General features: G+C 50.4%; 1 protein-coding gene across 1 annotated transcript; it reads right to left on the bottom strand.

Annotated features, from left to right (window-relative positions):
* Positions 1-20,880: 20,880 nt before the first annotated feature.
* On the bottom strand, positions 20,881-41,617 carry Irf8 (interferon regulatory factor 8). Its single transcript, XM_028880807.2, has 9 exons — positions 41,519-41,617; positions 37,914-38,088; positions 33,906-34,089; positions 31,295-31,383; positions 30,476-30,581; positions 29,344-29,391; positions 22,578-22,958; positions 21,983-22,098; positions 20,881-21,449 (listed from the first exon to the last, which is right to left on the bottom strand). Exons 2-9 carry the CDS (start codon positions 38,085-38,087, stop codon positions 21,273-21,275), a joined length of 1,275 nt encoding a protein of 424 aa, XP_028736640.1. The 5' UTR covers position 38,088; positions 41,519-41,617; the 3' UTR covers positions 20,881-21,272.
* Positions 41,618-71,679: the final 30,062 nt, after the last annotated feature.

Below are 71,679 nucleotides of genomic sequence, written 5' to 3'. Positions count from 1 at the left end.
AGACAAAGAACACTGCTAACCTCTCCCACCTCCATTGCCTCCTGAGAACAGTGGCTCCCCCACTCCTCAGTCCTTGGGAATGAGAGGCATGAAACTGAGTACCAATGCTGTGGAGCCCAGACTTCAAGCACCAAGAGAGTACTGAGCAGCCAGCACTAAGTGAATACTGAGTATCCAGCACTGAGGGCTGTAGCAGTCTAAGCCACAGGGACTGAAGAGGAGAGGAGCTGCCCGCCGCCTTTTGAAATGGCTTCCAGGAGGTGTATTCCCTCTAAGCAAGCCTTCCAGGTTTCTAGCTGCCTGCTGTTTGTCCTAAGTGGCTTCGGAGACTTTTATGTTTATCCACAACCATCCGGTGAGACAGGAGCCACCGCTGTCCCACAGCCAGGTTGAGAATTATTAAATGGATGCTTAAGCCACACGGCCCCGGGCCAGTGGCTTTAGTAAGAGACTGCCAGTTCAGACCTGAACCACTTAAGAACAGGTTTGCCTCCAGGTGCTAGGATCTGAGTCTTTCTAGGTGCTGGAATCTGAGTCCCTCTGGGTGTTAGGGTCTGTGTCCTACATACATAGCAAATGAATCCCAAGAATCTGGGTCACAGGAGAAGTGGCAGAGAGCTGGTAGATACCAAGAGTTAGTCCTGTGTGCTAAACAGGCCACCGTCCATCATGGTAAGTTCGGTGGTCAGATGAGACGAGCGTTTTCAAGAAAGACAAAGACGGGCAGTGGCTGGGGAGGGGATGGCTTTCTCTGGAGATGTGACAGTGGAGAAGAGCTTGGCGGAAGAGAAGAGAAAGCCACTTAATGAGCAGTTAGAGGGACAATAGTGTGAAGGGCCTGAGCCCCACGTGGTTGCCCGGGGTGAGCAGGGGGGGCTGAAGGGAACCTTGGAGAAGTGGACAAGGACCAGGCCACACTGGCCACCCGGCAACTCCAGTCCCTAAGAGACGAAAAGACCCGCATGTCTGCTCATTCAAAGTGCTGTCCTGAGCGCCAGCAATGTGCACGCAGCCCGAGTGATTGTCAGCGACTCTCGCTTGCCACTCGCCTAGTGACAATTTGAAGGTGTGAGGCTCTGAGGGCAGTGTGCATGACATACTCCATTAAAAAAAAGGATCACAGTGTGTGGCTCTGAGGGCAGTGCGCATGACATACTCCATTAAAAAAGGATCACAGTTCAGATCACAGCCTGGCCCCGGGATGAAGGCGATACAGCTTCTGGGTGGTGGGCAGGCGGGCAGGGAATACTTCCTTGTCTCCCTTTCAGATTTTATATAATGTGTTTCCTTGGCACTGTTTTTACAATTGATTAAAAAAAAAAAAAAAACCCGAGGGAAGATGTGTTCCGACCAAGCCGGTGACTGAGAGGGGTGGTAGCCCAGTTTGGTTCCCCTTCCTCATGAGGTAACCTCCCACCTGTGTTTCAGGGTCCCTCACCACTGCAGGTGGAAGCAAGCCAGCCCCGGGAAGGCCACACCCACAGGGAACCTCCTCCAGCTGTACAACCAGGCGCTGCAGCCCCTGGATTCTCCAGAAAAGCCATCTTGACCCACACCGCCTCCTGCCCAAAGTTCACTCAGGTGTTAGCATGGGTGGGGGACATGCGTTCCACAGGACTCCTGACAAAATTGCAGCCCAAAGGCATCCCTGGCCTCTGCCATCGGAGGACTGTTTGGTTGTTAAAATACCCCCTAATCCCAGATGGAGTCAAGGGCCTCCTTCCCAGGTCCCTGGAGGCATTTGAGATCTAGTACCAGCCAGCGTCGATGCTTGTTCCTTCCCTCCCTGAGCTAGCCAGGTGCTACCCCGCCTTGTGAGGGTCCCCAAACTACAGGCCACAGCTGGGAGCAGCCCAGGGCTCCATACCCTACATGAAACTCCCACAGAGCTGACGGTCCCGGGGAACCTCACTCGGGCCTTGCTCCCCACCAGCCTCTCCTGCCTTCCAAGCAACCTGCCTTCCCCACTGAGGTGCTTGCAGGGCCAGCCCAGTGACTACTAACAGTTCTCTGCCACCAGTGTGCAAAGGGAGCTGTTCTTTTCGGGGTCCTGGAAACTTGGATTCCCATATCTGAAGGTCAAATGTCTGCTCTGTCTGCTTTCCCAACAGACATGCAACTCCCTGGCTCAGAGTTTTCCTAGAAAGATCCTGGTTCGTTCCCCCAGGACCACCATTTCCCCCCTGGAACAGGGCTTTGTGACCGCGGCTGGGATCATCTGAGCGAGGCAGTGCCAGAGAGAGCAAAGGGGAGCCGGGGGAATCCTTTGAGTTGTGTCCCTGACTAGTCTTGCACCATGGACAAGGGGCAGGGCCACAGAGGCCTGAACGACTCTCGCTGTTCTTGGTCACCATCCTCAGCAGGCCAAATCATCAGTCAAGAAATGATGAGCACTTGGGAGGCAGAGGCAGGAGGATCTCTGTGAGTTCGAGGCCAGCCTGGTCTACAGAGGGAGTTCCAGGACAGGCTCCAAAGTTACACAGAGAAACCCTGTCTCAAACCACCACCCCCCAAAAAAGAAAAGAAATGGTGAGGAGCCGAGAAAGCAGGTTTACTCAGAGGGTCCATGCTGGGAAGAGGAGCAGAGAGGCCTAGTGACCCCCGAGTCCATCCTTTGGGGTCCTGACAGGAGGTTTCTATTTAAGTAGAGGGCACGAGGTATGCGTAGCTAAGCGGTCCTGGCCCAGCTGTGGGACTTCTCACCATCACTGTCTCAGCTCCAGTCTGTCCCACAAGGTGGTCTGAAAGGCTACCAGGACTATGTGAAGTCTCTCCCTTAGGGTCTATTGTTTCAAAGGTCCGATAGCCAGAGAGGCACACAGGTGACTCTTTAGAATATCTTCATTTCTGTTGGGACAGTTGAGGGAGGAGCTGCCTCCCCTAGCCCGTGAGTGAGTGCCGTGTCAACCTTCCTGCCTGCAGGCCCTGCCTCAGTTATGGAGTCCCTCATCCTGCCAATGCGGGGCTAACACACACTGCCTTCAACAGAAAGACCTCGCTGAAGAGGTTCTAGAATTCCAGCTTGCCCCCAATCACACATTTCACTCTCAGTGCCGGGGAATGAGGTACCACGGCCCTTCACTCCCAAACGCTGCACATGAGCTACAGACAGAGCCGGACCTCCGGCTGTGACAGCTTCCAACTAAAATGAAAGCCGCATCTCCCAGCCATCTCCATGGCTGGCGTCTGGCTTCTAACACCCTCCATGTCGCCAGCTGTCCATGGCTCCCCACACAGCTAACCCGAATCAGTGAACAGAAACCTCATGAAGAGGGTGTGGGGTACTTTGGTCAATACCCATCAGAGAAGGCCGGGAGCTGGGGAGGGCTTCTGCACCTGCCTGGCCACCCTGGGTCGTGGAGATGCGAATTAGAAGTCAGTGAAGACGGAGGCAGAGGAGGGCCCCAGAGTCTCCCTAGAGCCCTCACTGGATGTGTGGTCTTAGGCAAGCTGCCCAGCTCTTCTGGGGCTTGGTTTTTTCATCTGTGAAATGGGAACAGTGAGGAGACCATACACTGGTCCCCTTGAAGACCGTATCTAAACCTGGGACCTGGGACGATGCTCGGGACAGGGTGACGGGGAGTCACAGCAAGTGGGATGAGGTCAGGAACCAGCCAGTTTTGAAATGGGTTGTTCTAAATCACCCAGGGCAAGCACGGGATCCGCTCCAGTTTGGGGAGTGGAAGGAAGAGAGAGAGAGGCTTGATGTCAGCGCTCCATGGCTGTCCCTGATCTGGAGAGAATGAGTAACCCTTGAAAAGCTGGGAGAGGCGAGACAGCGATTGCTCCTGGAACCTTCTGGAAGGACCCAGCCCCGCCATACCTTTGTATCAGTTCAGAGATACTCGAGTCTCCAGAACTGTTAGATGGAGTTACTTAGGTCCATAAACCCTACTGCAATGCTTTCCTGGGTTTGGGTTTTTTTGTTTGTTTGTTTGTTTATTTAAGGTTTTTTTTCTTTCCCCTGTGTATGGGTATGTTGCCTGCCTGTGTGTATACACACCACATGTGTAGTTGGTACTTTTTGAGGTCAGGAAAGGACATCAGAACTGGAATTACCGATGGCTGTGAGCCACCATGTGAGTGCTGGAAATTGAACCCAGGTCCTTGGCAAGAGCAATAAGTGTTCTTGACTGGTGAGCCAGCCCTCCAGTCTCTAAGTTCTTTGTATTTTAAAGAACTGTTTTATTTCTTTAATCCTGGGGGGGGGGGGTGAGTCTGGGTACGGACTCATGCCTGCAGGTGCCCTAGGAAGGCAGCAGCGCCGGAGCCTGGAGAACAGAGATCCCCAACCTGTGGGTCGCAACCCCTCTGGCAACCTCTATCTCCAAACATATTGATGTTTTGATTCATAACAGCAGCAAAATCACAGTTATGAAGTAGCAATGAAAATAATTTTATGGTTGGGGGTCCTTACAACGTAAGGAACTGTGTTAAAGGGTCGCAGCGTTAGGAAGGTCGAGAACCACTGCTCTAGAGTTACAGGTGTTTGTGAGCTGCCACGTGAGTGCCGGAAACCAAACTCAGGTCCTCTGCAAGAGCAGTACATGCTCCTAACCACTGAACCATCTGTCCTGCCCCTCTTGATATTTTTAAAGAAATTAGCCAGGAAACCGTAATCAGAATATATCGTGTGGGGGTGGGGGGAAGAATCTATTCTCAATAAAAGAAAGAAATTAGCCCACAGAAATCAGTAAAGAAAATAGATTTATTTTCAGTTTTGGCCAAACCAAGTCAGGGGGTGGAGAAAAAAGTCTACCGCTCTCCCCACCACACCTGTGGTCACTGTACAGAAAACCGAGAGACAGACTAGAACAGGTGCACATTTAAACTGAGACAGATCAACCAGGCCCTTCCCAGGGTAAGGGAGCCTCAGCCCCAGGTTGTCTCAGTTCTCTGATACAGACTGTTTGCTTGATTGGTCGATTGGTTGGTTGATTCAAGCCCAGACCAAGGAAAATGAATCTTTAAAATACCCCGTTTTAAAAAGAGAAAAGAAGTCGGGCGGTGGTGGCGCATGCCTTTAATCCAAGCACTTGAGAGGCAGAGACAGATGGATCTCAGAGTTCAAGGCCAGCCTGGTCTACAAAACGAGTTCTAGGGCAGTTACACAGAGAAACTCTGTCTCAAAAAACCAGAAAGAGAGAAGAAAAGGGTATAAAAGTCTCCAGGTCTGGCAGAATTCTTTGCCTCCAGTCCCTTCCCTTGATGGGTCCACTGTGGACGCCTTCTGGACCTTTCCTTTGCAGGTCAGCCTCAAGCTCCCACCCCTGCCTGTTAAACACACTAAGTTCACAAGTGGCAAAGAAGACGACGTTGCCCTACGGGAAGGAAGGAGCACACGTCTCTCTTTAGGGTCTCTCCTCTCCTGCTGGAGCATCAGTTAATCAGAACATCTCGGGGCTGGAGGGAAGACTCACCAGTGATGCACACATTGCTCCTGCAGAGGACCTGGGTTTGATTCCCGGCACTTACATGATGCCTCACAACCATCTGCAACTCTGTCTTCTGATCTCTGCAGACTCCTAAATGCACATGGCATACATACACATATACACATAAATACATATTTTTTTTAAATAAAAAAAATGAATATCTCCTCTCCTGGGCCATCAAGATGGCTCAGCAGGTAAAGCTGCTTGCCACCAAGCTCGACTCCCTGAGTTCGATCCCCAGGACCCATGGGGTGCAAGGCGAGTACTTACTCCCACAAGTTGCCCTCTGACCTCTGCTGATATGCTGTGGATGTGCATAAGTAAACAAACAAATGTGATAAGGCTCTCTCCTTTCCTGGGTGCTCCCCACAGATGCACAGTTAATACAGAACCTCTTCCCCCACAGGGGCTACTTTCATCACCCACAGTAGTGACTTCAGGCTCAGTGACAGCCATCTCCCTACAGTGCCCAGAGTCCCTAGGCATGACACACAGCTCTAAAGACAAGCCTGGAGTGGAAGACTGAGTCAGGCCATGGAGGGATCTCAGAGCCATCGGTTCTGGTCCACTCTAAAAAGCTATGTGGATCTGAGGACCGGAAGCCTGGGTCATCCTCTCAGCACAGAACAAAGGCTTTCAACCTGAACTTCCAGTGCATTCCTAAATGTGAGAAGAAATCTTTTGAATGTTAGGGGTTCTGCTCAGTGGTAGAGCACCGGCTTAGCATGTACTAGGCCCTGGGTCCCATGCCCAGCACAAGAGCATCCATTTAATCTAACTTAGAAAACACACCAACCAAGAGTCTGCAGCTGGCTTGGATTGCTTAGATAAAGTCACAGCAGTAGTCATCACTGCCTGCATCCAGGGCGCCAAGCTCCCACCCCGACCCCTGCTGTTTCTGGTGAAGCAAAAGTGAGTTGCTGGGTCTGGAAACCGCCCGAGGGGAAGAACACACAACCCCACGAGTACAGTAAAAATGGCCAGAGTCCCTCCCACGCTGGTCTCTCCTCAGCTCCCCGACCCTCACCATCTCTTAGGAAAGAAAAAAAATCAAGTGAGACACGGAGGTGGTACGGAGGACAAAGACTTTTATCATGGTGTGGAACACTCTCAAAGGTGAGAGTGGGCAGTGGCCCAAGGAACCATTATGGAGGGAAACGCAGTGACAGTGACCAGAGAGCTGGCCCTGCTGCCCACACATGTAGGCAGACTTCACACTGTGCTCCTGAAGTCTTCGGGACAGACAGCTTTCCTGAGAGGTGCCTTCCTGTGCAGGTAATTGACAGGCCACTGGATTAATCCCTAAGGGACAAGCAAGTTATGTCTTCATCCTTTACCAGGAAGCCTCTGCTAGGTAGAAGTCCTAGGGTCTTTCTGGCAGTTCAGAAGCCATGTCTCCACCCAGGGCCAGAGATAACAACTCAGATCCCATTCTGCCAGGTCCCAGGCCTGCGGCTTCAGCTCCTGGTTTTCCAAGTTGCCGGTTGTCATGGGTCTGTCCTCCATGGCCTCTAAGCCTGACCAAAATCTATCTGCCTAGCACTAAAGCCCACTGACTGAAACTTTAGATGGGTGAATTACCTGGGCTGTGACTTCTACCCCAGCAAGACTGTTACAACATGGTGCAGGTGACTGTGGCCATGACAGTGTCCTTTGTACTATTCTTACAACTTTTCTGCAGGTTGGGGCTGGAGAAACAGCTCAGTGCTTGAGAGCAGTTCTTTTAAAGTACTGGAGTTCAGTTCCCATCACTCATGTGGGATGGCTCACAACTGCCCAGATCCAGGGAATCCCACACTTTGTTCTTGCCATTACAGACAGACAGTCAGGCAGACACACACACACACACACACACACACACACACACACACACACACACACACATTTTACAATTAAAAGTTGTCTAATCCTTGATGTGAGTCAGTTTGAGGGGCCCCTCTGGTACCACTTCACTCAATGTGTATGTGCTCCCCGGCTTTCATGTTGTGCCTGTCGTCTTGAGGAGTACCACGCAGGCATTAACTCTCCATCCTAAGAGGCCCCAGGAGAGGCAGATCCTGAGGATGCCCAGGGCTTTGGGAGAGGGAACCAGCCACTGAGGGTAGCAATTGCCTAGATAGCCCAGCCTGGGGCGGGGGGGGGGGGGGGGGGGGAGAGAGAAAGCAAGACCCATACCCAGGATCTGGCCTGATATAAAGCCAAGGTCAAGAACCAGCTTAAGGTCAGTCCAGAATCAAGCCCCAATGTCAGTTACAGGGGTGGGTCCTGAGGTGAAACCTAAAAACCCTAGGCAGGGTGGTGGTTTATCCACGAGGGTCTAATTCTGTCTCCCATGTGTCCCTTCCCTGGGCACCTGGACCAGCCTTGGTTAGAGGGCCACAGAAACCTCAGCTGCCATGTTGCAACCTCACGGCTGCCAGACACAGGTGGCCGGGGAACACCAAGTCCCAGCAAAGTGGGGTAAGAGATCCTGCCTCAAGCCCTGACACACTCCACCCTCCACTGGTAGGTGAGGTGAAATCCTGAAACCAGACCTGCCCCAGGCCAGTTCCCTTTCCAGGGCCATCGAAAACTCAGTGTTTCCTCCAGCAATTCCTTTTGGGGAGTCACTTGTTCCTTGAGGCAGGGTGAGGACGGCTGGATTCAGGAAGTGGCCGGGGGCTTCAGTGTCCAACTTCACCTTTCGCTTTTCTTCTCAGTTAGGCGCGTGAGTAATCTCAGGAGCGGACACTGTGGAACCACCTTGATGGACAGGGTCCCTGAAACCCTGCTCCCATCCGGGGCAGGCATCAAGGTGGGAACCTGAGCCAAACTGAAATTCAGAAGGAGAAGCTGAAATAGAAACAAGAAGAGACGGAGATGGAGGGGGAGCTGGCTGCACACCCCGAGAATGACACTCTCCACCCCAGCCAGGGTCTCCTTTGCATGGAAGGGAATGGGGCCCTCTGTTCAAAAACCACGGCCCAAGAATACAGATTTGGGTTTTTATAATGGCAGGAAAAAGAAAGTCCTAAACCTGGCATCTTTCAAATGCATTAATGGGAACATAAGTGGGGGGTGGGGGGGTGGGGGAGCAGGGTTGAAGGCCAAGTAAGGGAGTCTCCACTCTAGACTTCAGATGCCACCTGATGACATTCTTAGCCTTTGAATTGGTGGGAGCCAGGTTCTGTTCGTACAATCCAAAGAACTTACTTACAAAGGTGTTAGGTCACTCACAGAACTGAGCAATGATGGCTGTTTAGGGGCTGAGATTGCCCAAGATAATTGGCTCTTCTACAACATTGCAGGTCTCCATAGTCATTAAAGCATTTTTTAAGATATATATATATATCTTAAAAATATGTATATGCCATAGGCAGTGTCTGAGGAGGTGAGAAGAGAGCACCAGATCACACGGAGTTGGAGTTGAAGGCATTTGTGAGCTGTTGGGAGTCCAACTTGAGTCCTCGGCAAACGCTCTTAACCACTCAACCATCTCTCCAGTCCCCATTACTGACCTTTTAAAACTTGTTTTATTCCATGTGCATTGATGTTTTGCCTGCATGTACGTCTGTGTGAGGGTGTTGGATCCTGGAGTTACAGACAGTTGTGAGCTGCCGTATGGGTGCTGGGACCTGAACCTGGGCCCTCTGGAAGAACAGTCAGTACTCCCGACAGCTGAGTCATCTCTCCAGCCCCCATCACTGAAATTTTAATCATCCTCAAATCTGCCTCAAAGAATGTTTAACACAGGACAGCTCTTACTTTCCTGGGAAGTTCAGTTCACAAACCATAGGCAGAATTCACTCTCAATGACCCTGAGGAGCTGTTCCTTTGGGGGGGGGGACCCTGGGCAGCTGCCTCACACACATCACTTGCCTTTATTGAGCCTCAGTGGGGCACCAGTAATGCCCACCCCACTAGGTTATAGGTTAACTGTCACACCCATTACATGGAGCTTATAACGACCATGCCCTGAGGAGCACCTGTTTCTATGTCAGGCAGACGGCTGTGTCCAGGACTGAGGTTCGCCTCCAGCGGCAGGATCTACACCATGCTGCATAACGGCTGCCCCAGTTCTAAGCTGAATCTGATACCATCGCTGCCTGCCCTATTATTCCTCTCTTAAAGATGGGGAAACTGTGGTAGTCGGGCCAAGTGGCCTGCCCAGAATGAACCTAGTCTAGGGCCCGCTGCTCAGAAACCTAAAGAGGTTCCTTTTTAACAGACAGAGAGAGAGCAGGGGCCTGAGGATGTGGCAGAGTGCTTGCCTAGCGTGCAAGAAGCCTGAGTTCCACCCCGAGCACAGCATGAACCTGGCACGGTGAAGAACATCTGCAAGCCCAGCACTCAGGAGGGAGCGTGAGAGTCGGGAATTCAAGGTCATTCCTGGCTATGCAGGGAATCTGAGAACAGCCTGGACTACATGAGACCCTGTCTAAGGAAGGGAAGGTGGAAGGGAAGGTGGGAGGGCAGGAGGGAGGGAAGCAGAGACAGAGAGACAAAGATAGGCGGAGAGACAGAGAGAAAATTTAGCATCAAAGGTTCGTCAGGTTCAAGTAAAACAAGAAAAGGACACTAAAGTTTAACCCCCATGACCCTGACTGTGGATCTCCAGTGACCCCCTGCACCGCGGGGCCTTGTGCAAGGTAGACCCAACGGCTCACAAAAGAAGAACCGTCTTGGAGGTCTAGCAGCACACGGCCCTGGAGGACGCTTTGCTGCAGAGCAGTGAAGGGAAAGCCTTGTGGGTGGGAAGCAGACACGCAGTCTGCAGAAAGGCTCACCTGTGAGCCGCAGAGGGGTCGGTCATTAGAGGCGAAGCTGAGGATCGAGTCAGGCACTAACCCCACACAGCTAGATTCTAGAACATTCCTCCCTTGCTCCCCAGCAGAGCAGGAGCCTGAAGCCTGGACACCAGCTGGGATGCGGCTCCAACTCCTGTGCTGATGATCTGAGCTTTAATTGCCTGCCCCCTGGGGCTTATGACTACCCCACCACACAGCTCAGCTCCAAGTGCAGGCCAGATCTGTAGCCAAATGTCTGTAGGGAAAGCTGCCTTCTGCCCCCATGTCAATGAGCCTCACAGGACATGAGAGCAGCTTGGAATGAACCTAACGGCACAGGCTGCCATCTCTGCAGCTGACTTTAGCTAAGATGCAGTAACCAGGCAAGGGCCAGGCTTTGGGTAGAGATGAGACACCAAACATCAGGTACTGGGTTCCCAGAGCAGAAAAGTCCTGGCTATTCCCTGGAAAGCTGCAAGTTCCTTGCCTCACACACTGCCACTGAAGACACAGGTTTGGGTCTTGTCAGCTCAGATTGGTGGCTCTGTGGTGGGAGTGGACATGGTCATGAGAGGGCATCCAAGCCAATCTGGGATCACAACCTGCGAGAGAGTCCAGAAGAGATGGAGACACTCCACCTGGCCAAACCCACAGCATACATCAGGGTGCTAAAGGGGTTGCCTCTGAATCTGGAGGCTGATTCTGTTTTTCCACAGTGCCCCCAATGCCAGCTGGATGCCCTATTCCTTCAGCCAATGGCTTTCTCTGGCCACCTGCATCCACCTTGCTACCTGGACAAAGGTCAGCAGTGTGGGGAAATTCACACTGGGGCTAGCATGTAGACATGCTCCCTTCGCCTTCACATGATTCTGAGAAACAGGAGTCCCAGATCCTGGCTTACAGAGGAGGAAACTAGAGCGCCCACTATGGAGCTTCCACCCACAGCTGGAGCAACAGAAATCACTCTTCTCCCTCCATCTCAGCCCCGCCACACACCACCCAGCAGCACTCACAGCCACAGTTCTGGCCTCTTGAGCATAACGTCTGCTGTAGCCAGCAGCCACCAGCACTCACAGCAGCCACCTCCTTGATATTTGCCCATTTTCAGCCATCTCTGGGCTCCCTCAGCATAGTAAGGCTGTTTGCTTTGAACCGTCTTCTGAATGAACGCCATCCCTGCCCTCTGTCTGCCCTTCGTCCTCACTTCAACCATCCTGTTTCAAAGGCTTCTTCCCCTTGGGCATGCTCTAGTATCTACCTCCCAACACACCACAACACACACACACACACACACACACACACACACACACACACACACACACAGAGGATTCCACTACAGGCCAGGGCTGCTGTTGCTACCTTCTCACAGCAGGCCCTTCAGTTCACACTTGAGAAAGATAAAAAGAAAAAAGAAAAAGGAGGAAGGAAGGGAAGAATGAAAGCTGTGTTCAAACTTAGCATGAGTTAGCTACCAAGAACACAAGACACGATTTCCTGTGTTTTTTCTGGTTTTTAAAAGAGTTCCAGAAAAGTTTCCTCTACAAAACTGAGACCGAAATGGTAAAACATGCAAATGTGGTAGGCCTGTCTGAGCCGTCATCCGCACCCAGCACAGGGCAGCCACAGAGTCCCCAAAGTGTCCAGGGCCAAAAGAGAGAATTCCAAGTCCGAAGGTCTAAAGATCCATCAGGAGACAGGATCATTCCCTGAAGAATCACCAAGACTATTATTATAGGCTCCCAAAGAGCAGGGGCCTCTCTTGACCCTGTGTGCCAGACCTGCCACTGTGCTTGGCTCAGCAGAGGGGTGGGAGATGATAGGAGAGATGGACGGACAGATGGATGGATGGATGGATGGATGGATGGATGGATGGATGGATAAGTGAGAATGGAAGGGTACGTGGATAGGTCAATGGATGGGTGAGTGGGTAGTTGGAGAGGTAGGTGGATGGATGTGTCAATGGATAGGAGAGTAGATGAATGGATGGATGGATAAGTGGGAGGACAGATGGATAAGTGAAAGTTGATGCTGAATGGATGGATGGTAGGTAGATAGATAAGTGAGCAGGTGAATAAGTGAGTGAATGGATAGGTACATGGATGGGTGGATGATTGGTTAGATGTTTGGGTGGATAGATGGTTGGATGGATGGATGGATGGATGGATGGATGGATGGATGGATGAATAGGTAAATGTTTGGGTGAGTAGATGGATGGTTGGGTAGATACATGAATGGGTAGATGTTTAGGAGGATGAATCGACGGATGATCAAGTTGATGGATGAATGGATGATCCCATGGGTTAAGTGCTAAGTGAACAGATGAGCAAGTGACAGGCGGGTTGATAGGTGGATGGATCTAGTGACAGGAGCACCTGGACCCTTTGTAATCCCCCTGGCTCTGGGCTGCCACCCTGGAGATACATCAGGGAATACAAACACAGAGTCTTGCCCTCCTGGGTGTGCCATAGAGGAGACTCACTAACAAAAGGGAAAATCCCTACTGCGGGAGTCCTTGCTTCAGCTCTGTCAGCGTCAAGGAGCTCTTCTACTCTGGAGGGTGGAGGAGAGCTTTTCCCAAGGTGGCTGTTGGCAGTTGAGTCTGAAGAAGGAAGCTGTCACCAGCCTACCAGGAAAGGAAGCAGATTCCAGGCAGAGGAAGTGGACCAGCCTACCAGGGAAGGAAGCAGATTCCAGGCAGAGGAAGTGGACCAGCCTACCAGGGAAGGAAGCAGATTCCAGGCAGAGGAAGTGGACCAGCCTACCAGGGAAGGAAGCAGATTCCTGGCAGAAGAAACGGTGGGTGTTGGCCCTGGGATAGCTGGAAGGGGATGTGGATCCTGGGGAAAGTGAAAGGAAGCTAGCATGCCTGGGCCCAGCTGGCAGAAGGAGATGGTGCTCAGGCAGAGAGCAGGCTAGGGGGCCACGTCATTATTGGACTTTTGGAAAAACTACTCAGGTTAACTTGCTGAGAAACACTCTCGAAAACCAGTATGTAGGAGCTGCTGGAGACCCCAGGAACTGGGGGACCTACAGGGCCCTTGGGCTAATACTTGAGGTGTGAGGCTGGCCTAGTTCTGTCCCAGTACACTAGGTTCTGTACCAGTGTCCAGAACAGGCCTGCAAGAGAGCTGTGTGACACCCGACCTCTCCCAGCATGGTGGCCCCTCAGAACCCACCTCCCTTCATCTGCCACACCTTCTTCTGCTCTACCATGCGCATGCGCATGGGGGAGAGTCCCGCAGCGCAGGAGGCCAAGCAGAGGCAAGAAGGAGTTTCCTGTGTGGTGGCTGAGGATGGAGACACAGGGCTAGAGAGTCCTCGTAGCGGTTTGTCGGCTTAGGGAGGGCTGGGAGAACCTCCCAGAAGCCCAATGGGTCATTCCCTTATATTTCGCTGGCTGTTATCTGGTCACATGACCCTTCAGGAAGACCCACTGTCTCAGAGATGGCCAAGGTGTGTAGCTGGGTGAGGACGGGACCCTCCCCTGAAACACACAGAGCAAGACAGCATGCCCGACACAGTCAGGGCTCCATGGCAAGAGACTGGCAGGAGCCGGGTGGTGGCGCACGCCTTTAACCCCAGCACCGCCTGCTCTTCCAGAGGACCCGAGTTCAATTCCCAGCACCCACATGGTGGCTCACAACCATCTGTAATGAGATCTGGCATCCTCTTCTGTATACAGAATAAATAAATAAATCTTAAAAAAAAAAATCAAAAAGAAAAGGAAGGGAACTGGGCAGTGGTGGCACACACCTTTAATCCCAGCACTCAGGAGGCAGAGCCAGGTGGATCTCTGTGAGTTCAAGGACAGCCTGGACTACAGAGTGAGTTCCAGGTCAGGCATCAAAACTACAGAGAACCTGTCTTGAAAAAACCAGAGAGAGAGAGAGAGAGAGAGAGAGAGAGAGAGAGAGAGACTGGCAGGCTGCAGACCCACCACCAAGCACAGGATCACCTCCTGGCCAATTCCAGCATAAGATGCTCTGCCATTTAAACCCCATCTCTGGGTCCTAGTTTCTCTATCTGTATAAGAGTGATACTCTTGAAGTGGGAGGGGATGGGATAGAGGACACCTGTCACAGAGTCTTCCTGGTCATGACTGAGGGGACCTGCCCTGGACATGACTGGGGCATGCCCTCGGGATCATGGGGTTGAATCCACCATGCTAGAACAGATCACTGTCCTCACTGGGTGGTGGTCCAGTCCAGAAGACACTCAGGGCATTAGGACCCACCTGGACAATGATTTCAAGTAAGCACGTGGGTCTGACTTAACAGGGGAGGTTGACCATATATTCTAGAACCTTCCAGTCATGTCAGAACCCTGGTGGCACACTCTCACACACATCCATTTCCCTCAACAAACATCTCTGGCCGCCCTGCGGTGAGGGGCAAGTGGCAGGCCACCACAGGAAGCTTCATCTTTCGGTCACCATGAGCAGGGGGCACTGTTTGCCTCCCTGGCATTTAAAAAGCAGCCTGTGTGAAATGAGGTAAACTGTAAAGACGGCGTCTTCCTCCCACGCACCCAAGGCGATTTGTGTCCTACGGTGTCATTTATACTTTCCAGCAGCAGCCAGCCCTGAGGTCAAGCTAAGAACGGCGGGTGGGGAGGGGGAGAAATTTCCTGAGAAAGGCCTGCGCTGTCCGCGGTTTTGAGTGGAAACAAGTTCTTGGCCGTGACACCATCGTGGTCGGAGCTCACACCCCGAGAAAGGAAACATCACCTCGAACTTGAGAGTGAGGAAGGACCCTGGGATGAAAAGACAGAACCAGGTGCCACCCCGTCCCCAAAACATCTGCCACAAGCCAGGTCAGGAACACTGGGAAAGTCTTCCCAAGGAGGCCAGCCTGGGCCACCCGCATGGCCGGGAACTCGGCAGGACAGAAGAGAGACGCCAGTATGGACAGCTAGGCTGGCAGAAAGGAAGTGGCTTTTTCAGCCGGCTGCCCCGAGGCAGCTGACAGCAAGAAACCTAACCAAGAAAAGTGCAGGGCTATTTTCAACCTTGGGGTTTCCACCCCAGTGTCCCTAAGTGCTGGGGGCAGTGTGGCTCCCCCGTAAGGTCAGGCGGCTGATGAAAGAGAAGCAGCTGTGGGGAAGCTGAGTCTGGAGGAAAGGGGGATGGTACAGCCCACCATGAAATGCAGGACCCCTAATCCCCATCCTGGGAGTCCTGGGTGTCTCTTCTGAACATCAAGGTTCTGGGCAACTGCCTTAGGGCTGTGGGACAAATGGCCATAATAGTGGCTTAAAACAGCACACGCTCATTCCCTTACAGTCCTCAGGGTCACAAAGTGGGAATGGCAGCTCCTTCTAGAACCTTCTGTCTGTTTCCCTGCCATTTTCAGCTTCCAGAGTCCCCTCATTCCTTGGCTCACGGCCTGGCCTCCACCTTCGAGCCATCACACCTGACGAAATCCTGTTCTTGGTGTCACGTGTCTTCTCTGATCTCTGTGTCCCCTCTCCATAGACTCAACACTGGGACACTGGCCTGTGTGGATAACCGAGAAGGATCTCCCGTTGTAAGATTCTTGACTTATTCACAGAGGCCCTAGCCACAGCCACTTTATTCTGGCCTCAGGATCTCTAACCTGCTTTGCTCCAGACAGAGGCAGGGCATTGTGGAGATCGAGGGACCCCTGCAGGAACCACAGGCAGGAAGAAAAGGGGCATCTGGGGCAGCTGAGACACTGATTTTTCCCCAACGCTAGCCAAGGAGCTGCCCTGGGGTTCCCTCCTGTCCCTTTGGGGGTTTGGGCAATTTTTAAGTTTCCCTTTTCATATACTTCAGACAAAAAAGCAAAACAGGGGGATCCTCAGTGCAAAGGTGTGACCCGTAACACTCTGAGTTCGGTCCCACTCAGTAACACAGCTCCAAGCCAGGGTCACTCCCAAACTCCGTCCTCCGCTTACCCATGATGGAGGGACTAGGAGGTCCCTGCTCGCTGTCAGCATCCACAAAAGCTGTCCCCTCCCCACGTCTCACCACAAGTGATCCTAGACCCCCAGATTCTGCCCTTCCTTCACTCTCCTGCCTCTCTCCTTCCGTCACATAGGAAAGGCTGACCTAAAGCACACCATTTCAGTGGTCTCCAGGGGAGGTGCTCGCAGTGATTCCTCCTATGGGGTGTGCGAGTTCGTCTGACTGCTTAAAGAAACCCGTGAAATTGCCTTCGCGCTGGCACTGCTTGTTGGGAGATGGCTGAGATGGGATCTCACATCTCTCGGCAGCTCTGAGCCATCCTCGGGCCCCTCTTTCCGTCACAGGGCTCCACGTAGATCTCAGGCAATGCGTCACAGCCCCTCCCACCACCCATGTGACCATCAGAACCACCCTACCACACAGGCAGTCGGAAGGCTGAGGAAGGAGGCTTGTCCCAAGTTTGAGGCTAGCCTGGACTACAAACTAAGACCCTTTCTCAAAAGCAAACAAATAAATAATAAAACAGAGTGCTACAGTAGTCCAGGGCGGGAAGCTGGGATCAAGGCAGCCTGGCCCTTGGGCTAGCTGAGATCTGTGTAACTTCATAAGAGAAGTTTAGTAATTTCATTACTGTTTACAGTTGCAGCTTTCTTAAATGATCACATTAATATCGTATACAATTAAATCGATGTCCATAATTAAAGGGAACCATATAATTCTTTTTTTTGTGATATATATTTTTTATTTTACAGTATCATTCAGTTCTACATATCAGCCATGGGTTCCCCTATTCTCCCCCCTCCCACGCCCTCCCCTTACCCCCAGCCTACCCTCCATTCCCACCTCCTCCAGGACAAGTCCTCCCCCGAGGACTGTGATCAACCTGGTAGACTCAGTCCAGGCAGGTCCAGTCCCTTCCTCCCAGACTAAGCCAAGTGTCCCTGCATAAGTTCCAGGTTTCAGACATCCAATTCATGCAATGAGCACAGGACTTGGTCCCACTGCCTAGATGCCTCCCAAACATTGATCAAGCCAATCAACTGTCTCACCTATTCAGAGGGCCTGATCCAGCTGGGAGCCCCTCAGCCTTTGGTTCATAGTTCATGTGTTTCCATTCATTTGGCTATTTTTTTTCAATAATTGAGTAAAACTGAAATTTATTATATGCCACAGTCGTCCTAGGGACCTCCATGCTATACCTATAGCCTCTATGGTTCTATGGGTTGTGGTCTGATTGTTCTTTATTTTATATCTAGAATCCACCAATGAGTGAGTACATACCATAACTGTCTTTCTGGGTTTGGGTTACCTCACTCAGGATGATTTTTTCTAGTTCCATCCATTTGCCTGCAAATTTCATGCTTTCATTGTTTTTCTCTGCTGAGTAGTACTCCATTGTGTATATGTACCACATTTTTTTCATCCATTCTTCCGTTGATGGGCATCTAGGTTGTTTCCAGGTTCTGGCTATTACAAATAGTGCTGCTATGAACATAGCTGAGCATGTATCTTTATGGTATAAATCAGCATTCCTTGGGTAGATGCCCAAGAGTGGGATGGCTGGGTCTTGAGGTAGTTCGATTCCTAATTTTCTGAGAAACCGCCATACTGATTTCCACAGTGGTTGTACAAGTTTACAGGGAACCATATAATTCTATACATTCATAGATTGCTCTATCATAACTCCTAACAATTGAGTATTAATTATTCTATTATTGTTGGTTTGGTTTCTTGAGACAGTGTTTCATTGTATAGCCCTGGATGGTCTAGAACTCACCATCCTCCTGCCTCAGCCTCCTGAGTGCTTGGATTACAGCACCCCCACACCCCACAAACAATTACGTTATTGACATAGTTGACTGCCACACACACTTGACCATTGGTGTTACAGTTCGTTGACAAGAACTATTTAATATTTATAGTGTAACTATTTAATCACTCACAGCTTAATTATAAATGAGTGATAAACGGAAATGCACTTTTTTTTTTTTTCATTTCCTGAGTGGCAGGCCATTTGCTCCTCAGTGCGTGGAACCAAACCCCTCTTACTGATGAGGAAACCCGGAGTCAGAAGCAGGAGCAGCTGGTGAGCTGTGAGTGGGCGGCACCCTAACCTGTCCTGTGGTCACACAGTCTCCCCCTCACCCTCCACCAGCCCAACCAGCCCTCCTGCAACAGGTACACCCTGGCCTCGCCCCACCCTGTTCTTACCTGCTCGTCTCTAGGGTCATTGTCCTATGTGGATGGTATAAGGGAAAAGAGGACATTTGCTTCCCTGGTGGATCTTACAGGCACTGGTAGGCTAAACAGCAATGCACAGAGCCGCGGTGATGCACGCCAACTTCCGAAGCTGTTTTTGATCCTAAGAGTGGAGGTAGCTGGTCTTTCCCTCAGAGCCAAACACTCTCCATTCAGAGAAAGTCACTTTCCTTTGAGGACCCAAGTCTTGTCCCTGGAGGCCCCAGCCTTCAGAGACTCTAATTCCCTCCTGTGCTTCAGAGAGGCAGAGGCACCATCCATTCTTGGCCCATGTGTTAACTCTGAGAGACACAAACTGGGACTGGGTTCACTTTCCACATTCAGAGAAGAGCGGCTTATAAACAAAATTCCTGCTCGGAGTACTCCGGAGCTAATGTGACTCAGTGCAGAAATACCTGTTGTCCTTTGCTCTGGGGTCAGCTGTCCTCTGGGTCAAGGACCTTGCACAGAGGCTCTTCCCTCTAACAGTGCTCCCAGAAGGCTTCACACCAGCCACGCATGGACCTCTGCCTCTCTTTCCACACCTGTAAGCTGTGACTAACAGGCCTTGTCTCTGAGGGATCCCATGAGAGCAGAGGTAGTACGCACTGCCTCAGAGACAGGATGTGCTGGGCTGCGTCCACCCACCTGAGCTAGCAGCCCGTGCCCACCTGCAGTGGGGGCTTCGCTCCCAATTGCTAATGCAATGGTCCCTGGGCTGGATGGAGCATCACTGAGGGACCATGCTGGGCTTTGTGTCCAGTATGAGTACGTGTATGTAAATGGAAGGTCATACCTCATCACCATGACTGGTAACCAGCCCCCTGATACTTCCAGAAAGGTGCTACTGGTGCAGTCTCCTTCCTCCATGCCCTCCCACACTTCACACAGCCCGGGCTCACTGAAACCCAGATAGGCCTCTGATGGAACAGCATCCATTGCCCACTGTGCTCTCCAGTGTCTTCTAACCACCTGTTCCATTCTCCAGGCCTTTCCGCCATTGTTTGGGGGAAAACAAAACAAAAACTCTAAATCCTTAAAATCTCAGTCCATCATTTCTTTAAAGTTCCTTCTTTAAGAATCCTCAAAGTCATGGTGACTCATGCCTATAATCCCATCACTCAGGAGGCTGAGGCAGGAGGATTGCAATGAGTTCAAAGCCTGGACTACAGAGTCAGATCCTGTCTGAATTTTTTTTAATCAAATTTTTAAAAAAAAAAATCCTGGAATCTAATGAAAATTATATTTGAGAGTAGTTTTTAAAAGCAAAGAACAGATATCACTTTTATGAAAGAGTAATTTACTTTAATAAAGGAGGAGATCAATACTTTTCAAGTGGATACAAAAATAAATATTTGGATTACATATTTGTGTGTTAGCACTCCCTGAGACAGGAGAGTGGGTGACATGTGACACATGGCCAGCAGACAGGCTGTCCTGGCTTTGACCGAGGGGGAGAAGCAAGCCCTGGGTTCTGTTTGCAGGTGTCCCGTACTCTGGCGATGGCATCTGCTGAGCGGGCCCACCTCCATCACCTTCACACAGCAGCCATGATGTTCTCCATGTTCTTTGACTTTTCTGGTTGTAAGGCGTGGCCTGTCGAGCCCCTCATTGGCTGGGACTGTCTTCCCACCGCTCATGCTTCCCCTGCTTCTCAGAACAAGAGTCAACAGGTAAAGTTTCCCCTGCCCTCCTTCTCTGTGGAATGCTGGCACATTAGGAGAGACCCAGGATGGTCACCAAGGAGAACGAATCGAGGAGGTCTCTGGAAGGAAAAGGATGCTCCCTACACCCACCTCTGCTTGGCATCTGCACCTGTTATGCCCTGGTAGCCAAACTAAATCCTTGGCAGTGGCTCACTCCTACAGGAAGCGGTTCTGGAGGCGTCCCTGTGGCTCCACAGCCAGTGATGTAAGTTACTTAGATACTAGAACTAGACCGGACAGCCAGCCTGGGGGCACAAACGGGCCTCAGTCACCAAGCCACGCCCTAAGGTTTCCACCCTGGCTTCTGTTCAACATGTTACAGGTGGACATTCTGCTCTGTGATATGGAAGATGTGTACCTTTTCTCTGGCACGTGGAGGGGGGGCACTTCTAAGCCTAGACTGCAATTTGGATATTGCTTTTCACTGGGTCTTAGGATTGATTGGGTGTGGCGTGGGACAATGGACGGGTGAGATGTCTGTGGGTGGGTCCCCTCCACAGTTCCTGGTCCTACCACGCCCCACATAAACCCCTGCCAGCTGATACAGAGTCATGTGAATCGATGAGCCACAACCAAAATTCATATGAAACTCACAAGCAGTATCTACACTCATATATATTATCTGCCCATTTTACAGGAAAGGTCCAAAGTGATTGGCAGTAGGTCATGCAAAAATACAAATATTGTTTAAAAAAAATGAAAACCATTTAGAAAGGAGACAGCGGTTACCTAGACCATCTCATTACAAAAGTTTCTTTTGAAAAAAAAATGCATCAACTTATTTTCTCAGCCTTCTGGCCAAAAACAAACAGAAAAGGTCTGAATAGTAAAAAGATGCCTTGTGTAGAGGCAAGCACAGGAAGTCATAAATCTCTACCTTCAGCCAAGAAGGACAAAGGAGGCCCTATTGGCACAGACTGATTTAAACTGTCAAAGTGACTTCAACATGCAGAAAGAATAACCATTAATGGTAAAGGGGAAAATTCAGGAAACAAACGTTTTAATCACAGGTTCTAGCCACAGCCCCTGCCAGCTTCCGAAATCTGCCTGAGCAGGAGCGTGTCCATGTCTGTGCTTCTGGAGACCCCACGGAGGACACCACCCACCCTAGTCAGAGGGGTCCACATCCTTTCAGAATCCTCTCAGTCACAGAATCGTGAAGCTTGAGCCTCAGGCGAGGTGGGATGGCCCGGGGAGAGGCTTAGACGGTGATCTGTTGGTTTTCTCTGAAAAAGGGTCTCTGGTGTGAGGCACAAATGTCTGGAAACATCCGGAAGGTCTGGTCTAGCTGGGGCTCCTCCAGGGCTGGCACCAGGGAGGCAGCACCACAGCTCTTGCCTGCGTCCTCCACCAGCTGCCTGGCATACAGCTGCTCCACCTGCGAGGGCCATGTGCCAAGTCAGAAGAGGGGCGGGAGGAGAGCGGGGGCCTTCCTCCACCACAGGCCGCCCGAGCCCCTCCATGACAAGAAGGAACCAGGCAGGCAGTGCTTCTGACCATTGCTGAGAGTGTTCTCCCAGGACTGCTCCAGCCTGGCCAGACAATGCTCAGAAGGCCACTGCTCGACCACAGTCAAAGGAGGACTTACAAGACTGTAATCTGTCACTTAGACCTTAGGGCCACTGGGCAGGGGGAGATTTTCTAAAGGGGAAGGAACAGGGGAAGGGAGGAAGGGAAATCAGGAGAGAGGGAGGAAGAGAAGGAGGGAAACACAGATGAAGAGACTCCCAACATGGGAAGACAAAACGCAGAGGTGGCAGGAGCCCTGTGCGGTCTTGTTCACGCCCCTCTGCCCTGGTCACACGGGTGGGATTCTCAGTCCTTGCTGTCTCTTCTCTGGGATAAAGTTGGCCCCCATTATAAACTACGGTGAGGATGCCTGAGCACAAGACAGAAGCCGCTAGCTCTCACCTGCACCAGAATGAGTTTGGAGCGCAAGGGCGCTGTATCCGGAAACTCCTCCCCGAAGCACAGTACCACCCTGCTGTCAGGAAGACGACTCTGGGCGTTGTAGAACTGATGCAGTTCTGGAAGAACACAGAAACCAGTGAGCCTCTGAGCTGTAGTCAGAGTCCAGGGGTGGGCTGCAGAGCTTGGAAGGGAGCCACATGCAGCCCGCAGGCTGAGGACTGGACACACTGAATCATGCCACCTCTCCAGGGACCCTGCCGAGGTAAAGGAGCTGAGCTTGGGCTGGCTGAGGCCTTGGACTCTGCATTTCTAAGCAGTTCCCAGGCTAGGGGACAACCACGAGCTTCATTCACTCCACATTCTGGAAGGAAAGGATCCCGCTCTGATGTCCTGTCTACGCAGGGGAAACTGAGGCAAGGGCTCCCCAGGCTACTCAGGGAGAATGTGCAGGTCAAGCTTCAAAGGGTTCCCCAGCTATACCATTGCCAAAGCCCTCCCCCCTGCGAGAGTAAACTGAGTCCGTGATGCAGGTGGCGCCGGGTCGCGGGTGGGTGTGAACTCTAAGGCAGGGCCAGGGAGGTGATTCAGTACTGACCTCTGAAGAACTTGTTGGTGTCAAAGACTTGCACCACCTCGTCCCGCTCCAGCTTGTTGGGCCTGCCCTTGCCCACCACTGCGTTGCCACTGTAGAACACGCGGCCCTGGCACAGCCGTTTCACAAACACACCCTTGTGGTTGCTATGCAGGAGCACACCACGCTCCAGGTGCCCAAACAACTTCCGGGTCACCTGCCTCTGCCGCTCGCTGGGGATGGTGTCCGCTGTCGGGAAGCACACCAGCTCCAGGCCATCGGGCGCATACAGTTTGGGAAGGCCCGGCTGGCTCAGGGACAGACGGCAGCCCTCGGGGCAGGTGGTGGTAGCCTGGCCCACCGGCTTGCCCCCATAGTAGAAGCTGATCAGCATCTGGGAGAAGGCTGTTGGGGGTGAGAACACAGGGCAGTCAGGGGCCTGGCAGAGCGGAAGCCCCAGGTCCTCTTTTCCCAAAGGCTCAGAGTCTATTCCTCCTTCCACGTGGTGTTTGCTTGTAATCCCAGCAAACACCCTGAGTGACAGAGAAAGGCCAGCCCTGGGGCTGACTGGCCAGCCAATCTCATCTGGTAAGATCCAAGGCAATGGGAGGTCCTGTCTCAAAAAATAAGATGGACAATGCCCAAGAAATGATACTTAAGACTGGCCTCTGGCCTACACACACGCACACAACACACATACACACACATGAACACACACACACATGCCTCTGCACACACATGAACACACACATGTGAGCATACACACACACAATCTAGGAAGGCCTGGTTCAAGCCACACAGGTATTGCCTACGTAATTTCTCATGAAGCGCCTGGGGCTCTGGTTCCCTTGTCACCCTGGACTCAGTGGCCTCCCTTCGAGACGGGAAGAAACATCAACGGTGTGAACACCATAATATCATTTTCACAACACACAATGGATGGCCTGGGATTCCCTGGATTCGGATCGCAAACCTCAGTAAAATCCTGCAAACGGCCTGTCCTCCAGAAAGGCCAGGGAGCGCTCTGCCTGGAAGCTATGCGGGAGGGGGCTGTGATGACAGAAAGGCCCTGTCCCCACCATTCCTTCGCTCTGTCTGTCACCTCGAGAGCCAGGGTGCAGTTCAGAGTGGGAATGCTTGTCTCACACATGCAAAGTCCTGGGTTACAACCTCAGCACCACAAATGTAAACTACGCAATAAGTGAAATTGGAAAAAAAGAAGAGAAAGGCTTCAGTTTGGCACCAACAGACCATAATAATCCCAACAACCTTTTTAGAGGAAGATTTTGAACTTGAGCCGTGAGGCTGGAAATGTACCAACTCTGTACTTTGCTTTTGTGGACTTTCGTTTGCTTCAGCCTCTGGCTTCCTGTCTCACAGGTGCTGCCGGTGTCCTCTTACAGGCAAGGGCGGCAGCATTCCAGATGAACTTACAAAGGGAAAAGACAGGAAAACTACAATGCAGAGGGCCCAGCAGTCCCTGACTGACAGCCAGCGTGGAGGTGGGGCTCCAATGATGGGAGCCAGGGAGACCCTGAACTACGGCAGGGATGAGGGGAACAGCCCAGAGCTGGACGCTGGAGATGCTCCATAACTGCTATAAACAGAATTTTCCCCCAACAGCAGCCTCATGCGTCCTCAGCTTCTCACCAGTTCAGGCGTCCCTCTGGAGCCACAGAAGCTGATAGCTCCCCTAACCTACAGTGTCCTGGAGCTGTGCGGCCGGCCACCAGCTTCGCCACTGGACGGGCCTGTGTGAGTAACGCACTGTCAGGGCTAACGCGGCTGCACATCTGGAATCCTCAGACCCTTCCGTAGGGTCTATCCATCAGAGCGCCCACCACTGTCCACAGACTCTGTTGTCCCCTGGGGCGGTTACCTAGAGTTCTAGAGTCACCTGAATAAACAGTCAGCTGTTTGGGTTCTGGTCATCAAGCTCACATTATGGGAAACTGAGGCCCAGGTCAGCTTGGTCAGCAGTTAAGTGGTAGTTCTAGTGTACCTATTCCTCACACCCTGTACTCTCCACCAGCCATGTGAGTATACCCTGTGTCTGTATCACCAACAAACTGACACATCCCCTCTGCACCCTGGGACAATTTAGGACTTCATTCTAAGTGAATGGAGCTCCCAGCATTGCATCTGGCCTCTCACACTGTGCCCTGCGCTCACCTTGTGCCCTGTGCTCACCCTGTGCCCTGTGCTCACCCTGTGCCCTGCGCTCACCCTGTGCCCTGTGCTCACCCTGTGCCCTGTGTTCACCCTGTGCCCTGTGTTCACCCTGTGCCCTGTGCTCACACTGTGCCCTGCACTCACACTGTATCCTGTGCTCACACTGTGCCCTGAGTTCACACTGTGCCCTGTGCTCACACTGTGCCCTGTGTTCACACTGTGCCCTGTGTTCACACTGTGCCCTGTGTTCACACTGTGCCCTGTGCTCACACTGTGCCCTGTGTTCACACTGTGCCCTGTGTTCACACTGTGCCCTGTGTTCACACTGTGCCCTGTGCCCACACTGTGCCCTGCGCTCACACTGTGCCCTGCGCCCACACTGTGCCCTGCGTTCACACTGTGCCCTGCGTTCACACTGTGCCCTGCGCTCACACTGTGCCCTGTGCCCACACTGTGCCCTGTGTCTACACTGTGCTCTGTGCCCACACTGTGCCCTGCGCTCACACTGTGCCCTGTGTTCACACTGTGCCCTGTGCCCACACTGTGCCCTGCGCTCACACTGTGCCCTGCATTCACACTGTGCCCTGTGTCTACACTGTGCCCTGTGCCCACACTGTGCCCTGTGTCTACACTGTGCCCTGTGCCCACACTGTGCCCTGTGTCTACACTGTGCCCTGTGCCCACACTGTGCCCTGTGCTCACACTGTGCCCTGTGTTCACACTGTGCCCTGTGTTCACACTGTGCCCTGTGTTCACACTGTGCCCTGTGCCCACACTGTGCCCTGTGCCCACACTGTGCCCTGTGCCCACACTGTGCCCTGTGCTCATGCTATGAACACATTGTGAACTTCACCCTGTTGTCTCAGAGGAATTTTGGAACCAGAACCCCTCAACACCCCCAGGAACAGCCCCAGGAACAGCAAACTCAGAGGTCTGCCGGCAGGACTGGCTCAGTGACCCTCTGCCGTAGCACCTTGAGCTTGGAGAAGGGACAGGTGGGAGGAGCGTGGTGCCAAGCTGCCACACCTCACAAGTGACAAGTGCAGACCCAGAGGAGAAGCAGGTGACCAGTGCTCTCCATGCTGTCATGCAAGTCTTCACCTCCCCCACTGAGATTCTAATGCAGCCTAAGCCTGCTTTACATGCATCCACAGAAGACACCAGCGGCTCACCCCACATGGGACCCCAGGCCCCCCATTAATATCATAAAATCCGGATCAGCACCGTCACCGTCAGCATCCCCTTCAGTACCGCATTCCAGCACTGCTTCCTCACAGCTGTGTGACTTAAGGCAAGTGGCTTCACCCCTCTGTGCCTGCTGCTCATCAACAAGCTAGAGATGGCAACGGCACCAGCTTGGGGGTGGGGGGGTTGGTGGGACCACATGAGCCAGGGAAACAGGGCAAAATTGGGTCCACAAATAAGCCCCCTGAGACTGGGCACCACAAACCCCGGTCCGCAGGGGTTGTGATAGGTGCTGAGCCAGGTGCTTTGGCCCCATCCACACATCAGACCCCTGCCGTGCGTTACTGGTCACGGCAGCCCTTTTGCAGATGAGGAAGTGAGGCTGAAGGGTGTGAAGGTGCGCCAGTCCAGCTGCTCTGTGGGCGAGCCTGGCCTGGCTCCCCACAGCAGGCTGGCTCTGGCTCACTCTGAAGTGCTGAGACACGCCGAAGGGCCTCAGTGTTTGACCCATGTATGGAGCACACACAGGCTGGGAACACACTGGCAGCCTCGGGAGGATTGACAGCAGGGTGGCACTGAGAGAGACTCCGGGGTGGACGGCAAATAAAGAGTGGCGGCTCATGCCCTAGCACTCCAGAGCCTGAGGCAAGAGGGTTGTGAGTTCATAACCACCCCGGGCTACACATTAAGACTGTCTCAAGCCGGGCGGTGGTGGCACACACCTTTAATCCCAGCACTCGGGAGGCAGAGGCAGGCGGATCTCTGTGAGTTCGAGGCTAGCCTGGGCTACCAAGTGAGTTCCAGGAAAGGTGCAAAGCTACACAGAGAAACCCTGTCTCGAAAAACCAAAAAAAAAAAAAAAAAAAAAGACTGTCTCAAAAAAAAAAAATTAAAAGCCAGACCTCTGGATTTTTCTGATAAATAGGAAGTCCATCCTAGCCTGATCTAAAGGCCCAGAACACTGGTTACCACAGGGAGGCAGCTACCATGGGGCAGACCTCAAGGCCAAGGTTCTCCACAGTGCCGCAGTCTCCCCTGCTCCCTACTGTTCCTCCCCACCCATCTCACGCTCCGTCATCTCTGTAGTCAGGAAGTCAGGAGCCCTGGCTTCGGCTTATCTACACAGACGGGGTGTGTGACCTGGGTTCTGGAAGAGGAGCGTGGGGCATCTGCTCCCAGCACTGGCCGGGAACTCCTTGCTTTCCTCATAAATGCTGAGACTGCAAGGCCCAAGGACACTTCCTCCTCACAGCCTAACTTTACCTCTCACTCAGATGGCCACAGGTCTGGGCCCGGCCAACACGGCACCCAGAATGCATTGGTCAGCAGACTCCCAGGGCCACAGCCCAGGACTGACAAGGCTAAAGGCCCGTGACCCCAGGCCTCCTGTGAGTGGGTTAAGGAGGCTTGAGAACAGGCTGGGAGGCAAATGCCCTCAGAAACTCCAACAAGCTACGGTCTCTATGTACAGACAGGTCTCGAAGGGCCCCAACATACAGTCTGGCACTAGACAGAGCATCATCTCCTTTGTGTTTTTCTTACTTAGTGAGAACCTGCCTCTGTCCCCATGATGGTCCCCAGGACATGCTTCTCCCTGAGCTCCACTGGGTCTGCCATGAAACCAGACAACATGGCGGCTCCTGGGAACATACGGACATGCTACCAGTCCCACAGCAAGCAGCAGTGAGGATGGGACACCAGGGACAGATCTCCACTCTGGGGCCCATCAGCCTCACCACCCAGGGCCTGTGAAATGGGGAACAACCCACCTCCATAACCTAGAGGAGGTTGGAAGCATGGGTGGAAAAGAGCCCACAAGAATGTCAGCCTTAACCCTGGCACCCAAAATTGCACCGTGAACACCAGCCACCATCATCATCACCATCACTGTTATCACCGTTACTATCAAAACTATTAGCACCAAAACCAGCACCAGTACCACCATTAACATCATCATCACCATCACCATCACCATCACCATCACCATCACCATCACCATCACCATCAGCACCGTAACCAACAGCATCATCAGCACCTGTACCATCAGTCTCGGCATTACCACCATCAGAAACATCGACTGTGGGATTGGCTTTTTTCTGGAAACACCTCTTGCCTTCAGAAACTGAACTTGCGCAGTTAACCTGGCCCCGCCAACAGGTTAATAATTTGCCTTGAGACCATTTAAAGCTATGTCCTCCATCTCTCTCCCCGCTGTGTTCTCTGCCTGTTGAACCTGCCTCTAAGAAAACAATGTAACCAACCTTACTATGCCTTGGATTTCCCATGCAATCAGCTTTTGCAACCCAAGCTAAATAATAGCTTTAATTATGTACTCTTCCATTCCTATGCCCCAGAATAGTGTGTGTGTGTGTGTGTGTGTGTGTGTGTGTGTGTGTGTGTGTACATGTGTGCTTGTGTGCATGCTGTGGTAATCATTTGCTGAAGGTGGCCAATAGATTAAAAGCAATCTTAAATAAAACAAATATCCCATAAGCGTTAGAAGCAACATGAGGATAAAAATAAATAACATATCTGAAGCTCTAAGTGCTACTCTGGGTCAGCTGGGGTCAGCAAAGTAACTTCTTCCCTTGTAAAACTCGGTTCAAGATCTCTGTTTAAAAAAAAAAAAAAGAATTCCTTGGTCCTTTCACATACTGTGTTTTCTGTGCCATTAAAGAATCACAGAGCACAGCACTTTGTCAGGGACAGAGAGACATCAGACCCACAGAACAGAGAGACAAAATAACACAGACCACAGACAACAAGACAGCCAGAAGGCACAGGGAGAGAATTGGAGAATTCAAAGATACAACATCACCATCAGCATCACCGTACCATGAGCACCATCAGCATCATCTGCATCATCACCATCAGCATCACCCATACAGTGAGCACCATCAGCATCATCTGCATCATCACCATCAGCATCACCCGTACAGTGAGCACCATCAGCATCATCACCATTGCCATCAGTGCTGTCAGCATCGGTACAAGCATCACTGTAACTCTCACTATGGGGCTGGAGGTGAGAGGAGGTGAAGGCCCCCTGTACGAGTGGCACTGGCCAGCTGTATCCCTACTAGACAGTGTTAGTGGCAGTGCAGCACATGGGGTCCTCACAGCACTTCACACATGAGAAACTTGATGCTCCAAGAGGCCAGATCCCTCCACCGAGGCCAAGGCAGCAGGGCAGCCTTCGCTCTCTTCTGCATTGCTGAAGACCCTCTGGACTGACTACGGCCACCTCAGGGAGGTCAGCAAACCTGGGCCACTTGCCTGCTCCCAAACTACACAGAATGAAGAGGGGGAGGCAGCCCTCAAAGCCTACCCCCAAGCCACACTTGTCCCTAGGACCTCAAGACCCCACCCAGGTCACGAGACTGTTTTCCAAAAGAGCCTGTGCAATGCCCACCCACCCAGAATAGCCTGGTACCTGAATGATGTGGGTCATAGGTGGCGTACCCGGTCACCAGTGGTAGGCCTGTAGGCAGAGAAAAAAAAAATTATTCCCATCTGGACTGGTGCTATGAGCAGGGAGTGACCCAAGTGTCTGGGGTATGGATGGGACACTAATGATGCTGATGTTGATGCTGATGGGCAGATCTCACTCTACGTGAGCTCTCAGGCTCACAAACACAGAAACTCATCAGGGTAAAGGGTTTCCTCCTGCTCTAGGATCCTGCCCTTGTGCCAGCAATCCACAGGACCATGCTTCCTTCCTACTGCAAGAATCTGGCCCAAATGTCACTAGATTATACACATAACCAGGGCTTGTCTCACGTGGGAGCCTGGGATCCCAGGCAGGTTTCCCAAAGGCATCTTTCAACACAGGGCCCCTTGCAAGACATTAATACCTACAGCCTGGAAATGTCACAGGCCTGCAGGGCCAGCTAAGACCTCCTAGCAGCTCCTGTCTTCGCAGAAAAGAGGCAAAGGAGGAAACCAAGGTGCCTATGAGCCATAACATTTGCTCACATGCTGTAGCAGGGGCCCAGGTGAATGACCCTCTTAAGCATCCATGGCCTGGGTGCACCTGCCAGATGCTAACAGAGGTGTGAATCCCTTATTTAACTGTCTAATTCCACTGGGCAGGTACTGGTGTCCCCAATTTGTAGATGAGTAAATGGAGGCACCACCAAGACATGCAACTGCCCAATGTGGTTCCAAGCTATTGCCCTGACTGAGCTCCCTTCTCTCCAGAAGCCCTGGGTCTCTCTGGGTCTGGGGGTGTCCTGAATGTCTGGACAGAACAGCAAACCTTATGGTGAGCCAGGAAGGAGAGGCAGGGTGGCTGAGAGCTGTGGCCTCCCTTCGGCAGACAACTCCTCCTCTCAATTTCCTGGGCGTATGGGAGGAGAGTGGCCATGCCTAACCACCTATTGTGGACCAAGACACTTGTGACTTCCTGGGAGGCTACAGCTTGGCTAACTCAGTTCATGGCTGTGATTTTTCACCTATCTGGACTCAGCAACCTTCCACAGGACATAGAGCCTAACAGTGGCGTGTACCCCCCAACCATAACACAAAGCGCCTAATGGCTGGCAGTGCTGGTCACCCACACTCACCTGCATTGGGCTGCTGGACCCACCAGTCAGGGAGGACCTGGCTCCTGCCAGCCTCTGGTGGGGATGGGCTCCTTTTAGTCAGACCCATGTATTCATCCACAGAAGGCTAAGGGACCAGGTGACAGAAAATAACAGTTAAGTCACAGGTCTCCGGCACAGCCCTCCCCCAAGCCCATGCTGGTAAAACCCAATATCAGATACACAAGTAAAGCCACCTTTATCTCATGAGGCAGAGCCTGAGCTTCGCTTCGCATTCATAGAGCACTAGACTAGAAACCCACCGAGCTGGTAGTCTAACCAGGCTTGCCGAGGCGATGAAAAAGCTCACTGGTCTTTTGATGGGGGGGAGACATGATCCAGCTCTGGGGCAACCTGTGGGGTGACACTGAACCAATCCTACACTGTTTTGAGAACCTCACTCAGAGAGCACAGGGATCTTGGTGGACACATCCAACTACAAGAGGTCCTGAAACCTCCTTTGTTTGTGACCCTGGTGCGGCATCATAACCATCTACTTGCTCAAGTGAGTTGGCAAAAATTAAAAAAATAAAAAAATGATACACTTTAAACAGGACAAGGGGAAAAGGATGTAGAACCAAGACCTCCCTGAACATCACAACTTCCCACAGGAGGAGACAGGACATGCAGGGCCTGACCAGTACAGGAAGGCTGGCCTGGGGAGGCGGCCTGAGAGCCCCTCAGTCTGCCTCTTCAGCTAGGACCGTCACTTCCCTAGAGAGCCTGAGGCTCTCCAAGCCTGTGAGGGGTAAAATCCGTGTCTCTCCCTCCCTGGCAGGCATCTGGGAGGCCTCTACTCACCTCCTTGATCAGCTCCTCTATCTCAGAGCGCCCACACTCCATCTCCGTGACATCGCTCATGCAGCCGGCCGGCGCCACGCCCAGCTTGCCTATGGGAAAGGGGATGGACACCATGACCCAGGGCAGCTAAGCATTGCAACCTTTCTTAAAATGCTGAATTAAGGAAACGGAGGTGGTCAGCGTCCTCACTGGTTTTGACTAGCAGCTGCTAGAAGGTTTGGGAAAGACTCAGCCGTGCCTTCTCATGGCCTGGTCATCTGATCAGCCAAGTCAAAAGGGAGAAGTGGGTGGTGGGGGTTGTAAACACAAGGCTTTTACAGGACAGGGACCAGACTTTGGTTGGCTTCTTCCTTCTATCTGAGCCCCGCCTGGTACATGTTATACCAGACGTTTACTGTCTACATATTGAAGATAAGTTTGCTAGTCTGGGTTATTTGAAAACATCCAGAGATTTACTGGAAAATATCCTGGCAGATGGGGAGCCAGGTAGCAGGAAACCTTTTTGTCCTCTCCAAATATGCATGTGTGTGTCTGCGCACCTCTGCCACATGGTAAAGTCACACACATGTGCCCTTTTTCACAGCCTCCCCCTGCCTCCCAGCGGGGCCAGAGCTTTTATCGGCTAGCATCTGGGTCCAGATGGCTTCTGGCCCACGTTGCACCTCTTCCCTGATCAGAAGTTCGCCTTGGAAGGTTAGCCCCCAAGAGAAACAGCATGACTAACTAACCCCGCCCCCTCCGCCAGGCCCCCCACTCCCAGGGGCCTGTGCAATCTCCCTATTGCTCCATCCAGATGCAGGGCTTCACTCAGAAGCCATTGCTGGAGCAAGCAGAGGGCAAGAAGCCCCCCACCCCATCCCACCTACCCGCCCTGCCCCACCCCCAGGCCAGCAAATCACTCAAGTGATTTCATAGTACAGTGTACCACCAGGACAAATACTATGCAAATGCTGTGTTCCTCTGCTCAAGAGCCTGCTGCTCCCTCACCCCCAACGCTGCAGGTGATGGGGCTCCACCCGCGCTATAAACAAGTCAGGGTCATCTACCAAGTCAAGCCTGGCTGGTCCTGGGGGAGCGGGGCACTGAGAGCAACTTCCCTATTGCTTCAGATGGCTGTGAAGACCAACAGTCTAGAGCAGGGAGTGATTCCGGCTAATTGACCCTTCTTCCAGAGGCGGCAGAGAATGGGCCAGGCCCCGGGAGCCGCACTGTGTAAGTCTTATCACGGTCACCTACACGGGCTCTGAGTCAGTGAAACCAGGTAGCCACCTGCAGGTGACTAAGCTACAAACGACAGATCATACAGCACCGCAGTGGTACCACCTGCATCAGGCCTCAGTTGGCTCAGCTTCCTCTCTGGGGGATTTTGTTTTGTTTGTGAGACAGGGTCTGACTCTGCAGGCCAGGCTGGCTTTAAGGATGCAATCCTCCTTCCTGCCTTGGCCTCCTGCGTCCTGGGATAACACACACACACACACACACACACACACACACCAACGTACTTCCTACCCCCAACAGACTAGCTGTATCAGCATTCCATATTCTCTGACAGGCTTCGTCACCAGGTCAGTCCCCTGGTGTGTGACAGACACTCTGGCACTGGCTCACTATATAGATGTTTGAGTCATGACTTGTACTTTTTAAAAAACTGTGTGTCTGCTGCTCGATACCCCCACCGAAGGACGAGGACAAACCCGGAATCTGTGTTCAGCCCTAAGAACTGTGCAAAGGTTTCAGCTCTTACCAGCCTGCCAGTAAGTTTCCAGAGAAAAAGTCACAACTCCACAATATTCTTGGGTCTGTGTGGAGTGGTTGTGAAAACCAAAGCTTTTCAAAAACCCTCACAAACTCATGATGGAGATTAAACAGCTCTGGTTCTGCACAGGACAGGAGTTTAAAAGGATTCTGAGGTCAGCACTGAGCTTGATACATTCTGATTGATTAGTGATGTCTGGCCAGAGCACAGACAGGCACACGCAGTGCAGCAAGTTTGGGCCGTCTCTGCTTTCAGGCCTTTACAGATGCTTTTAGGATTTTACTGCTGGAAGAGACCTCAGGGATGATGCTATCCCTGGCAGTAGTCACACGCCATGGCCATCAGTGAGGTCACCGCTGCTGAGATGTCTAACTGGAGAACTTTTCACTCAGCTTTATGACCCATGCCTTCCTTGCCCACTCGATCTTCTCCAGCCCCCCCCCCCGTAGAAAATTCTAGAAAGCAAGAAGGAATTCTGCATCGCATGCTATGCTGCGGCAGAGTCTCACACCTCTTCAGGGGAGCTTACACTGAGCTCCAGGGGTTCTGCCAGGCTCCGCTCTGAGCCATGACCCAGAGTGTTCTGAGCCGTGACCCCTGGGCTACCCTTCCCTGCCTCTGTGTGGCCACTCCCTCTGCAGGAAGCTGCCACTTGACGGCACATGGCGTGTGAGGTCAGCAGGCCGGCTCTCTGGGTCTGCTTACACAAGAGAGAACAACTTTGTTTAGCTAAACCAGGCACCCGATCCCTGCGGGTGGCATGCCTGCTTTGTAGAGACCAAAGGCTAAACTGGGCAGAAGGGGGGAAGGTGAGGAAGGGTCCTGGGAGGCTTCCTGGCCCCAACAGATAGTTACATTTTTGCTCTTCCTCGGGGACAATTCGGTAAACTTTATACGGCTCGGAAATGTCCAGCTGGGATCGATCAGTCACTTCCTCAAAATCTGGGCTCTTGTTCAAAGCACAGCGTAACCTCGTCTTCCACGTGGCTGGCTCAGCTTTGTCCCCATCTTTAAACTTCCCTTTAAAAACTGCCCAGGCCTGAAGAAAGAAAGAGAAACACAGTCAACACGGAGGGACACAAACCACAGAGTTCGCCACGAAGACAGGACCGCACGGCCCTCTCCCCCTCCCCCTCCCCCCCAGACTTTCCTGGCCGTCAACTCTTGTTCAAGGTCAGCACTCAATGGGACTTCAGGAAGACCACTTTGTCTACTGTATCTGAACAAACCAGAGCAACACTCAGCAAAGCCAGAATTTGAACCCAGGCCCCAGGCTCCCCACACCCTAGGATGCATCTTTGGCAAAGTCCTTCTCTCGCTTGAAGGGCCTGCGAGCCTGAGGTCGTGAAGCTTAAAGAGGAAGGTGTGCATGGGGCTTCACTAGAATGGTCAAAACAAAGACTTTCTGCTTTTTCAAACAAAGCCCTGAGCATAAAAAGGGAACATGTGAAAAAGTCTGAATGTGATCACTGTTTTTTTTCCTTTTAATAGAAATTTTGTTTTCATTTTTTTTGCATGATTCTAGCCATTTAAAATGTAGTGAATTGTTCTCCCTGTTAAGTGTCTTTGCTTTTTATACATACATACATATATATATATATATAGTTTTTTAATAGTTGATTTTTCTGACCTGTCCAAAGCTTATGATCTAAGCAAAGACCAAAAATTCAAAGCAGGGGCTCAGTCAATACAGTGCTTGCCATCAAATATGTTCAAATCCCCAGCACCCACAGAAAAAGCTGGGTATGTGTGCCTGTGATCCCAGCACTAGGGACACGATGACCCAAGGATCCTTAGGGTTCACTGGCAGCCAATCTAGCCTAGTCCATGAGCTCCAGGTTCAGTGAAAGACTGGGTCTAAAGAACTGAGGTGGAAGATGACAGACAGAGACACCCAGCACGGCCCTCTGGCTTCCAAAGGCACATGCACAGCTCCAGGGAACACTTACATTCGAGGCCAGTGCTCTCTGAACTGTTGGCGCCGGGATCTGTGTTTCTGCTCGGCAAGAAGCTGGAGAACATTCCTGCCACTGAGCCAGAGTGGTCACTTCCTCTCTGACATAGTTGAAACCCACTTTTAGAAATATTTTTTAAGTAGATGGTTTCCAACTCTGGCTTTTATTATAAACTGCATTGCTGGCCACACACTGACTTTGTGGACTGTTGGGAATTCAAAAGCAGAGAAGAACAACCAGCCAGACTAAGTGTGATTTCAGGGTTATGATTACTGGAAGGTTCTATCTCTTTGCCACTGATGCTCAGCGTGGTCCGCATCTCACACACGGTCTAAAGCACTCTCCGGCAGTACCTCCCCCTGGATATACAATCTAGAACTTCTGCCCTGGGAGTAAAGACCCCCTCTCTAAATCACTGAGTGATCCCACACTCCAGTGGCACCTGAGGAGGCACAGATGCCGCAGCAGCATGCCCGTCAGGGGCACACGATGGAACTGTGGCGCCTCAGCAGCACTGCCCTGTCCATTCCTTCATTCTGGGCTCACGCTTCCTCTGTGATGAAGGCCTGGAGGCCCCTACCATCAAATCAGACTTCATGGTCAGCAAGCATTCTGAGACACCACTGGGTACCAGCAGGGGCCTACCCTGAGCCATGTCACATCTGGCCAGAGACCAGCTCTAAAGAACTGTCTTGGCTGCATGGTCTCTTGGGGTCACCCAGAGCTGAACCCCAGAGTGGGTCGTCCCGGGACCCATTGCTGACACTGTGTCCTATTGCACTTTAAAAATCAACATCGGGAACGTACCTCAGCTGAAAAGAGTGCTTGCCTGGCATGCATGAAGCCCTGGCTTCAATCCTCAGCATCACCATATAAACCAAGTATGGTGACCCACGCCAATAATCTGAACATTCGGGAGGTAGAGAGAGGCAGGAGGATCAGGAGTTCAAGGTCATCCTCAGCTATATAGCAAGCTTGAGATCAGCCTGAACTATGTAAGTCCCAGACTCAAAATAAAATCAAATAAAAATTAACTCCTATTTCTTCCTTCAAGGCCCTCTGTGCATTAGATAAGTGCTAAGTAGTTAGTCCCATCACCAGTAGGGCCCAGGGAATCTCAGCCCTTGCCTGATTGATGTAAGTTCAGTGTCTTTTTCATTCTCCATCTGTGGTCTACACAGGAAGCAGGCCCCCAGATGCCGCCTACAGACAGCTCTGGGCTCTCTGGTATAAGCCCTCTCCCCAGTAGAAAAGCAAGCAATATACCTTTTCCTTAATACCTACATTTTTTTTTCAAAGTTTTTAATAGTCTGAGAATAGCAGGTTTCCTACTTAACCAAAAAGTCCCTAATATGGCTCTCTGTCCAAGGCCTCAACACAGGGGGGTCCCTTCAACAGCCAAGATGCATTTGGCTGATAATGCAGAGACACCCTGCCCCATACAGAACAGCTCAGAAAAGCCCCTCTCCGCTCCATGTCTCCCAGGCTGTCTGCCCCTCCCCACCCCACCCCTCGCCTCCCTATTTGGTGGGTACCCTTTCTCTCCCGCCATTCCTGCCGAGATTGTCTCATTTCAGATTGCCACACAGAGCGACTGCGTAACCAACGGAAACATCAGGAATCTTGCGCATTCTTCTCAATGCTGTTGAAACGGCTTGTTGGTAGTGAAGCACGTTGCATAAGATGCATAAATCTGGGGCTTTATTTCAGGACTCCTGGTTCACTGAAGTAGGGAACTGGCTAAAGAGAGACCTGCTATCTCCTGCAACAAGTGAGCCCCCCGGGCCAGCACTCTGCCCTTTCTCTAGAAGAATCATGATGGTCTCTCTGTCAATACCCTGTGCCTCAGATTCAGTGTCAATAAGAGTCATCACCAGCTCAGTTCAGGGTCCTCATTGGAAAGGGAAGACTGTGCCCCAGAGCACAGCATCCAAGACGGTTTGGGCCGTCACAGTGCTCTGCAGGCCATGCTCGCCCCTGGACCACAGTCTTGAGTCAGTTGCTGGTCCTCAGCAGTTCAATCTGCCTTGTGACCCTCATGACCTTCCTCCCCAGCCCCAGCTCCCCAGAACACACAGAACTAAAGGCAGTGGTTTACAACCTGGGCTCTGAGTCAGACCACCAAGGCTGTAGCTGCTCACAAAGTAGAAGTTTGGGCTGACCATGACCTAGGACTCTGAAACTCCCAGAGTGAAATGTAGATGCCTAGGGCCTTAGAAACACCCATAGGTGACTATGACAACTCACAGGGGACTCCTGACCCAGCCTGCCTGCAGAGCTGGGCTGGCCTGGTCCTTAGGGAGAAATTGCCCTACTTCTCAGTCCAGTAAAGAGTTAGGACCTTGAGCCCCCTGATCCAAATGCTGGCTATATCACACAGGAGTTATGAGACCCTGGAGAAGCCTCGTCTCCTCTCAGTGCCCTGCGGAATGCAAACAGGAGTATCACCTGCCACACAGGATGAGACGAGGAAAAAGAAAAGAACAGTTCAAGCCCGCTGTCACCCCAGCTGTCTGGCCTGCCCTCGGTGGTCGAACTCACTCCTCAGAAGGGGAAATATCAAGTGCAGGCTCGGAATGCCCCTCGAACCCTGACCCAGAAGCAAGGATGGAAACCTGTCACCCTTTTAGCTAGCCCTATAATGCCAAGGAGGAGTCACACTTTGAAAGAGCAAAGACTGAAGCCTTCCATAGCACTGTGCAGAGCCTGGCAGTACCTCAAGGCAAAGGGGTGCAGGGCAGGTGGGAAAAGCACACCTGACTTCATGGGGGAACACGCCAGATCCAAGCACTCCTCAGCCGGTGTTTCTCTTAAAATACCGGGTCAATTGTTTAGTCATCAGAACTAAAGAACCTCTACAGCCAGAGAGAAATCAGAAACCACCGCGTGGGGACGCAGGAGCCTTTACCTTGAAGATAGAAGCATCCACTTCCTGATTGTAATCCTGCTTGCCGGCATGCTTCCAAGGGATACGGAACATAGTCTTCTCGTCATTTTCCCATATCAGCCCTGGGTACATACTGCTGTCAATCTGCTCGATCAGCCACTGCCGGAGCCGACGCCCGCCATTCCGGTCACACATCCTTGGAAAGAAACAAATCTTTTAGTATAACAAATGTGGCTTCATGAGTCACAGTGACCCCAGAACTGACAGGAAGATCAGAGGTCCACACAAAGGTGCTGGCTTGGGAGAAGTCTGGGCCAGTGCCAAGAGAAAACAGTGTTGCCCCATGACCCTAAACCCAAATGAAAACTGAAAGCCCGAGGGACTCAGAACTGCCTGTCCAAAGATGTGCCCCACCCACCACCACTCTGGCCGTGAGTTCCAGCTCTCCCCTGATCTCCCATTCCAGACACTGAGGGCACCTGCTGGGAAGAAGTCGCTCTTAGATGATGCTGTACTTTGCTATGAGCTGCCCACCACTCTGAGAACAAGCTTACCTACTGATGCCCAGGGGACTCCTGTCCCTGGCAGACTTTGACCACAGCACCTCCTGAGAAAGAGGAGACCCTCAAGGCTACCTTTTATAGGTTATCCTTTCCTAGCTGGAGTGGTAACAGGAATACAAAACAGGATAGGGTCTTATTCCCACTGGGAATGAGTCAGAGCTGAAGTCATGTTCCAGCTGGGTGACCTTAAAGCCATTTAAACTTGGAATGTTAGGGATTCAGTCTAGGTGATGTGTGTAAAGTACCTGCATCAGGGCCTGTGCCCTAGAGAACTCCTCCAGTAACACAGATCCTCGGGGACTCTTAGGACCAGCCCTAGACAAGAGCAAAGCCCACTTGGGGGCTCTGTTTCCAGGCCCCACCACACACACACACCCCTGACACCTAACGACACCCTTGGACATTCTCACCAGCACTGTCAGGTAGCTTTGTCTGCCGCCTGGGGAAAGAGAACATTTGTGCCCAGAGACTTGCAGCCAGCATTTACTAGAACAGCCTGGAAATCCCCGAGGCAGTTGGACAGACGCCCACCCCCAAAACTAGAACACAGCATTTCTGGTCTTCCAATTAAAATGTGACCTCTTCGGGCAGGAAAGAAAGAAGTAATCAGCAGTGAAGAAACATGATGTCCCCAAGAACACAGTTACATCTAGAGCCAGCGTGTCCCACAAAGCAAAACGGTAGTCAGGATTGCTGGGAAGAGGCATGCAGGTCAGAAACTCCAGGCCACTGCAAGCAGCAGAGGGTGCAGGAAAACAGGCAGGTCCTGAAAGGGGGAGGTGAGATCTCTCCAGAGCTGACTTCAGCTTTGCCACCCAACAGTGCCAGCTGCCACCTGTGGGCTTGGAAGCGGGTGAGGGCCGAAGCGGAGTCGGACTCAGGTTCTGTTTTTGTTTTATTTTTGGAATTTTCATACCCCAAGCCAATCTCCGGCTCCCTGGGTAGCCGAAGATGTCCTTGAACTCCTGATCCTCCTGCCTCCACTCCCTCCTTCACAGGGCTGAAACCCAGAGCATGTGCATGCTGGGCAAGTGCTCTTGCCACCTGGGCCACATCTCAAGCAAAACAGCACTTTGGCTGGGAAACCCTGACCTCAGCAAGGGCTCTCTTCACCATTTGGTCCTCAGTCTGAGGACCCTCACCAGAAAAGCAGGGGAAGAGAGGATATCTCAAGAAACCCAGAATTCTAAGTGTTTATAAATGATAGGACAGAAAAGAATACCCAAGAAGAGAAATAAAATGCCATCAAGTATCTTCCAAAAGCAAAGATGGTGCTGGCTCCCACCGCTTGTTCTAGGGAGGAGAGAGGAGCCTCTTCCTGACTTGACAGTATCTTATGTGGGCTACAAGGATGAATGTGGGCAGAGCAGGGGTCGGGGGCTCAGGAGACAAGAGAGGGACTGGTGTCTGAGGACATGTCAATTCAAAGCCCTCCCAACTTCTCCCTTGGAGATGGATTTGTAAACCACAGCTCCTGGCACCTGAGCCTCCTGAAATCTAAAGAGAATTTGCTGGCATGGCTAGAGCTCTCTCCAGAAGAAGAACAGCACTTTCTCATCAGGGCTCCTCGGAGGACCAACACCCCAGAACTGTAAAGACACCTACCTGTCTTAGAGAGTGACAGAGAAAAGAAGTCACGGGAAGGAAAGGTGAAGTACAGACCGTGAAAGCTAGGAGGTTAAAATCCTCTAACACAGCCTCCTCTTCACCCAGAGGAGGAGAAGCTTGGAGGGACAGCCATCCCCTGGGCACAGCACAACCCGTCAGCACTGTGCCCGGCTCCCAGAAGTGATTGTATTCATTCTACAGACAAAAGCCTCAGCTGGGTTCTGGCTCTCAGCACATGGGCAATCCCTTCTAATCCCTTCGCAGTCGCCTCTGAGGTCCGAGGCAGGCAGAGCCTGACCCTCTTCTAACTATGGGCAATAATAATTTATAAACATGCTCACATGATGATAGCTTCCTCTTCTTGATTTTGAGGCAGCGGTCCTTCTCTGGGCCCAGGCCTGTCTACAGTTAACCCACAGCCGGAGCAACGTGTCCTGGGGCCAGGCTCCTCACAAGGCAGGTGATACCAGGCGGCAGAGGCTCATCCAACCCAGATGTCAGCGCCTGCACCAGCCATGTGTAGCAGGGCTCACCCCACACCATCTCCTTCATTCAGCCCTGGCCACCACTCTGGCTACCACTAAGCGGAAACCCATCACGGCCATTTCTCTCTGTGGCCCCAAAGCTTCCTCAAGTCACTGAATCACTCCCGGATCTTCATGAAGGAGCCCTGGCATAACTTAAAAGAACAAACCCAGAATTGTCGTGTAACTGCTCTTATCTTTGGCCTTAAAAGAAAAAAGTGGGGGGCTCGGCCTGAAATCCTAACACTCAGGAAGATAAGGCAAGAGAATCACCAGGTTTTCCAGACGCGCCTGGGCTACAGAGTGAAACCCTAGCTCAAAACAGAAATAAAAAATTAAAAAAGTGAGCTACAGGAGACAATTTTAAAATTCTAGAACATTTATGGCTAGTTTCTATTAGTTTCTACCTTCGAACCCCTTTCCCGACTGTGGCTAAGTAACCCTTCTCACCAGGAAATGTCTGCCCTACAGCCTGGGGCCAAGCTCACAGCAAACCAGTCCTGGGAGCTGTGACCCACAGGGAACATAACTTTCCTCCAGGGACAGCTGGGCTCTGGCGCAGTCAGAGAAGTCCTGCACCACTGGGCAATCAGACGGCTGCCACTCGTCAGAATCAGAGCCTGTAGGTCCCTGGGCGAGCCCACCTGCTTGCTTGGGATAGTTCACTCTGGGTAACCTGACTGCCGCGTGGAGATTGGCAGGTCTTACAATACAGAGAGGATCACTATTTCTCTTCATCATGAAGTTGCCCATCAGGCAAATTTCAAGGGGAAAGGGGGGTTGTTGTGTAGGTGGTGGTGGTGGTGGTTGCTGCTTTAAGAAGCAGCCAGTCTTCGGGAGCAGGCACCTGCTAACGTGCTGTACACTCCATCTGGGAGCGAGTGGAAGAGACACAGCCCCGGCCCGCGCGCCCTCCCCGGCCGCGTCCTACCTGCCGCCTGTTCCCTCGCTGCCCGCGCCTCGGCGACCAGCCGCGGGCTACTGGGTCGACGCTCTCGCCCCTTTAAGGACGGGGCGGGGGAGAGGGCGGGTCCAGCACGTGGAGCGACGGTCGAGCGAGCCAATGGCGCGCGGGAGGGGCGCGGGCGGCGCCCAATCAGAGCGGCCCGCTGGGTCCGCCTTCTCTGAAGCGCTCGCCTTTCCGAGAAATCACTTCTGCCCGAACCCGCTCCCCATTGAGTCCTTTTTCACTCTTTATCCCGGGGGCGGCGCGGGAGGGGGCTGCCCCAAGGATGGCTAGGGGGGCTGGGGTGTTCGCCCAAGGTCTAGGCGGCTGGTGGTGCACAGGTCACCCTTGGGTGTGGCTCAGGTTCCAGGGCGCCCCTGTCTCGAGCACGTGTAGGGGGCGCCCTGGGTGTCACCTGCCCGGGTTGGGGTTGCAGAGCAAAGGCCGGTCCCAGAGCTGCGTGTTGGACGACAGCTACCTTCCACCGGCCCTAGTGAAAGGAGGATGACCACCCGAAACTGCCCTGGGGACCCGAGAAACCAGGGACGTCGCACGCGTTGGGACCGGAATGCCCCCAGGAAGGCTCCGCAGCATCTTTTCCCTTGCGCTCCAGTGGTGTCCGGAACCGGGCGGGAGCCTGTTCCCAGCCTGAATAGGAGGTAAGGACGTGGAGCCTTAAGTGAGGTAACCGACTTTTATTGCCTGCTGTCAACCACACACCTGTGGCCACGTTTATGGGACTCATTCACCTGACTTTTCAAAGACAGGAAAACGTTGGAACCAGGACAAGAACTTTCAATTGGCCCCCAAATACAAGAAGTACACGGCTAAGTTTCAAATAAATACGAATTCAAATAAGGACTTTTCCAAACAGAGCCTCCTAACTCTAATTTATCCTGATGAGCATTTTGATATACCCGAAGGGCATTTGTGAGATATAGGTTGCCACTTGTTAATTATCTGATAAATATTGTCCAAAAGTCAAGAGCCAAGTGGAGTTCCCTGGGGCCAAAGAATTTCAAATGAAAACTACTTTTCAAAGCTCAAATTCTTGAAGAGTAGTGTGGGAGTTATTTTAATGTGTTGTCTGTGGTGAAGGGCAGGTCCAGGAATCAGAGGAAGGCCTGGGGAAGATTTGTACAACAGACTCCCATGTGCATTTACACTCCCTTCTTTTCCCAAATATGCCGCTTGTGAGCTAATGCAGATTTTCCTACCTACGAATGTTGTCAGAGACACAAAGCTCAAATGTCCACCCAGCACGCCTGCCTCCTAGCTGCAGGTAGAGAGAGCGAAGGGACGCCAGCCCCAGCGTGTGGTCCCAGGAGCAGGTGTCACTGTGTACAGTGCAGGACACCAGTCTAGCCTGCCTGACAGCTGTCCGGAGCCATGTGTGTTCAGGGGAGCTGCTGCATAGCCTATTCTTGCTGAATGTTTTCAAAGTCTAAAACATATCCCCTGACAGCCCAGGTTTCTGATCAGACCTAAGAGACCCCAAGGCTGCAATGGGCACTAACTCATGCTTGAACACTGACAGGGTCTTTGGAGGTGGGGCCATGAAGGTGGTGTCTCAAGTGAGCCACATGTAAATTTCCTACATGCCAGAGATTGCCACTCAGGAGAGAGTCTGTGTAAGATCCCACCTGTCAGAGCCTCTGGGGTGACAGAGGGACCTTGGGAGAGGAGGCATAGGCATATCTCTAGGGGTGGGGCTAGGTCACACCACCACATAGGAGAAAGGCATCTGCTGGGCTTAACTCAGGTGAAGAGCCCCCAGAATGTTCTGAGAGAGGCCATCACCACCTCCCAGCTCTTCCTCGAGGGGAGGCAGCTGAACATGTTTTCTAGACCCACAGGGCACACCCTCCCAGATGACACCTTCTCACTGTTGCACACAGGTTACCCAGACCTCTTTTGAGGGTCCTTTACATCACCAAATCTGTCTCCCTTCACCCACACACATGTCTTCTTGTCACCTAAAAAAAGAATCTCCTCTCCACTCACCGTCTGTGGCCACTGGAACAAAGGCAGGCACTCCCCATCCAGAGGTGTCAACAGGGCCTCCGGAGCCTCCTGAGGACTCCGGGAAGAGTCTCTACCTGGAGGGTCCATCTCCCTTCCAGGGAAATTCTTGGCTCATGGCCTCATTCACCTACAAAGCCAGCAAAGACCAGGTGAGTCCTCCTCGTGTCCAGTCATGTCCCTGACTCTTCTTCCCAGCCTCTCTGTTCCACTGAGAGCTTTGGGACTGTATGGGGCTCAGCTGGATGATCCAGGATCATTGCCCTAAAGTCAGCTGAGTATGGCCCCCCGGCATCATTCCTGGTTCTGTGGATTTTGACTTGGGCATCCCTGAGGGGCCATTGCTCTGCCCACCACCCCATCCTCAAGAGCCAGCTTCAGGCCTTTCTCCTATACCAGCCTCCATAGACCTTAATTTTTTAAAAACCCAGGTTCTAGCTACAGTGACGTATTTAACAAAGCACATTGCACATCTTTTTACTTATTTATTTTAAATTAGTGTGCATATGTGTGTGTGGAGGGGTGCATTCACACACACTTGTGAGTACAGGTTATCAACAGAGTCCAGAAGAGGACATCAGATCCCCAGGAGCTGGAGTTAGAAACAGTTGTGAACTGCTAGACATGGGTGCTGGGAACCCCATCGGACCTTAGGTGATGGACCTGGGTAGATGAGAAGAGCTATGAGGAACACAGTCTGCTGGGGATCAGACATACAGAACAACACGTTCACTAGGGAGCAATGTCCCTACACCAGAAAGGGGGTTGGGCAGAGCTTGCTTCAGCAGGACGCATAGGAGGCTTTGACCATGAAAGGACAGAGGCAGGTTGTACTAAATTAAAATTAGGAATGTGTTCATGGGACTGGGGAGGTGGCTCAGGGGGTAAGAGCACTTGTTTTTAGGAAGACAGTAGGTTTGTTCCCAACCCCCCAGTCAGGCAGCTCATAACTGCTTTCTCCAGCTTCAGGGGATGCAACACCCTCTTCTAGCCTCTGAAAGGCACGTACACACACACACACACACACACACACACACACACACACACACACCATAAATAAAAATAATAGAATATGAGCTGGCATTCAGAATGAGGGAGGAGACAAAACGGAAGAGGCAATATGTGGTCTAGAAAGAGCGTCTAAGGCAGAGATGGTAGGGCATGCCTGGCATCCTACCTAAGCCAGAGGTGGTAGGGCATGCCTGGCATCCTACCTAAGCCAGAGGTGGTAGGGCATGCCTGGCATTCTACCTAAGCCAGAGGTGGTAGGGCATGCCTGGCATCCTACCTAAGCCAGAGGTGGTAGGGCATGCCTGGCATCCCAGCACTCAGGAAGCCGAGGCAGGAGGATCAGGAGTTTAGCCTGAGCTACACATTGAGACTCTGTCTCAAAAAGAAAAAGAAAGGACTTCTACTCAGAACATGTTTTTAAAATTCCCCGTGTGTCAGTAAAAAAACAAACTGAGCTTGGATACAGCTCTGTGGTAGAGCCCGGGTTTAACCCAAGCAGGGGCCCTGGGTTCCAGAGCCAGCACCATGAGAGAATGATAACACCCCGTGTTAACCAGCACGTGCTAATCCCTGCACTTCCAAGAAGAATCCCTGTGCTCCGTGGACTTTCTCTCTGGCCAGATCCCAGAGGCCACTTCATATCTGAACTCCCTCGTCAGAGCGCGCCCAGCTCACCAGTGCCTGGACTGTTGCAGTATTAATCACCCTGGCTCAAAGGCCTTCTTTGGCATTGGCTGCCGAAGAGTCGGTGGCCATTGTTTCTGTCTCTAGTGAGTCCGTGGCCATTGTTTCTGTCTCTAGTGCAGTCACTGTGCATCCATGGTTTATTCCCTCCAGCCAGGCAAGAGTTCAGGATTTTTTTTTTTTTTTGCAAGATTATTTATTTGCATAAAGCTGACCAACTATGGGGTCATTAATGGTCTCAAAATATCTTCGTGAGGAAAAGGACACAAAACAAGTGCCAATTTTGAGTTGATCCCTCTTACTGAAGTCTCAGCGTTAAGTCGGCTTAACTTACTAAGCCCTGAATGCATAGGCTTGTCCTCAGCAAGCAAGCAGGGAGAAAGGGCGAGAGGGGGGGAGGGACAAAAAAGGAAAAGAGAGAGAAAGAAGTGAGGGAGAAAGGGGAGGAAGGGAGAGGAGGAAAGAGGAGAGGGAGAAGAAAAAAAGGTTTGACAGCCACAGTGCTAAGAACAGCCTAGAACCCTGGTGAAAATGGTCAAAATCGCACAGGTTAAAGCTGGCAATAAGGGGATGTTGCCCACTCCCCAGAATGACTAGAATCATAAAGTGACAGCCTGGGTGCCGGGGAAGATGTGGAGTGATGGACTGTCATTCCTTGCCGGCCCTCTGGCAAGCCAGCTGCTGGGCACACCCCAGAGCAGCGAGGGCAGGAAGCCGACAAAGACTGGCCACAGCTACATCCACACACCCCAAACTTCAGACCTGAGGGCCGGGCCCAGAGCTCAACTGGTAAAGCTCTTACCTAGGCACAAAGTCCTGGATTCGGTCCCCAGCACTGCATAAGCCAGGCAGACTGGCACGTCCCTGTAATCCTAGAACTCAAGAAACAGAGGCAGGAAGATCAGAAGTTCAAGGTCTCAGCTGGCTATATTAGTGAGTTCAAGGCCAAGCTCATATATAAGACTGTCTCAAAAAAAAAAAAGTATTTAGGGGAAACAAAAAAAAAAAAATATCACTAGTTCCTCAGATAAGAGTCAGTACAAACACTGGGTGGTTTGAATAAGAACAGCCCCCATATAGCTGAGTCTTTAGCCACCCAGGAGCAGTTACTTGAAAGGAGAAGGAATAGGAGGTGTACCCTTGTTGGAGGAAGTGTGTCACTTCTGGAGGTGGATTTGAGGTTTCAAAAGCCCACGCCAGGCCCGGGGTCCCTCTCTCTCTTTCTGCCTACAGATCAGGATGTAGCTCTCAGCTACTCCTCCAGCATCTACCTGTGTGCCACCATGCTTCCTGCCAGTGCCGATAAGGGACTAAACCTCTGAAACTGCAACCAAGCCCCAATCAAATGCTTTCTTTTACAAGAGTTGCCTTGGCCACAGCGTCTCTTCACAGCCAGAGAACAGTGACTAGGACACACAGCAAACATCAGCAAACCCACCCGTGACACAGTCATGTGTTAAGACACTGGTGAACAGAACAGACTGCTCTGTATTCAACCACAGGATGGACCTCTGACACCGGGCTGAGGGAAGGATGCAGACAGAGACACCAGAGTGACAGGCGAGCTCCTGTGAAGGTCAAAAGAGAGCTCCTGTGGGTGGGGATGAGTGGGAATCGAGACCACTGGACACACCAGGTTTCTTTTGGATCTAAAAGCCAGAACTAGGAAACATGCTACGCAGAACCGGGGCATTCTGTGTGTCCATCTGAGTGGTGTGGAAGTAGGTGTGTACGAGCACAGAAAAGCCATCCTGTTGTGCACTCCAGTTGACAGGACACAAAAACACAGTGAGGTCCACTGTTGAAGGCACTAGTCAACCAAAGGCAGACTAGTCCTAGGACAGCAATAGAGACGTGTCCCAGGCTGCAGGTGCAGGGAGGGCTTTGGGTGCCTCACCTGGGAAAAGCAAAGAGAACACCAAAGTTTATAGTTAATCCCAAAAGATAAGGAAAGACACATTCATTCTTTCACTGAGCACAGAACCACAGCTAATCAGGGTGCTCAATACCACATGCATGCATGCATGCGTGCGTGCGTGCGTGCGTGTGTGTGTGTGTGTGTGCGCGCGTGCGTGCGTGCGTGCGTGCGTGCGTGCGTGTGTGTGTGTGTGTGTGTGTGTGTGTGTGTGTGCATGCGTGAGCACACTACTCATACACAGGTAGAATTTTTTTTTCCATGCAGGAAGCACCTACCAATAAAAGTGGGATTGCTTCACACTGGCTAACTGGGACTTATCAAGGGCCCTAGAAGAAGGTATTCGGAACCGGGGCAAAACTTACCCATGCCGCGGGGAGGACCTTTGCCCTGTTTCCTCAGCCCCAGTTCTCTTTTACTGGATCCACCTGTTCTATTTGCTCAAGGTGGACTTGGATGATAATTGACTAGCCGATAACATTGCCCCATCTATTTCTTTACTCTTAGAGAGGAAACAAGACAAATATCCACCTGTGTTTATTTGTAGCCTAAAATTCACAACTGTCAAGGACATCATTAGTTCATTTATCAGATGCTTATTAAATACCCTGAGTGTGCTAGATATCATGTTCAGGGCACGCCTGCAAAATGCATCAACTCGATGAAGAGTTAAGATAAAGGTAGAAACCAGGTGGTGGTGGTGCACGCCTTTAATCCCAGCACTCGGGAGGCAGAGGCAGGAGGATCTCCATGAGTTCGAAGCCAGCCTGATCTACAAAGCGAATTCCAGGCTGGCCAGGGCTGTTACACAGAGAGAGACTGTAGAGGTGTGGAAGTCACTTGTATTTATTATCAATGTGAGTGCCTAGAACAGTCCAGGAAAGATTAGCTCTCCCAGGTGAAGGGATTGGAAGCATAGGTAAGAAGCATCTGTGATATTAGGAACTATAGCCAAGAAATACCATTTTACCGAAAATACAGATTTTGCTGGGTATGCTGGGGCACACCTAAACCCAGCACTTGGGAGGTGGAGATAGAAGGATCCACAGGGATCCAGAGTTCAAGGTCATCCTCAACTACTTAGTGAGTTAGAGACCAGCCTGAGCTACAAGAGCCCCTGTCTCCAAAAGAATACATATATACATGTATGTGTGTTTAATATAAAACACATAATTGTGTGCTTAAGTTTTAGTATGTATGACTCACATCAGGGTACTTATCACAGGCACAAAAACCCAGGAGGATGGACCTAGCACATTTTGGGCCAGGCCTGGGAACCACATATTCAGAAACTTCAACTAATTCCGAATAATGTATCCCTACTTATGCACAAGTGACCAGACACACAGAAAATCTACATCTCTAATAGGAAGACAGCTTGGGCATCTTGTACCGACAGATAAGTTACCCAGAAAGAGAGTGACAAATTCTAAGCTTTTCCCAAGAGTACCCTGGAACTCACCAGATACTGACACTGTAATTGTTTTCAAGCAATCTTTTTTTAAAAATTAAATTACATTTTCATTGGTAATTTTTTTATGTGTATGTGTAGGAGGAAGCACATGCCATGGTGTGTGTGTGTGTGTGTGTGTGTGTGTGTGTGTTGTGTATGTGTGTGTTGTATGTGTTATGTGTTGTGTGTTGTGTGGATGTGTGTGTGGATGTGTGTGTGTGTGTGGTGTGTGTGTGTGGTATGTATGTATATGTGTGTGGTGTGTGTGGTGTGTGGTGTATTGTGGTGTGGTGTGTGTGTGTGTGTGGATGTGTGTGTGTGTGTGGTGTGTGTGTGTGGTATGTATGTATATGTGTGTGGTGTGTGTGGTATGTGTGGTGTGGTGTGTGTGTGTGTTGGATGTGTGTGTTGTGTGATGTGTGTGTGTGTGTGTGTAGGCCAAAGGACTACTTGTGCCTCGTCTTTTGTCTTTCCACCATGTGAGTCCTGGGAATGAAGCTCAGTTGTCAGGTTTGGTGGCAAGCATCTCTGCCCACTGAGCCAGGATATCAGCCCTGCAAGCAGCCTTCGTTCCAGACCTTGTCAGCATGCGGTTGCTTGTGCCCGTAAGAACCACTTAGCCTGTTCTAAGCCAATCTACTCACTGGTGAGCTGGCTGAACACCCTTCTTTAAAAGAGATCCGCACTTCAGAAGGCACCAGCTGCTGTCCCCTGGAAGTGTGCATCTGAGTTTGGTTCGGGTTTGTCTTTTTTGTTGCTTTTCAGGGTTTTAGAGAGTCTGATGTTGTTTGGGGTGGTGTTAGGTGTCAGGGCGGTTGGAGGGGTTGTTTGTTTGTTTGTTTGTTTGTTGGGTGAGGGTCTCTTTATGTAGCTCTGGCTGTTCTGGAGCTATGTAAAGCAGGTTGGACTTGAACTCACAGAGATCCTCCTGTCCCTGCCTCCTGAGTGCTGGGATTAAAGGTGTGTGTCACCACATCTGGTTCAGGGTGTTTTTTGAGACAGGATCACTGCCACTCAGGCTGGCTTTAAACTTGTCATACAGTCCAAGCTAGCCTCCAACTTTCAATCCTCCTGCCTCAGACCCCAGTGACACCACACCTGGCAGAAACTCACATTGGAGCAACAGTCAGAGGCAACTTCAGTGTCCCTGTGTCAGCTGGAGGAAGGGACCATGACTCAGCCCATCACCTCCAAGTCTGTGTCTCCAGGTCAACTTTACTATTGCCTGGTGCGTCTTCAGTGAGTGCGTCAAGGACAGACACCCTGAGTGGCAGCTTCTTCTGTGTTCCCTCCATGACTCTCTCTGTCCTGACAGGGCTGGCTGCAGTGCATCTGGGGACTTCCCACCAAAGATTCTTGCAAGGGAAGATCACAAGGCAGAGAGACATCCAAGTTCAGAGGTTGTGAGGAACCCATGGGCTCTAGAACTCAGTGCAGACAACAGAGAGCTGATGTGCTGAGTAGACTTAAATGCTACTAGCAGCAACTAAACTCTGTAATTCCCTCTCTTGCAAAACATTTGCTTGGGCAAGTGTTTGTTATCCCCATTTGACAGATGGAAAAACTGAGGTCCAGCAGGCTAAAGCCTTTTGCCTTCAAATCCCAAGCTCTCCACTCATCTACCGTGTTCCACTCAGGGGATGCAGGTGCAGCCCAGAGTACAGAGGTGTAATTCACACCTCTGTTTCCTCTTCTATCAAGTGAAAGCATTGAGCTAGTCAGGGCTCAGGTTTATTTTAGGTATAAAAGCCTCAACCTGCTCAGACTTGCTGGCACATACCTATCGTCTCAGCACTCAAGAGTCAGGGGCAGGAGAATTGCAAGTTTGAGGTCTCATCTCAAAACAACAAAATAATGGCTGCAATTTCGTGAAGCCTACGGTTGTATGTAAACATCTACAAACTGAAGAGGAGCCAACCAGATACCAGGTAGGGAGAGGCTGGGTGCAGGACATGCATGACTGACGAAGACAAGCTGGTCATTTCCTTCCTGGCAGTCTTTTTGTTCTGTGCTCTTCACTCTTACCCCTGTGACCCGCTCATGCAAATAAATGCACGGTCACTTGGGAGCCTAGAGACATGTTCAAAGGACACCTGCTTCGCCTCTGCCCAGGGACTGCTCAGAAGTCGGGGCCTCTGCCCAGGGACTGCTCAGAAGTCGGGCTTGGGGCAGGGTGAGTGGGTCCACCTGCTGCGTGAAGCTCCTTTGCTTCTGCCGACTACAGCTCTGGATTTCTCTGGAAACTCGGGAGTTAAGAATGATCCCTTCTTGCCAGGCAGTGGTGGCACACGCCTTTAATCCCAGCACTCAGGAGGCAGAGCCAGGCGGATCTCTATGAGTTCGAGGCCAGCCTGGTCTACAAAGCAAGATCCAGGAAAGGCACAAACCTACACAGAGAAACCCTGTCTTGAAAAAAAAAAAAAAAAAAAAAAAAGAATGATCCCTTCGTAAGGCAATTCCCAGGGACTCCTGTTTAGATATAGATGGATGGAAACCTGGTGCTTTAGGAGAATTGTGAGCACAGGGAGGTCATGAGCATGCGTGCTGTTCATCAGAGCTAACCTGCCCTTCACTGGCTGGAACAGGACAGTGGTTCTTCCAAGCTCTGGAGCTCAGATTTCTTTCTCCCCCGAGTTTCTTCTTGGCTCTGATGACCTCGCCATTGTGTGGACTCTGTTATTAACTATTTCAACATACAAGTTTCCACAAACGTCTCCCACAGCTGCTAATTGCTCACTGCACACCTGTCAGGAGCAAGGTCCTTTCGGTTTTCCTACAGTGACACAATGGTTAGCCTCCTTCAAGGACTTTGAACCTATTGGGCCTGGTGGCACGTACCTGTAATCCCAGTATTCCAGAGACTAAGGCAGGAGAATTGCCTCAAGTTCATAGTCAGCCTGGGCTACAGTGACAGACCTTCTCTAGAAAAAAAAAAGAAAAGAAAAGAAAAGAAAAAGAAAACCTATATCATAGAAAGCTGAGTGGGACTCTCATTCCGTGAGTCAAGGGGTGAAGATGATTGACACCAAGCCTGATGACTTGTGTTTGAACCCACACGACGGAAGGAGAAAACCAATTCCAACAAGAAAAAAGAAACTTGAGACCATATTTGAATTAATCCAGATCAAAAAATTGTGGTGGTGAGGATTTTTTATATTTAAAAAAATATTATTTATTTTCTATCTAATTATGTGTGTGTGTGTGTGTGTGTGTGTGTGTGTGTGTGTGTGTGTGTGTGCGCGCAGTGCCCAAAGAGGCCATAAGAGGGCAACAGATCTCTCTGGAGCTGGAGTTATAGGTGGTTGCAAGCAGCACAGTGTGTGTGCTGGAAAATGAACCTGGGTCCTCTGAAAAGGCAACAATCACTCTTAACCACTGGGTCATCTCTCCAACCTAAAAAATGATTTTTAAAGAATGAAAATTATGCACCATCACTTACAAACACAGACTTTAAAATCTGTAATTTTAAATTACATCAGGAAATCAAGTTGGACACCCAGCTTGTACAGTGACTGGGTTGAGGCTACACTAAGGGTGCAGGAAGCTCATCTCACAAGAAAACCGGTGACCACAACACAATATGGTAAGTGGCTCACAACTGCCTGTAACTCCAGCACCCTCTTCTGGCTTCTGTGGGTACTACACTTACATGCAGATACACACAGGTAATTTTAAATAAATTTCTTTTAAAAAGCTTAAGATGAAAGAGCAGCAGGATCGGCTCAGAACCTATCCTACTGGGCATGTGAAGACTCACACATGACAGAGGAGTGCTTGACATCAGCAGAAGAAAGAAAGACTGATTAATCAACCATGTACTAGTCATGGGGAGATTCTTAAAGAACAGTTCATACCACACAACACACAGAGAAAGATCTAAGGACAAAAGGCAGTGTGCCTAAATCCTTAGGAAAGAACATGGGCCAACAGCTTTCGAACTTCAAAGGAGGAAACACGTTCTCAGACAAGAAACACTCAGAGTGGCATAACCCATGAGGGAAATCAGTGACATGTTAAGGCTCCTGTACTATTAAAAAAGAAAAGAGAAAGTAAACAAGACCCTGACCTGGAAGCTACTTCCAACAAATAGTATAAACAGACTATTATCCCAAAAGTACAAGGATTCCCACAAGCCCGCAAAACACATCAAACAACTAACTTGACAAGCATGCAAAGGGTACAGATGAGGGCGGGAGAGACGGCTCAGATGGTAATGGCAACCGCACACAGCCCTCATGACCTGAGTTCAAATCCCAAATGGGGTGTGGGTGACAGGAGAGAAATGACTCCTGAGAAGTGTCGCTGCTCCCTAGCTTTGGGTCCTGGACTACAGTAACAGCACGCAAACTGAGCATGCGCACGCATGCGCGTTCATCTCCCCTCCTTTTCTTGGCTGTCATGTGACCAGCTGCTTCAAGTTCCTGACCGGTTGGCTTCCCCACCAAGATGTGCTGTAACCTGGAACTGTGAGCTGATAGTGCCCCCTCTCCCTTGAATTGCTTTTGTCGGGGTGCTTTATGAGAGCAACCGGAATGAGACTAAGACAGCGTGTTTCATTCCTCCGAGGGGGAAGTGGCTAAGTCATGTGATTGTGTGTGTGTGTGTGTGTGTGAGAGAGAGAGAGAGAGAGAGAGAGAGAGAGAGAGAACAGATCTTCCCACCTCAGTTAACATAATCAAAACAGTCCCCCACAGGCCAACCCACTCTAAATGACCTTCACTAAAACTCTCCTCCCAGGTGATGTGACTTTGTGTCAAATTGATGATTAAAATTGACCATCACATATGTCCACATACAAAAACATACACGACTCTTCCCAGTAGCTTTTTTCATAATAGTCAAAAAAATAGAAACAAACCAGTGCCCAGCAACGGATAAATGAATAAACAAAATGTAACATAGTCACATGATTGGGTTAATATTGACTGTCGACTTGACAGGACCCAGAATTGCCAAGGACACAAACCTCTGGCAGGTCTGTGAGTGAGTGTCTAGACTGGGTCACCTGAACAGAGGCGACCCCACCTGACTGTGGGAGCACCATCCTGTGGGCTGGGGGCCTGGCCTGGCTAAGTCATGTGATTGTGTGTGTGTGTGTGTGTGTGTGTGTGTGTGTGTGTGTGTGTGTACAGCAGCTGGACAGCAGCAGAGGAGTGTCTCTGCGAAACCTCTGCAGGTGGCCTGACCTGTGGACACGCTGATGTGCTACTGCCTCCCTGTAGGAGTCCTACTGGCCACCAGGCTGGGTCCCAGCACACTGTTAGGGCAGATATTGAGGGACATAAGTGAGGTGTCCTGGAGGGTCATCACAGAGAGCACACATGGGCAATGTTTGAGGACCGTTAGGAAAGTCACAAGAGCAGTTGAACGTGAGGACCGTGAAAGGGAGTCGCAGAGGTAAGCAGCCCTCACCAACATCAAGGTACGGAATCCTCTTGGAGGCATGTCTTCCCTGGCTGCCAATAGGGCAAATGAACGCATCATGCCATTCAGAAGATTTTCCTATGGCAGTTGCTCTCCCTGACTGTGACCCTGGGAGTTTCCAAAGAGGCAGTTCTCTGCCTGGCTCGTGGCATCGGGCAGTGCCTCGCCAGAAACTTCACCCACGGGACCTCTCCCCAGTGCAGGAAATGTCCCCTTTAACACCCCTAATTCTATACGGCTTCAATCTTGCTTTAACAGTGAACACTACACAGATTCTACATAGAAAAAAAAACCTGAAAACTCAATCTCCCTAACAGCCACGCTTTCCGGGTATCATGTGGGTCAGCCTTATGACTGCACTAAGATGCACTGAGCTGTGCCCTCCAGATGGGGAAATGCCATGGCAGATGGACTGTCAATCAGGGTGAGTTCTAACCAGCTGTTGTAGGTCTGGGATGAAAAACATATATGCAGGATCGTGGTTCATTTTCAGTGACTGTGTGTCTTCAAAAACTTAAGACTGGGCCAGACATGCGTGTCTGTAATCCCAGCACTTGGGAGGAAGAGGCAGTAGGGTCAGGAGTTAAAGGTTATCCTCAGCCACAATAGGAAGCCTAAGGCTAGCCTAGGCTACATGAGACCATGTCTCAGAAAAACAAAGAGAGAGAGAGAGAGAGAGAGAGAGAGAGAGAGAGAGAATTACAGCGGTGCATCAAACTGAAATCGAACCTTGCTTTCCCATCTCCAAAGCTACCGAACTACATACAGTCTTCACCCAAGGCTTCCCACTTCTCTATTCTGGTTTTTACTTGAAGAAATTTAAGAATTATGTCATCTGAAAACACTGAGGTCACTGTACCCTCACCCCGCAGACACTATCAGCAAAAGACAAAGACGGAAAAGGAGAAAAGCTCACGCAAGGCCTGTGAGACAGACAGGTGGCCACGCAGCTCTGAGGAGGTGACTGGAAGCTGAGACCTGAGAGGGGAGAGAAGTAGGCTGTGGGAGCTGAGGGGCCGGCCCCTCCGGCACCATGAGCCCCCATGGGTGAAAGTGGGCTATAAAGCCCCTGTCTGCTGTGACCCAGCGGTGGCGTCCAGTGTCTCAGCAGAAGTGGCGAGTGTGGAGGCAGGGGTGTCAGACTTGAGACGGGTTCACACAAAACCACCCAGAGGAGCTTTGAAACGTCATCCCCAGCAGCGAGGGATTTTCCTCCCACCAAAGCAGACTTGTATAAGGGACATGCTGCTATAAGAGAGCTGGGAAAGGTCATGTGGTGGTCGGTGGTATCAGCTTAACAGCATCTAGAATTACCTGGAAGCTGCCTCTAGTCATGTTCATGGGGGTCATAGGTTGTTTATTTTGTGGGGGGATCTTTTGTTTTATTAAGACAGGGTCTCTATATAGAGACCTGGCTATTTTGGAACTTGTTACGTAGACCAAGCTAGCCTCGAACTCAGAGATCAGTTTGTGTCTGCCTCCTGAGTGCTGGGATTAAGGTATGCCCCACCATGCTTGGCTTTGTGGGCATTATCTTGATTGCATCAACTGAGGTGGGAAAACTGTCCTCCTGTGAGTGGGGTTTTTTCTGACTGGGGTCCTGGATCCTATAAATGGAGGAGGCCAGCTAAGGAGCAACATGCATTCATTCCTCTTTGCTTCCTGACTATGATGTAATGTGGACAGCTGCTTCAAGCCCCTGCTGTCGTGACCCCCCCCCCCCGTCTGTCCATGATGGACTGTTCCTTGAACTGTGAGCTGAATAAAGCATTTCTCCCATAAGATGCTTCTGTTGGGTACTATATAAGAGCAACGGGAAAGTCACTAAGACAGATGGCAAACCAGTCCTGCCAGGGGTTGGCTGATACATAATCCTGAGAGTCAAAAAGACGCCTGTCAGTCCTTGCTGTAATCTAATCCTGAAGCTTTGGGGGGAAGGGTTCATCATCTTTCTATTTGCAGTTTTCGGTTTGTAAGTGTGTAAACAAGTTATGGCAGAAGAAGGCATGTGTGGGGACGAGGAGAAGCCTCAGGAGACAAAATGTTACAAGTGTGAGGACCAGAGTTCACATCTCCAGACCCACATAAATGTCATATGGGCACGGTAGCCTGTAATTCGAGCACTCTGAGGAGGAAGATGGGAGATTCCCTGAGCAAGCTGGTGAGCAAGACTAGCTGTATTGGAGAGTTTGGGGTTCTAATTGAGAGACCTTGCCTCTCTATATAAGGTGCAGAGTTATTGAGGGAAACACAAATATCAGTCTTAGGCCTCTGTGTTCATGCACATGCACAGGTACACACATGCACATATATACACACACGTGCACACATACCACACAGAGACACATGCAAAAAGTGGAAAAAAGTATGAAATGATACCCGTTTTTGACAACAAAGTTTAGGAATTTTCTAGCGAGTTCATAAGGTTCCCTCAGTCCTCATGGCTCTCAAGCCAATGTCACATGTGCAGAGAAAGGCTTTCAGGGAGGCGCACCCTGCCAGATCTGACAGGTGGTGAGCTCACCCCGAGACATGACTCTACAGAGTGGTTGAGGGAAACACTGACATCAGTCTTAGACCTCTGTGTTCACACCACACAGACACACACACACACACACACACACACACCCCTGACCAAGACAAGGATGACAAACACACAACAGGAAGTAATCAGGAAGCAAAAGAGCCCTCCTGACCTCATCACTGAGCTGCCTTCCTGGGCACCAAATCTTCCTGCCCTGCCAATATGGCAGCCTCCAGCCTCACGGTGCAGTGCAGCTGGTGCCTGCCAAGAGGTGCCGCAAGGTGCCAGCCGGTACAGTGGACTTCAGAGACTAAATATGAGCAGAATGAATGTAGAACGGGGTGTGAGGACAGTATCGAGCTGTGAGGTGGGTCTCCCTACTGATTGCCAGGGTTGATTCGACTCATCTGGCTGGCTAGGAGGGTGCCTGCTTCCCCCCTCACCACGGCTCCATGCGTGTCCCTCTTGAAACGGTGTGCTTGGTGGAGGAGGAAGACCTTCCCCGAGAGAGGAGGACAGATCTTCCATCATGGGGCATGGAGAGAGCTGTGCCCCGCTGCTGAAATCTTCAAACAATCTCTCCAGGGTGTAAACTAACAAACAAATTTATGTTAATCCTAGTGGAGACTTGGGGGGGGGGTGAGTGGGTTCTGATACTAACGTGGGTTTTACCCTTCTGTTTTCGCTTTTTAGCAATGGCTTTTGGGAAATGTGTATTTCTGGAAAGCTATGGAGATATTAGTCAGCGCACGAATCTGGGCAGCCACCCGGTGCAGTAGACGCTGCCGTGTGCTGAGGGTGAGAAAACGAAGAGCGTACAGTCACCCAGAAACCGAGGGGCCTCAGAGTCCAGCACTGCGTCCTTGGATGCCTAGGGTTGGCGCCCCAGCAACAGCGCCGCACTGCCCACTTGGGTGTCTACGGTCTGCAGAGCCAGTAGCTAAAGGGGGAGACCTCGGTGTTGGAGAAGGGGACTTAATCCGGCACACAGCGAACCCTTCATCCTCACTGCGACTTACTCCCAGGCCCCACCCCTCCCAAGTCAGGAAACCAGACCTTTCCAGTGGGTGACAGCCCAGAGGGAGGGGGTGGGAACTCTGCCCTCTCCCTGGAATACAACTGTACTAAGTGACTCCGCTGTGCTCTCCAAAGGGATGCTAGAAGACAGTGAAGGGGTTGGGCTGTGTGAGCGTCTTTGTGTGAGCCTGCACACATGATTAGGCAGTGAAGCAGAAAGCATGCAGGGTGTCTTTACCTCAGCTTTCCAGCATCCCTACAAATGCCTCAATGGAGACCTTGGTAAAGCCAGACCCTCAAGAGCACAAGGGCCCCTTCGTCCAGCATGGCTGGAAAGAAAGGCAGCAGGATGACAGTCCCTACCCTGAAAGACACACGACATCCTCAGCACTAGGAGACACTGAGGGAAGTCATGACTTCTCAGGAAGTGGCTTGTCACAAGTGGGCACAGCCCTCCTGGTCACTGTCCCCAAGAAGCCTGGTCACTGTCCCCAAGCAACTGAGTTCACATATGTCCAATGTGCCACTCTGAGCTACATGTAAGTTCCTTACCTTCATTTTTCCTTGTTTGTTTTTCTGAGACAAGACCTTGATTTGTAGACCAGGCTAGCCCATCCTCTCCCAGCCGAGCATTGAGACTGCCAGCATGTTACCATACCTGACTGCACTGTTTCTTAGAAAAACATTCATCCATTTGTCATATAATCAAGGTGGTTTTCTGTGTCACATTTACCTTGAACAAAGTTGTCGCTTGCCATCTTAATCACCAAGGGTACGATGATCAGCTGAGCATGCCACCTTCCACAGGCCTCCTTAAATGGTTCTTGGGGTGCAGGTCCCAGAGGCTGGGGTGCACTGGTAGGGTATGTCCAGCCTCATGTTTTTCGATCCACTCTGTGTTTGCCTTGAGTAGCAACATGTGGCTTCTCCTCATTACTTCTCAAAACTCTTGCTTCAAAGATGCTGACTTGGCAGGCACTTGAGCAGGGAGCTGGGCTCCTCTTGCTGATCCCAAGCCAGGCTGAGCATGACCTGGAGATGGGCTTCCTCTGAGTCACACGAACAAGGGTGACTGTGGGTCACTTATGTTGGGAAGACATCATGCCACGTGACATTAGCCAAGCAGAAGAGCAAATGCTGGCTGGCTGGGGTGCAATGCAGTTGATGGGGTGCTTGCCTAGCACACACGGTGTCCTGGGTTTGATCCCCAGCACTACGTAAACGAGGCACAGTGATGCATGCCCGGAACCCCAGCACAGCAGACTGGGAGCGGGAGGATTAAAAGACCAAGTCATCATCCTCCACTTAGGGAGTTAGATCACCTGGGCTACAAGACCTTGTTTAGAAAAAGAAAGAAAGAAGAGAAAACTGAACACTATACCATTGCAATGATTCACATACTGGAAACAGTGAATTCATAAAAATAGGAGAGTGGGGACCGTGAGGGTGGGGGGAGGGGCTATGAGGGCTGTGGGGGCTGTGAGAACTGGCTGGGGTGGGAAGGCTGGGGGTACTACGAGGGCTGTGAGGGCTGCGGGGATATTATTTAATGGGGACAGTTTCAGGTAAGTATGATAAGGGGTCCTGGGACATGAGGTGGCACTGGCGTAGCAATGTGAGTGTGTGGAACAAGTGCCACGGAACTGAACTAAAACTGGCTGAGATCACACAGCTACCTTAGGCCTATGTTACCAGAAAATTAAAAGCATTTCAGCTACAGAGGGAAATAGATGGTCTATGATATTTAAATGGCAGGCATTAACATCACTGTCCTGAAACACTGAGTCAGCAGCCACCGGGGACCGCAGGACAGGAAAGCAAAACTACTATTTCCTGGAACTTGTGAAAAGCGTCGATAAATTTAGATGTGAAAGTATTTCCTCTCTGTTAGAGAATGGAAGGACAGCACCATCTGTCAAAAGCTCGGAGGATGGAGAGACGAGCAAGGTCAGGTCCCACGCGGCCCTGTACACTCCCCCCATCCCCTGATCTTCGCCACTCATTATTTTAGGGCAGCTCCCTAGTGAAATTGGTTTTACTTTTCATAAAGATAAACTATTCATGTAAGGAACTTCCCCGATGTATAAAGACATACGGAAGCAGAGAATATCTTTCTAGAGAGTCAACTGTCCAGTATAAATCCTCTGATGATGGTTTTCCAACTCCCTTGCTGTGCTGATGGATGGAGACAGGTAGAATAGATAGGGTGATGGGGGAGAATGAGAGAAAGAATGTGAGAGCGAGATGGGAAGAAAGGAAGAGAGATGATAGATGATAAATAGATAAATGATAATTGATAGATAAATGGATGGATAGATAGATAGATAGATAGATAGATAGATAGATAGATAGATAGATAACAGATAGATAACAGATAGATAGACAGACAGATAATATACTAAAATTTATTGCATTAAAAAAATCAGATTACATTTGCCTATTGGCCTGGTGAATGACCACGCTCTGTTCTATGTACATAACTGTCCCAAAGACTGTTCACTGTCCCACTGTGTAAATAAACCAGAATTCATTGACCAGTCAGTCCCCTAGTATCAGACAGTGTCGCTCTTTCTGGTTTTCCCTACAGTAAGTAACATTCCAATCATCCTTGTCGTGTGACTTCACAAAAGTGTCCAGGTGCTTCCTGCCATCAAGCCCCAGCTCCAGAGTCTGTGTCACCTCGTGTGCATGCTCTGTGTGTGTCACCATGTGCACATGCTCTGTCTGGAGACAGCTGTGCTCTCAACATCTATGCTTCTCCAAGATTCAGAAGGATGGCGGAAGCTGCCCCTCCCCCCTGGTGAAGTCATGCAGATGTGGGGCCTTTGGGAGGGGATTAGGTCATGGAGAGCAGCACCCTATGCCCAGAATCCTATGAAAGAGGCTGAGGGGACACTGGGGCTTCTTCACCCATGTGAGGACACACAAAAGACACTTATTTTGGAAACAAACAATGACAGGATTGGCTGGGGTGACGTTTTCGTGGTCTGTGACTATACTGAATAAACATGGACCACCCTTTAAACTGGAGTGTGAACCGATACTTAAAAAGGAATGCTAGAGTGACTGCAGGAAATCCGGCAAAGTTAGACTTCAGGGCAAAAGAAAAGGCTGAGGACAAAGAAGCTAAAGGATGATGGTTCAGGGCAAGCTCACTGAGAAGCTGTAACAACCATAAACTTGTACACACCTAACAATAGTGCTTCGAAATATATACACACCGGGGGGGAGGGAAGTGGGCCAATTCTAAAACTACGCTTGGGGAGGTCACTGCTTCTCGCTCCTTAACTGATAAAGAAACACACATAAAGTCATGGATGTCTTAGTTGCTTTTCTGTGACTGTGATAAGACACCATGACCAAGGCAACTTACAAAAGGAAGCGTTTGATTGGACTTAGGGTTCCGTGGGGTTAGAGTCCCTGATGTCAGGTCAAAGACATGGCAGCAGGAACAGCTGAGAGTTCACATCTCAACCACAGACAAGAGGCAGAGAGCACACTGGGGATGGTCTCAGGCTTTGGAAACCTCAAACGCCACCCCCTCCAACAAGGCCACACTTCCTGATCCTTCATGAACAGTTCCAACAACTGGGGACGGAGGATTCAAACATATGAGCCTATGGAGGCTGTTCACATTCACACCAGCACAGAAGACCTGAACTATGCTAGCAACTTGCCCCAACTAACATGTGCAGAATATTCCACCCAACACAGGCGATTGCTTTTCAAATTTATACGGATTTTTCTCAAGACAGACCTTATCCTGAGTCACATGGTTCAGTTTTAAAACATTTAAAAATAACTCCAGGCCTGGGACCCCACTGCTCTGGAGGTAGAGGCAGGAGGATCAAGGGTTCAAGGTCACCCTCAGCTACATAGCAAAGTTGAGGCTAGCCTGAGCTACACGGGATCCGTCTCACACAAACAAACGAACAAAAGAAATACTGAAATCATATGGTGGATGTCCTCTAAGTTATGGGATTAAGTTAGAATCAATGGCAAAAGGGTATTTAGAAAATCCCCTAAATATTTGGAAATGAAGCAACATACTTCTCAATAATCCCTGAGCCAAAAAGTCAGTCACAGGGGAAACTATAAAATGTTTTGAGTGGAATGAAAATGAAAACATAACTTATAAAAATGTGTGGGCCTCGAGGAAGCCGGTGCTGACAGGGAAGTGGCAGCATCAAAGGCTTGTGTTGGGAAGGAGACTGGTTTCAAAAAAACGCCTAAACTTACCCCTTCCGAAACTAGAGAAAAAGCACAAACCAAACCCAGGGGGAGAAAGGTAAGGGGGACTAGGACATAAACAGGCAAAACTGGAAACAGAAAAATCCATGGCACCAAAGGGATGGTTTTCTATTTTCTGTTTGTGCTGCTTGAGGTTAAACAGAGTGCTAGGTATGCTAGGAAGGGCTACCACGGGGCCACAGCTCCAGGCCCCGAGAGCCCATTCTTTCCAATAAATCAAGCCCGGTGTGTGGCACATGCCTGTAAGCTCAGCACTCTGGAGGCAGAAGCAGGTGGATCCCTATGAGTCTGAGGCCAGCCTGATCTACATAGTGACTTCCAGGCATGCCAGGAGAAGGTACATCAAGAGAAGCTGTCTCAAAAGAAAAACAAAAAAGGAAAGAAAATTTTAAAATGTATGACCAGATTGAGGAGAAAGAAAAGAAATAGGTTAGAAATCACCAAAATGAGAGCTGTCATAAATGCCCCAGAGGCAGTAGACAGGAATTTACCAACAAGTCTGTGGTGCACTTAACAACTTCGATGAAACTGAACTATTTCTGTTGTTGTTTGGTTTGGTTTTGTTTTTCAAGACAAGGTTTCTCTGAGTAGCTCTGTCTGGAAATTGAGTTGTTTCTGTACACAGACTAGCACAACCCAAGATGAAGTAGATGGCCTAAGTAGTCTTGTTTCTATTAAGGAATCCAATAAATCTAATTTTCTTTTTTAAATCTTCCAGAAAGGAAATCCCAGGGGTCTAGGGGTAGCTCAGTGTTTAAGAGCATTGGCTGCTGCTCTACCAGAGGATCTAGGTCAGGTTCCCAGCACCCCATGACAGCTCACAACTGTAACTCCAGCTCCTGGGGGATCGGATGCCCTCTTCTGGCCTCTGTGGAACACACACACACACACACACACACACACACACACACACACACACGCAAATAAACATTTTTTTAATCTTTAAAAATTAAAGGAAGGGGCTGGAGAGGTGGCTCAAAGGTTAAGAGCACTGGCTGCTCTTCCAGAGGTCCCAAGTTCAATTCCTAGCAACAACATAGTGGCTCACAACCATCTGCAATGAGCTCTGGTGCCCTCTTCTGGCCTGCAGGGATACATGGGGGGAAGAACACTGTATACATAATAAATAAATCTTTAAAAATAAATAAATAAAAATAAAAGGAAACCTCAGACCCAAATATGTCTTATTTAAAAATTCTACCAAACAAATTAATCCTTCGTAATCTCTTCCAAGAAAATGAGAGGAGGGAGCATGTTCCAAGCCACTCGGAAACCTCACTGTGTGCCTCAGCTTTCCGTCACTGTGACATAATGCCTGTGACAGACACTTTAGAGAAAGATTTGAGTTCGTTCATGGTGGCAGAGGTTTCAGCCTAAGGCCACGTAGCTACTCCTTGTGGTAGGGCTGGAGGTCGTGGCCATGGGTGTGGTGTGGGAAGCTGCTCATCCCATGGCCAGCAGGAAACAGTGAGAAGGATAAGAGGCCACGGACAGGACACTCCCTTTAAAGACCTTCTAGGCCCCCATCTAGCTATGAATTCGCCAATGGGTTAAACCATTAACGAGGCTGGTGTCCTCCTGATCCAGTCACACTTAACAGCGCTGCTAGCTGGAGACCAAACCTTCAGCACATGAGCCTTTGGGAACATTTCATACCACCACAACACTCATGAACATGGACACCATAGTCCTCAAAATACCAGAGGCAACAGCAGCTCGGGGCTGACAGCAGGTGACACCAGGTGGCACCGAGTACTGGGAGGAGCCATCGAGTCAAATTAGAAAATCTTCAGCCAGACGACTAGAACCCCAGCTCTGAGGAAGGTAGAGAAACAGGCATTCAAGGGCATCCTCGGATACATAGACAGTTTGAGGCAAACCTGGCCTACAAATAACCAGCAAAAGTCAGAAACAACCCAATGTTCCTCAGTAGGTGGGAAGATAAAGAAATTGGTATTGTGTACGATGGAGCACAACTCAGTGATGAAAAGGAACAGATCACTGACATGTCAGCATGGGTAAACACGGAACACATTAAATCCCGAAAGACTCCTTCTGTGGGATCCCTTTCCTCTGATATTTGTGTGTGTGTGTGTGTGTGTGTGTGTGTGTGTGTGTGTGTGTGTGTGTGTTATGGGAAGGGGGTAGAGTGTCAAAAGGGACTTGTGTAACCAAGGGACAGCTAAGGAAAGCCAGGGGTGTGGTTGATCATCTGGACATGCCACCTCCAGATTACAGAGCTCTGTGTGCCTGTTAGAACCTAAAGAGCCCAACCAAGATTACCAGCCTCACCAAGCTGGGCATGATGGTCATGCCATCATCCTACATATTTGAGGCTCAAATAGAAGCATCCTCTTGAGTTCAAGTCTAGCCTGGGGTACATAATGACTTTTGAGGCCTCAGCTTAGAAATGGATGATAGATAGATAGATAGATAGATAGATAGATAGATAGATAGATAGATAGACAGATAGATAGATACATACATACATACATACATTGATTGATAGGTAGCTGGGAATGCTGGGGTATACCTGTAATCCCAGCTCTTGGGAGGTAGAGGTAAGGAGATCCATTCAAGGTCAACATTGGCTACACAGGGAGTTTGAAGCTAGCCTGGGATACATGAAGTCCATCTCAAAAACAAAACAAAATAGTGACTCTCCTTACATTAGAAATTTTATAACAAATCTTACAGGAGCTAGCCCCAGATGCCCACACTTCCCTGACCATCATCCCAAGTGCAGTCTATAGAGAGACTTTGCATATTTTTCAAAAATAAAGGCTCACTGGCATTTGTTTGCAACTGTATCGAACAGGTAATTTGCGGGAGGACAGAGGTACTTCCAAGGGCAAGTTCTCCTGGACAGTAAGTCATCTTCAGGGCTCCTGAGTGTGGAGGGCCTTTCGGTCCCCCTGCCCCCCCGCAGCAGCCATGTCCATTCTGTTTTCCCTGCTTCTGTTTGTTGCTTATTTGTTTTATGCTTTGTTTTCACGTTAGTGCCACTGTGAATAAAACCTTTCTGCTTTGATCTTAAAGGCGACCTATCTCTGAGCCCTCGCCTTATTAGTGGCTTCTCTCAGTCCTGCTCATTACTAATATTAGCTATTACCACTTCGAGACACATTCCCCACCATCCACCGCGGTGATGACATTTCCCTCAGTCTGTTTCAAACTTCCCCTCTCAGCATGATGGATGACTCACATTTTAAAAAGCAACCTGGCATTTCTAAGTATCCTCCACATGTCAGAGGTGAGAGGGCTGCTCTCTGTCCTCAGCCTCTTGTTCCCCTGACCTGAAAGCAAAAGACTGGGACATTCGCAGTCCTCGGTCACAATTTTCCATTCATGGGCAACTTGGCCAGATCTGATATTTAAAAGAAGAGAAAGCCAGGCTCTTCCACACCCTACCCTACCCTCTACCCCACTCCCGTCTAACCCCACCTCGGGTAAGACGATCACGTGTTCTCTCCGTCTTCTCCACCTGAGCCTATCCTGTGAACTTGGCACTGTGATGGTAGTCATGACCCCTGAAGTGTTTACTCAGAAGCCAAAAGCACTTACATGAAACTCCAGGCTGCAGAGGTGACTCAAGAATGTGCCCACCTGACCTTCATGAATGGAGCTGAGTGCCATCATCCAGAAAGCAGCAAATGCTGGCAATGATGTGAGGTAAAGAGGAACCCTCGTTCACTGCTGCTCAGAGCGTCAACTGGAAATCAGTGTGGAGGTGCCACAGAAAGCCAAAATTAGAACTGCCATATGACCAGCTGTATCATTCCTGGACATGTGCCCAAAGGTCTCTATATTCTGCTACAGGGACGCTTGTTCGCCCATGTGTATTGCAGCTCAATTCGCAGGCACAAAGAAATGAAATCAGCCTAGATGTCCATCACTTGATGTACAGATAATAACAAATATGGTATGTAAGTGCAACACAGTCTTAGTGCTGTAACGAGAAATGAAATACTGAAATTTGCAGGGCAAGGTGGATGGAACTGGAACATACATGAAGTAGGTGGCCCAGCTCAGAAAGACAACGGCCACCTCTTTTCTCTCATGTGTGGATCCTAGCTTCTAACCGTGTACATGTGGATTGTGTGAGGGTAAATGTGGGTAGATTCTAGGAAACTAGAAATAGGCCCGTGAGGTGGGATAAAAGGGCTCAAGCGGGAAGAGAGACAGAAGAACACACGGGATGTGAGTGTGGGAAGGGGGATGAGGGGGGAAAGGGTCAGCTGGGATGGGGCCAGGGAGATGGGGAGAGGAAGGAGGAAAGAGAGGAGAGGATTAACCCAAAGTATGTGTGCAAATGCTGCAAGGAAACCTGCTCCTCTGTTAAAGAGAGAGAGACAGACAGACACAGACGGTCGGACGGATGGACGGACTGACAGACAGACAGACACAGGCGAGGGAGGAAACACTGAAGTGCAGAGAGTGGGTGACAGTTAAGGACCGCACAACTCCTGGGAGGATCCTCAGGCAGGGAAGGAAAGACAGTGTGTGGGAAGCAGTCCCACAGCCCCTCCCCCTCCCCAGAGACAAAGCTGTAAGGACAGGGACAATGGAGGTGGGAGGTGCCCTGGGATCCAGGAGTGCAGCTCCAGTTCTGCAGCACCTAGCCACTACATGGCATCATCAGACAGGTGCCCTCAGTAAGGACAAGCTGAATGCCGGGACACTCCCAGGCCTAGCTTCATGTTGAAACTTCTGCAGAAAAACGGGGCAATGGGGACAGGGTTTTGGTCCTAGGAATCCGAAAACGGAGAAGTGGTTCCAGGAGAGTCAAGGTCGTGAAGTCACAGGCCCTCAGTGGAAAGGGCCCAGAGTGACGCACTGTAACTTCCCAGTCCTGCAGGAATCCCCTCGGGACATCCTCACAGCCCTTTTGAATCATGCTCTGGGAGCAAACTTGCTAACTCCCTGAGCAGTTTGTGTGTTAACGTTAAACACACGTGAGAAACTCTGAATTGAGACATGATCAATTCCAGTTTAACTAATGTGGGGAAAGTGGGTGTGGCGCTGTGTGCTTATAGCTCCAGCTGCTCAGAAGGCTAAATTAGAAGAGTCATTGTTGGTCATGAATTCAAGGACGGACACACATTTGGGGCTCAAGTGACGGCTCTGTGGGTAAAGAGCTTGCTGCTCAGCATGAGGACCTGAGTTCGGATCTCCAGAACCCATGCAAAGCCAGGCACAGTGGCGTGCATCTGTAATTTCCACGGTGAGATGGGAAGCAGGCAGGAAAATTTCCAGAAGCTCAGGGGCCACCTTGCCTGGTATACACAGTGGCTAACAAGAGACGCTGTCTCAAACAAGGTGGAAGGTCAAGACCAGCAACCGAGATTGTGTCCTCACCTTCACATATGTGTGGTGGCATGGGCACACCTGCACACACACACACACACACACACACCACACCATACATACACACATATATACACATACACACATCACACCATACATACACACACACACACATCACACCATACATACACACATATATACACACACACACATCACACATACACACACATCACACCATACACACACACATCACACCATACATACACACACACACAGAGACACACACACATACATCACACCATACACACACATACACCACACACACACACACCACACACACACACACACACATACACATCACACCATACATACACACATATATACACACACACACATCACACATACACACACACATCACACCATACACACACACATCACACACCATATATACACATACACACATACATCACACCATACACACACACACACACACACACACACAGATTTAAAATTTTTCAAGGTTTGGGATAGGACTGTCTCAGTGTCATAGCAAGTGTTTTGCTTGCGTGAAACCCCATGCTGACCCTCCACACGTGTATGCTGTAGAGTAATGCAGAATGCAGCCTTTCTGTTCACTTTAGCTGTCTCTTCTTAGACATGTAATGAGCTTGTTGGTATTCAATGAATTAACAGATTTGTAAAGAATCTTTGAATGTGGCATATTGTTGTGGGGACTTGGTTAGAAAACTCTGTTCTACAGGAATTCCATTCACGTCGGGGAGAGTAATCACCTAAGGTCACACTCCAAGAGAATTACTTCAGCAGGTTTTCTTAAAGATTATTTTAGTTTTGTGTGTGAGTGCACGCTGTGTGTACAGCAGATTCTCCAGAGCTGGAGTTACAGGAGGTTGTGAGGCACCATGTGGGTGCTGGCAAATGAATGGGTGCTCTCAAGGGCAGCAAGGGCTCTTAAGCGCTGAGCCATCTCTCCAGCCCCGGCGCGTTAGCACTTTGAACAGTTCAGAGCCTGCTAGGCGGCCTTTGGGACTGTTAACGCCTTCTGCTATGGCCTCACAAGACGTCTCGAAAGAGCTAGTATTTCTCACATCAAGTCTCACTGAAACAGTATTCTAAGCGAACGGTGAATCCTCTCCCAGTTGCTCTGCTTCCGGTTTGGTTCCCTGTTTCCCCGGCTTCTCAGCTGCAATCCCTCATGGGAAGCCGTGACGCTCCCCTATTGTGAGTCAGTCTTGAGCTGTACGCGTTAGAATTCCACAGGGCTGTTGATCCTGAGCATGAACAGCCATGTGGAGGTGGCAAGTACAATCGGAAAGGCCAGCTGACTGAGTCGTCCCTCAGGCCAGGCTTGTCCACCCCTGAGGTGAGCTGCCCTGAGGTGAGGCAGCTGGCAGAAGTCAAGCATCACCTTGCAAATATACTTTGGAGAAAGTGAGGCAGGGGGACAACTACAGAAAAGGCAGAGAATGGTGAGACCTGTGCGTGCTGATGGGAAGAGCATATGCAGAACATTTAAAAATAATAATAATAAGGCCGGGCGGTGGTGGCGCACGCCTTTAATCCCAGCACTCGGGAGGCAGAGCCAGGTGGATCTCTGTGAGTTCGAGGCCAGCCTGGGCTACCAAGTGAGTTCCAGGAAAGGCGCAAAGTTACACAGAGAAACCCTGTCTCGAAAAAATCAAAATAATAATAATAATAATAATAATAATAATAATAATAATAATAAATAAATCTCAAGTCAAAACTAAGAAACAACGCCAATGGCCTGAAAAGGTCTGAAAAGACCCTTCATCCAAGTAGATTTTACAGGGCTTGTGGTGCAGGTGTGGAATCCCAGCATTCAAGAGGCCAAGGAGGCTGATAGGCTTGAGGCAAGTTGGGCTACATAAGAAGATGCTGTCTTTAAAAAAAAAAAAAAAAGTAATGTCGGGTGGCAGTGGCCCACGCCTTTAATCCCAGCACTCGGGAAGCAGAGCCAAGCGGATCCCTGTGAGTTCGAAGCCAGCCTGGTCTACAGCATGAGATCCAGGACAGGCACCAAAATTACACAGAGAAACCCTGTCTCAAAAAACCAAAAAAAAAAAAAAAAAAGTAAATATTGAACAGCAAATTCGTACAGAAAAGCATTTGTCTAGCATCTTTGAGGCCCAGGATTCAATCCTCATTACTCCCAAAAACAATTATTGGTCATTAGGCAAATAAAAATTAAATTCAAAAGAGACGCCCCTATAAGGTCATAAGCCTGGTTGAAATGTAAATGATTGGTGATGGCAAGGGCAAGGGGCAGTGGGAGCTCTGTGCACTGCTAGTCGGAGTACAAAATGGCCCTTAAAACTGTGCAAGCAATTGACAGTTCCCTGGAAGGTGAGACCTCCGCATGACCCAGCAATTACATCCATTGGTATTCACCCAACTCACAACCTGGAAAACCATGGATTGTCACACTGATGCCTGAGACAAATGTTTGTAACATCTTTATCCATGCTTGTCCAGAACTGGATACAACTAATTATCTAAACTGGTGAGTGGACAGATAAGCAAATCGTGGAGCAGTAAAAGAACCAGCTATTGGGGTTGGGGATTTAGCTCAGTGGTAGAGCGTTTGCCTAGCACGTGCAAAGTCGGTTTGGTCCTCAGCTCCGGGGGGTGAGAGGGGTGGGACAAAAAAAAAAAAAAAGAACCAGCTATTGATACAAACCACAGCACAGATAATTCTTTGTTTAAAGGCTAGACCTAGTAGACTATATACTTCAGATTCTCTTTACATGCAATTATTTCAAAGGCACAACCCAGGGGCTGAAGAGATGGTTCTGTAATTAAGAGTACTGGCTGCTCGTCCAAAGGACCCAGGTTCGACTCCCAGCACCCGAATGACAGCTCCCAACCGTGTAACTGTAGTTCCCTTCCTGCCCTCTGAGAACATCAGGCACACGTGGTGTTCATAGATGAGCATGCAGGCAAAACACCTGTACACATAAAAAAAATAAACATAAATAAATGTCCCAACCAGAGTAATAAAAAGCACATCAAAGGTCATCAGGGAGAGAATCTGGAGGGAGAGGTAACCCCCAGAGGGGTCAGGGAACCTCAGCAATCATTTAGAGATAGTCGGTCACAACAGATAGGTGGAAATACAACTCCACACATTTCTCCAGATTTATCAAATTGTACACTTAAAGTTGGTGAATTTAATCACATGGATTACACCTGGGTGGAGCTGGTACTCTAAACAACATTCGCAGAATCAGAATCCAGGCACTGTGATCACAGAGAGACCAGTGGGAAGGAAGCTTTCTGTTTCTGTGGTCAGAGGATTCCTCTTGAAGTATAAAACACCACAGAATTTTCTGAGTTTTCCTTAAGCCCTCCCCACCCCGACCACACTCCTCTGACCACAGTTGCTCTCCCAGGACATCAGCTGAGACTCTCCATTACTCTTATTAAAGGTGTTTGGCCACATGCTCAGGAAAGTACTGGGTCTCAGCCACCTGTCAGCACGTAATTTCCAGGCTGTGCTGGCAATGGGCATCCCAGACCTGAAGCCTTATCACTGAGTACACTCATGTGGATGCTGACCTCCATCCTTTGCCTTCTGATGGTGCCTGATGGATTGTTGTTCTGTAGTAGAAAATTATTTTAAGGTGTGTTACTTTTGCTTATGTTGCATTTGTTTAACTCTGTGAAGCTGTGTTACTGTGTCTGTGTAAAACACCTGATGGTCTAATAAAGAACTGAACGGCCAATAGCAAGGCAGGAGGAAGGGTAGGCGGGGCTGGCAGGCAGAGAGAGTAAATAGAAGAAGAAATCTGGGAGGAAAAGAGAGGAACCAGAGAAGGAGGAGGACTCCAGGGGCCAGCCACCCAGCTACACAGCAAGCCACAGAGTAAGAAACAAAGAAAGGTATACAGGAATAGAAAAGGGAAAGCCCAGAGGCAAAAGGTAGATGGAATAATCTAAAGTATAGAAAATCTGGCTAGAAACTAAGCCAAGCTAAGGCTGAGCATTCATAATGAAGAATAAGCCTCGGAGTGTGATTTATTTGGCAGCTGGGTGGTGGGGCCCCCAAAAAAGAGTGCAAACCACCACCAACATCGTTCTATTGAGGCAACCTTAAGGGGAATAGATTCCCCACAAACCATGGATAAAAAGAGATCATCAAAATAGCCACATGCACCGTCGGAGCTTAGCTCCCCCAGAATTAACAGTCAACCTTAGAAATGGCTTAGCCAGCCAAGACCAGGTGGGTCCATCACTGGATTGCTTACCACTGGGGGGGGGCAGAGCCAGGGAGCCTGGTGGGAGGCAAATTTCACCATCACTCTACTCAGTGAAGATCTCAAAGGACTTCGCTTTTCCCATAAATGCCAATAATGAGACTCAAACCTCCCTGAACTACTAGAATGTCTCTTTTTTTTTTATTCTGTCTCCTTAAATCTTCCCCCAGGGTCCCACCCCCCACCCCCCACCCACATCCCAACCCTGAACCTCTTAAAAGTGCAGATGCCCCATTCTGATCTGTC

Source organism: Peromyscus leucopus, chromosome 5 (genome assembly GCF_004664715.2).
Source record: "Peromyscus leucopus breed LL Stock chromosome 5, UCI_PerLeu_2.1, whole genome shotgun sequence".
Classification (NCBI taxonomy): Eukaryota; Metazoa; Chordata; class Mammalia; order Rodentia; family Cricetidae; genus Peromyscus; species Peromyscus leucopus.
The sequence above is the reverse complement of the archived record's forward strand: the minus strand, read 5'-3'. Positions and strand labels throughout refer to the sequence as shown.

Bases quoted from the DNA above. Each gene is read 5' to 3' on its own strand.
- Irf8 (XM_028880807.2), bottom strand. From the start codon at position 38,087: ATGTGTGACCGGAATGGCGGGCGTCGGCTCCGGCAGTGGCTGATCGAG. The intron at 34,090-37,913 runs GTAAAGGCTCCT...TTCTTTCTTCAG, and splicing joins TGGATGCTTCTATCTTCAAG to GCCTGGGCAGTTTTTAAAGG. The intron at 21,450-21,982 runs GTGAGAGCTAGC...TGGCCCTCGCAG, and splicing joins CCAAACTCATTCTGGTGCAG to GTGGAGCAGCTGTATGCCAG.